The 60,041-nt window shown below is 43.3% G+C and overlaps 2 protein-coding genes across 8 annotated transcripts in view; one reads left to right on the forward strand and one right to left on the reverse strand.

Moving 5' to 3' along the window:
- Positions 1-8,330: 8,330 nt before the first annotated feature.
- On the forward strand, positions 8,331-37,040 carry ENPP6 (ectonucleotide pyrophosphatase/phosphodiesterase 6). Its single transcript, XM_027879878.1, has 8 exons — positions 8,331-8,620; positions 17,778-17,957; positions 24,002-24,113; positions 28,353-28,494; positions 29,507-29,686; positions 31,576-31,713; positions 35,853-35,976; positions 36,784-37,040. The coding sequence occupies exons 1-8, from the start codon at positions 8,365-8,367 to the stop codon at positions 37,005-37,007; spliced, it is 1,356 nt and encodes a 451-aa protein (XP_027735679.1). The 5' UTR covers positions 8,331-8,364; the 3' UTR covers positions 37,008-37,040.
- A 13,470-nt stretch (positions 37,041-50,510) lies between these two features.
- Positions 50,511-60,041, reverse strand: part of STOX2 (storkhead box 2) — a 153,088-nt gene continuing 143,557 nt past the window's right edge. For all 7 annotated transcript variants that reach the window (XM_027879879.1, XM_027879880.1, XM_027879884.1 and 4 more), the window contains one exon: positions 50,511-56,247. In XM_027879879.1, the coding sequence (XP_027735680.1) occupies positions 56,052-56,247 (196 nt within the window). In that variant the 3' untranslated portion in view covers positions 50,511-56,051. The remainder of the gene's footprint in view (positions 56,248-60,041) is intronic.

A 60,041-nucleotide genomic window follows, 5' to 3' on the forward strand; every position in this document is an offset into this window, starting at 1 on the left:
ACGAGTATGGACGAGCTTTACACACGCTCCTACTTTGCTTGTTTGCCAGCATCCAGATGGGCTGATCTGGGCTAGAGGAAAAGCTGTTTGCCAGCGTCCAGATGGGCTGATCTGGGCTAGAGGAAAAGCTGTGCCATCAGATGTGCAAACAGCAGCATAAGCAGGATCCCCTCAGCTGGAGGCAGTGAGGTCTCTCTGCAGACAGGAGATGGCCCCTCAAGCCCAGAGCCATTCACAGAACAAGGGGAAAAGGAGAGTGTGGGCTCTCAAGGTTTCCAGCTTCTCCTTTTAGCACAAAGTTAGCTTTCTAGGAAAGGCGAGATTGGTTGAAAACATTGATTTCAGATGTCTCTACAAAGGGAAGAGCATTTTTACCTAGAACTAAAGAGGAACCTCCATATTGGGGATGTATTTCAGGGAAAAGAAAGGTATGATTTCACTCAAGTGTACAATAAGCTGCTTGAACAGAGAGAAGCGGGATATGAAATGACAGGCTGTCTCCACTACTGGAACTGGAAGATATGATTATAAATCTCAGTACTGTGGAGAAGAGCAGTAATCTAAAGCCTTGAAGTCAAGGTAATTTAGAAATAGGATGCATACGTGGCATAGGGAATCGAGAGGAGACCAAAACCACTGAAGTCCTGCTGAAGTCAGCTTTGGGTTACAGTAACAGATAAGGAGGACAGAAATTGAGGTGGTTTGTCTCAGAGAGAGACCTGTGAAATACCCAGATGGAAACATCAGATCAGGTCCCTCAAGGCTGAAGGCTGACCTGCCTCCTGTCCTCAGACAAAAGACTCCTGCCGCCAGTGAGACCAGCTCCAACCATAAGCAGTGTGCTTGGATTTCCCAACCTGAGCATGCAGCTACTGCAAAAAAGTAATGCAGACGCTGATATGACCCCGCCCTCCTGCAGGGAAGGACATCACCAACGGTATTTAGACAGGGATGGGACTTTACCTATAAGAAAATCTCATGCAGACACCGCTTTGCTTGAGAAGTTGTAGCTTGCTGATGGAGAGACACCCAAAGCTGGTAAATAGGTATCATGTGAATATTTCTCTACCCGAAGCAGGGGTTGGGTTGTAAAACATCTGTCTCTTTCCTGTGGGAGCAAATTCTCCAGAAGTGACTCAGTAGCCAGTGAGATGGGAACCAGACAGTCATCATTTCTGAATGATGGGCAAAGTTGAGACTTTATTCTGTGTCCTCCAGGTGAGGATTTCAACATCCAGCATGGCCTTACTGATGAACAAGATACAGTAACGAAAATCCAGGACTGCTGAGATAAAACATATGAAAGCCAAGATGAACAATGTGCAGTGGCACATGAAAAAAAAGCAAGGGCAATAGTAAGCAGCAACTAGGAAACTCTGCAGCACAGGGCATGCTCGCTGCAGGCAGCCTGTCAGAGACCATCTTTTGGCACCTAATTATAAGTATTCTCAGGTTAGCTTAAATAACTACTGTCAGAATAAAGACCTTTTTCTTTTTTAGGTCATGATGCAAGCCCAACTCCCACAGTTCTTAAGCACTGATGTCAGAAGTTAAAGCTGAACTCTGTATAACCTCTAGGCTATAAAGAATGCCAAATGCCAAATATTTTGGAGTTTTAAAATGACATTTTATGCTAGCCCTGAATAGTTTACTTTGGATGTTTACTAAGTTCAAGCTAACATTTCAAGTCTCTTTTGTGCTCTGTGTAGAAGTCTAGCAGAAAGATCAAACATAGAATATTATTTTATTCTTGAAAAGTAGGCCCATGAGCACTGATTTGCCAGATATTTTAGCCTCTCAAATTACTCCTTAGTTAATGGGTCTTAGCTTAAATAGGTCTGCATTTGGCTAGCTGTAAGATGTAAGATTGTGTGAGACTGTCAGATTTTAAGCTCCTACTTTCATCTTGTAAGGCTTCTGCTCAAGCAAGGTCATAAACTGGCAGGAACTGCTGTACAAGGCAGCTGTGGACATGCAGAATACCCTATTATTTTCTTGGAGGAGTCACTGCCTTATGAATTGATGTTTTGAGTTCAAGTCCTGAGGAACATGTTAGTGTCACAGCACAGCAGGATTAGTAACACCTACTTTATTTGCCTGATTATAGTTTTATTTTTTATACCAAATAAATAATCTAATCTTGATCAACCTACTTAGCTTGTCAAGTTTCCATCCCCACCCACATCACTGCGCTTTGACCCCTCTTTATAGAATAGCAATAAAACCCTTCACCACAGTCCCCCACCATACAGGGAAATGACCGTACAGCATGGGTGAAGCAGAAAATGCAGTATCCAGATACTTAAGACTATCTGGGTTAGCTATCTAGCAGCTTTGACTTGGTGGTTTTGATGGAGAAATGCATTGCCCAAGGTTTCCTCAATGAGGTAAAAACTCCTCCATTACATGACACCAGCATTTAGGAAAGCAAGATCTAGTGCTAGTTAAGTAATGATGTTCCAGGGACATGAGTGAGTTAGAAATGTTGGGGAAGTACTGATGGTGGCAATGGGTTAACATCCAAGCAAAACTCAAATCCTTTGGAAGGGGTGAAGCCTGGTTTCAATCCAAGACAATGGCACTCTTGAGTCATACTGTCCCGTGTTCAGGCTGGCACACCACAGGGTGAGGGAGGAGGTGGCCTTGTGCAGCTTGAAGGCATCAGCTGGTGCAGGCTTCCCAGTGTTTCTCAGTGACCTGAGTTCCTACATATCTTTCAGTGGCAGAGGTTCCTGTCGTAGTGAGTCTAGGCCCACTGGTGATCTGTTTATTTTTTAATTGCCTTCGTGACAAGTAGAAAGTAATTCAGAAACCTCAAAGGCTCTACAGGTTTTGGCTTAAAATTGTTATTCCAACACACACTATAGGTATATGAAACATGCTTCTCCTTGGGGGTCTCTTTTGACCTCAGCTCTGCAGATGTGCAGCCTCTCCTACTGAGCAGCAGCAGCTGGCTGATATAGGGCAGCACTGACTGTTCAGTCCTGCTGGAGACATGTCCCCCCTGCTGCTCAACCCTTCACTTCTTTGCTATGAATGTCCACTGCAGCAGTTCAGATATCTGTGTGAAGTAAGGGGGAATGAGCTGCAGAAGTGCTCAAGAAAAACCATTAAGAGAAAATGCTCTTGGAGCTAAGTTAAGAGAAGTACTAAGTGAAACACTTAAAAGGTTCTCCTACTGAATAAATATTCCTGTTCACCCTCTATAAGAACGAAAAGTTCTAGGATGGATGGAGCCAGTGCTCTTTGTGTTTACCAGCCCTGGGTGTACTTTTTTCCCTGTGAATTTGTCCCACTTATGCTTTTTACAGTCAGGGTCTCCAGGGACAAAACCTTGCACACCTGAATGGTGCTATGGTGTGAAGAGCCACCTTCTTTGTTCATTCTAGTTTCATTTAATGAAAGCACAGCCTGTTCCCAAGTGTGGACGTTGTCAGGGAGCATTCACAGGCCAGTGCTGACAATGATACACCAAGCCCATGAAGCTTCTTGCAAGGAAACAGGGAGCCATTTAGGGGTCTCCACTGGTTCAAGTTTCTTCATCTCCAGTAGATATTCCTCAACTAGAAAAGTTTTAATATGACTCATGACTGTTGCAGTGAAAGATGCAGTAAGAGATTTGGACAGCTGCTCTCTAAACAACACAATTACTTGAACTGAGACACTTCAAAGAACATTAACCAGCCTCTGGCTCTCAATCAGCGTGGTCGCTGTCCCACTTTGATGTACTGATTATCCAGCGTGTGAATGTTTACAGTAAGGCAAGTCTCATACCAGCTGAGTAGGGTAGAGGTAAACTGTGCCTCCAGAAACAGTGAAAGATCACCACTTTTCTCCAAGAAAACTGCAGTTTCTACCTTTGAAATGCTTGAAATTCTCTGTAGCTAACAAGCGTGTGACTTTATCATATACATCTGTTCATGACTGACAGCAAGAGCAACCTATTTCTTTGGCTTGAATTCTTCATGACTGAACTACTGCACACCACAGAAATAACTGATTTGGCATAAAATATCATCCAAGAAGATCTGAAGGAGCAGCAGATGCCTTGCCTAGTGGCAGACCTCCATGCAGAAGCACCAGTGAGAATGCACAGTGCAGGAGCAATGAAACTGATACTAAACGCCTGCAGCCAACGACTTCTACCAAGGTAAGACATTCTGTCCGCTCAGAAAGTGGATACCCATGATCCATATCACCAGAACTTTTCTGTGGAAGTCACCAGAGGGGTTGGTTCCACCCGTGCCTTTTTCATCTTGGATCTGGTGGGGAGAAGAGGAAGAAGGACCTTAGTCCATCCAGCAGAATTAAAAATTTACACTGGCAGAAATCCTCTTCCTCCTCTTCAGAGAAATGCAAGCAACTCAAGACTTTTATGTCTGGAGGTGATCTGCTGCTTTCTCTAATGAGAAGTCAGGTTGCGTTGGCCAAAGTGTCCAGCTACTATTGCATGTGAAGGAGAATAAGAATTGAAAAGGAATTACCAACTGACAATGAGTCATGCTATGACTTCTTATCTTTCTCTCATGAGAGAAAGAAGGACAAGTTTCCCTTTTAGCTTTTCTAGTTCACTGCGGTAAAGGGAAACCATGTTTTACTTTTAGCAGCTCTTGTTCTTCCATGTGCTTCTGGACCTAAGGGCACAGATAGAGTTGTGCTGCTGGGAAGGCTGGTACATCTGACAAGCCAAACTGAACTGTCAGTGTGAGCCCAGAGAATTTTCTTTCATTTCTCTTGCTGTGCTTGTGAATTCTGTAGGACCAGGAAAAAAAAAAAAAAAGATTCAAGGACACTGGAGACAGTTTTTACTAAGAAGATTTCTTGAGCAATCTAAGTGGTTGAGGATCTTTTCTCAAACAAATTTTGGAAAAATGGGGTGTCTTCTCATGTACAAATTGAACTGAAGGATTTTCTTTCCTTTATGCATGCTTCTTTCTAAAGCCAGTCTAACAGCTAACTAGTGAGGACTATTGTCCCTGGACACCAGCTCAAGCTCTGATAGCTTTTGTAAGAGCATTTGTATCAAAATATTGTTGTGCTGGATTCCCCACGGCCATCTGGGGCTTTGTGCAGACAGGGTGCTTACAAATGAATGTGAACCAAAGCAAATCAACATTGCTTGGCAGGGATGAAATATATTGCTAGGGTCTGTCTCTGCCAAGCTAGACTATTTGGCTCCAGTCCCACTCTTCAGGGGGATTGTCTGTCAAAACACAAGTTGGTATTATACAGCGTCATGGTTACTTGGCTCTCTGGTCCTTTAACCCCTCTCAGGCCTTATCCTTCTGTTATTGTTGAGTGGAAACCTGTGAACCTCCAATTCTTAAAGCAGATCTTGAGCTCTGGTACTTTGCACCAATTGTCCCTCATGTCACCGTGTCATTTCAGGTAGAGCTTTCTCTTAGAAGAGAGCTAGAAGATTGCAAACCTTTTGAAAGGAAGGCATTGTTTCTTAATGCCATGAAATGTTAAGAAGACATATATTTTGTACCATCTCATGATGGAAGCCTGAATTCTTGGTCTAACCACCTCAAACAGCTGGTCGTCCTTTCAAGGTGGAAGTCCATTTTGTACACTTTGTTATCTCTCCTTTTTTATCCCGTTCCTTCATGGGCAGCACCGGTTGTTTCTGCTGAGTCCTGCTGATTAGCCCAGAAGCCACCCATTAGAGGACAAGACAAGCCATCAGTGTGAACGTCCTCATGGGTTTGCCAAGAGTTCTACCATAAATGCATTTCTGGACATGTTTCTGAATTCATTCAACATATGTATGGACATAATAAATTACCACAGTAGCTTGACCAAGACATGACATTACAGGTGGCTCCAAGCCCATAGCATACATTTTTTGCTTTAGTGAAAATCCACTGTAAGCACTGGTAGAAGTGCTGTCTCTGAGCACGGGTTCTGCAGGGCCTTGTCCCATTCTGCAAGTCCAGAGAGGGACAGCAGGAGGAGGACGTGCATATTCCCTCCTGGAGGCGGATGAAGTGGCAGATCCTCAGCTGAGACCCCGTTGAATCTGGAGATAACTGAGCAGAGTGGTGATTCTGCATAGGTGTGACACACAGCACGTGCTGTCCCTCAGGCAGGCAGCTGCCCACACCACTGCCCAGGCTGTCACGTCGCCCAGCAGCCTGGCGTGCAGCTGCAGCCTCATCCCCTGCGGGCAGGGCAGTAGCAGCCTTGCACAGACTGGGACGCCCTGGGAACACAGACCGGCTGCCCGGGTCACGCAGCCTTGTGGCTTTCCCTCTCACGGCAGGATTTGTGTGTTTTCCTTCAAAGTTCAGGCTAGAGCATGGCAGTACCGCCTGGCTCTCCCAGGCAATATCTGCTCAAGGGACGGGGACCTGTTATCATCCCAGCAGACTGGGGACCACAGTCCAGATGTCCTTCTGGGCATGGAACTTTACAGATGGTCCCAAGGCTCAGCTGTCTCTGACACGAGGTGCAGCACGGCTGTGTGACCCTCAGTTGGTTTTGCTGGGAAAATTGCTGCTGCACTGTGAGAAAACACGTGAACTAAAGCCAAGCAAGATAAGAAAAGTCAAAACATAGAATTAAAGTTGTCAAGTTGATGATAGCTAGCAATGCAAGGCTTCAAAAATAAATGCTATGTGAAGAGGGATAAAGCCCTGAGGGGCTAGTTCCCTGTGTTGCTCTAAAGATCCTTGGACCAGAGCTTAGAAATGCTCCCAGTCCTCTTCTCAGGTGTAACTCTTATGTGAGGGTATGTCCCAAGTGCTGGGCTCCAAGATGGGAGTAGGAAAAAAACAAAAGGGAAGAAAAAGCATGGCTGAGTGAGTCACAGAGAGGGAGATGTCCACGCAGAATGAATTTAGTTCACTGGTAGAGAGGAAGTGTGAGGAATTTTACTGAGGAGATTAACACAAGCACAGGCATCTGAAGGGCCTGAGCAGTTCTGCTCCACTGCAGGCTCACACTCCATCCTCTTCCACATGCCTGCAATGACTCCCTCCTACAGAAAATCCCAGCACCCCTTCCCTTGGTGGGGTATCTTGTTTTTGGAGCTGGAAGCCTCATAGGAGAAAGGCAGGGACAGCACCTCTCCAGCCATACCCTGGGAGCAGTGACCTGCAGGCAGCAGCTCTGGCTTATGGGCACCAGCACACAGTACAGTACTGTGCAAAAGGCAAGCCAGGACATGAGGGGGTTTGCACTGGGGTGAGTAAGTGTTTGGGGCAAAGGGGGCTGAAAGCCATCTTGCTGAGATTGCATCAGCCTGGTGTTTGCTAAGAGGCAACTGGACATGCTGGATGTGCAACTGGGAGCTTTGGAAGAAGCAAACAGAAGTCCAGACATCCACAGTGGGCTGGTGCCCAGCTATCGCAACCTTCCCCAGGTGTAAACATCTGCAAAGGGCATTTCCCACAGTGTGAGACAACATTATAAATACTATGAAATTCTTCAATTTGGGAAAAACAAAACGCTTAGTGAGATATGCAATTGTGGTGTGCAGCAGGTGCTGGCATTGCATTAGAGGTATAGTTAGGTTCCTGTGAAGGAGAAGAACCTCACAGTGACTTGTGACTTAAATGTGAACGTTTTTTTCATTTTTAATATGAAATTGGGCATCATCCAGCATTTAATATCTAATATCTAATATTAATATAGAGAACTGGATTAGTCCCAGTGCAGCACAGAGGAAGCAGAGAGGACAGGGTCCTTTGCAGGGACTCGTGTCCTTGTGTAGGTGAGCTTGCTCAGCTGGTGTTCTGCGGCACGGCGGTGCCATTGAAACACTGGACCTCAACTCACAAACGACACTTCCCAACTGGAGAGACTCTTTGCCTTAATCTCAGCCTGAGTTTCTACTGCAAGCCACTGCCGGAGACAGGAGAAGAAAGCGCACCTTCACGTGGCTGGAGATGTAATGCTCTCTCTTAAAGCAAGCAGCCCCTCTCTGTGAGACCTCTGCCAGCCGCAGCCCCGAAGCGGAGCTGTGTGTCGGCGGAGCGGGCTCCGCTCTGTGCAGGCAGCGCTGGGAGCGTGGCCGGGCGCCGGGCCCCTCCTCACCGGGGCCACGGGCAGTGTGCCCTCGCTCGCCTTCCTCGGGTGTGTCAGCCCAGTGTCCCTAGAGCCTCTAGTTACTTTTGTGTCTGTGTTTTCCCCATCCTTGCGAAGCTTTTTTTTTTTTTTTTTTTTTTTTCCTGCAGCTGGGAAATATCGAGCTCTTCGCTCAGCTCGAGGTTAATCATCTGCTTGTAATTAACCTGTGACCTCCCACGCCCGCGGCGCGGGGCAGCGCTGTAGCTTTAACGCGGGCGCTGGAAGCGGGACAGGGACAGCAGTGCCAGGTCCGGCCCCGGAGCTGCCGCAGATCCCTCTCTGCTGCCTGCCATGGGGAACCACAGCCTCCTCGCCGCCCTCCTGGCCGCTGCCCTCGCCGCCCTCCTGCCTCTTCCCGCCGCCCCCTCGGCCCACCGCAAGCTCCTGGTATTCCTGCTCGACGGCTTTCGCTTCGACTACATCGATGACAGCGAGCTGGAGGGTCTGCCGGGCTTTCGGGACATTGTGAACATGGGGGTGAAGGTGGATTACATGACCCCAGACTTCCCCAGCCTCTCCTACCCAAATTACTACACGCTGATGACAGGTGAGTACTTGCATTTCTGTGCTGTGATGCTCCTCGGAGCTGCTGGCTCCCTGTGCCGACGTGGAGGGCAGCTCCCTTTGACTTTTTCCTCCAAAGAAGATACAAAAATGACAAAAGTCATGCTTTTGGTTGGGAGATTTAAAGCACTGTGGCATTACAGCCCAGTATTGCTTTTCTGAAACCTGCCCCAAACTTGGAAATGCCTCCTGGACCTTATTTTTGAAGTTCCACTCTGCTAATCCACTGTGTTGCTGGGTCCCTACCTGCTGCCACTGCATTTATATATAGGCACATAAAAATAAGTGGGAAATGCATAGAAATGAATACAGAGCCAGCTCAAGGACTTTCCACTTAATAAAAATGTAAAAACTCGGTGTGCCTACAATAAGAACTGAGTTTCAGCCAGCAGGTCTGTTTTGGGAAGTTCAGCATTACATTTCTGTTTAAACTTAGCCAACTTTGTTTTCACAGGTCCCTGTCTTAACTTTGCCCTAAGTCATCATATCTGTAATAATCTGAAATACCCAAATAGAAAAACATTAAGAATTTTTGCTTTTGCTCCCCTGCAGTTTTTTTGATTACATGATTACAGTGACACAAGGAAGCTGCACAGAGTACAGCTGGGCCAATTCCATCAGAGACAGACACCCAGGAAACAACACTTAAGTGAAAAAAAATAAAACCATTTTTTTTCCTGGAGTTTCTGATTGGGTTCCACTCTGAAGTTATTTAACAAACCAGAGCTTCTACCTAATAAGGAGGAGCGAGAAAATCTATCCTCTCCTAAGATATGTGGCATCTTCTGCTATCCTTGAAACAATGCAGTGCCCAGTGATCCATATACTGCTTGCTGGGAAAGCAAATAGATGTCATTGTAAGACAGATATCTGACATCAGTTGTGCCCAGCTAGTTTCAAAGATGCTTAACTCCTTCCTCCCCTTCTCTCAAGAGGAACACCTTTCTCTTGCTCATCTCTGAAGAGAAAAGAGTGCAAAACCACCACAAGGGTTTTTTTTGTGGTGTTTTGTTTTGTTTTTTTTTTAAATTATTTGTTTGTTTTTTTAATGACTTGGTGCAAACGTATGAATGCAGAATTAATATTGTAACTGAAAATAGAGATGTTGTTCCAATCCAGACCGTATTCTTTAGGTGTACATAGGCAAACCAGCCTAACACTTCATGGGTGCAAAAAGTCTTTGGATGGAGTTGTCAAAGAGGGAAAGTGAGCGACACATTTCACTCCTTACCACATTTGGTGATCTCTCCTATTAAGGGTGTACGAATAGAGTGAAGTCTCTAATCAGCCTTTTGAGGAGCTTTGAAAACATCCTGCTTTAAGCTCATAAAGGAGTTTTGTTTTAGGTGATGAAGTACCACTAGCAGACTTCACATTTTTAAGGTTCCATAGTTCTACACCCCAGCCTGAAGCAATGAGATAATCTGTGAGACCAGCTTTAACTCTTCTTGCAAGTCTTCCAGACTTTATGATGAGGATATCAATGCAAATATAACTTAATTGCAGATAGCAATTCACCCTCCTAGCGTGTGAGCCACAGTAGTGTTAAATAGGTCAGGAACCAACAGAGGACAAAGTTCAGGTAATAAACATGCCAAAAGGAAGGCCCAAGAGTGCCTTTGAGCCCTCAGGGTGCTAGTGGACCCCATGGTTCTGTCCTGGCATGACAGCAGGGTAAGTCCCATGGCTGCACTGTTCTTACCCTTCAGGGCCGTGGTGCTGTCTCCACAGAAAGGAGAGGTTGTGTCGGGAGTCTGGGACACGCAGCAGATGTAGCATTAAGCTGTGTCCAGTCTGTGCACNGTGGACTCTGCTCCTCAAATACCATCACTCTTGGGACAGGTCAGTCTCCTCAAACATGAACTCACCTCTTCCTCCTGCCCAGACCTGCAAGCAGAGGTTATGGATGACAGCAGAGTCAGCAGCATCAGCCCCAATGCCTCTGAGTGCAGATGCCAAACTCTGCACTTCAGCCCTGCCAGAGCACAGCTTTCCTCTGGAATGGGCAGCTAGCAAGCAATGGCACGCAGCACAGCTGCCCAGTTATCAGCAGGATCTTCCAGTCTTTATGTTTTACTTTACCAGTGATTTCAAGAGGGCAGCCTTACTGAATTTAATATTCATGGGAAGTGGCAAGTGTACTGAGATTTTCAAAGCTATAACCAAATAGATACAGCTGTAGCTGTTGACTAAGAGCCTCGTTTCTAAAAGCAAATACCTAATGGATGCTAATGAGAAGCACACCCTGTTTTGCTGAGACAAAGTGCTTGGTGAAGCATCGATGCAGATGGATGAACAACACCTAACCTGGGTAAACAACTAGGATAAATTTTGGAAGGGAAGCACGGGAGGGAGGTGACTTGCCTGTGATAATGCAGTGCTGCAGGGCAATGGCAGAGCTCTTCATGGGTCCCCCTCCTACTTATGACTGCTGCTGCTGTTAACCTATGAGAAGATACTTGCTGGAGCTTCCCCAGGTGACACAGAAGACCTCAGCGCAAAACTGAGGGCCTGTGTCTGAGGTCTTTTCTTTTTCTCCACACCTACAACAACTATGAGAAGGAAAACCAGAGCCTAGAATTAAATGCTAACGGTTTGCCTTCTTCATGTAAAGTCGCTCAGTGGTTCTGAGCTTGAGACGAAGCTCCAGTCTTCCTGCAAGTCAGGTAATTGGCATCATAACCTGCTATCTGCTTGAAGAAGCACCAAACAAAAGCTAAGTTAGTGCTGGTGCAAAGGGATCTCACTGACATTCAACTGGAGAAGTTGTTTTGTTACAATAATCTAGTGCAGAGTAAGGTAGCCCAAGGATGTGCTGGCTCAAAATCTGACTCTTTGAAAAGCAGTCTTCTCTAGCAACTTCATTCACGCCTTGTTTCTCATTCTTGGCTTCCACAATGGCATAAAAATCCTACCTGGTGACCTAGCTCTACACGGTGCAGTTATGATACTGGAGTTGTTGACCTGCAAGACATAAAATGGAGAATTAGGTAAAACGTGTTGCTGATGACATACAAGAGAGCTTTTGCAGGGCTCTTCATGGGCTTGGCAAGGGAGGGAAGAAAGAGTCCAAATACGTGTATCCCAGAAAGCTCCCTTAATCACACCATGTACTGTTTGTTTTGCAAAGGAAGGAATTAAGACCACAAGCCACCAGGGTTGTTACCCTGTGGAGAGATTTTAATTTTTCTCTTTCCCTGCTGTGGCCTGGCGCTGCAGGGAGCTCTCACGCCAAGCTCAGTGGAAAGTCTGAGGTCTCCCCTGCAGCAGCTGCAAGCATGAGTTATTGCTTAAGAGCCCTTCGTGCCATATCTGTAGAGCAAAAGTGCTCTCAAACTGAGGGTTTGGGTCTCCCTCACCTGCCAACCCGCAGGTGTTGGAAGGGTGCTGGAGGACTGCCTGTACTCCAGCTCTCCTGCAGTCCCCTCCAGCTCGGGGCACACAGGGAGGGCCCCCTCACATTTCCAGCCAGCATAAACACAGGCAGACAGTATCATATCTGAGACGGAAACCCAGAGGGGATTTATTTTCCAAGATCCTAACAAGAAATGAAGTTTTTCTGGCAGGTCCTTCATGGGGATGTGCCAGCTGCCTGGTCAGCTGTGTGGTCCCACGTCCAAGAGCTGTATTTCACTTGGCCTCCATGAAAAGCAGAGGGAGTCCCTGACTGCAGAGGTGGGTGGGGAATTGCTTTGGAAGAGGAGCAAGGAAGGGGCCTCCATATCCCTTTGGACAGAACCCGATCTTAAATAAGTGGCAAGAGGGGCTGAAAGGTCCCATGAAGCTTGTGGGGTGGGGGAGGAGGTTGAACAGAGGATGTTTCAGTCTCCTGCACAAAAGTGAGGGCTGTGGCCTTTGCAGGGCTTGCTGTAAAACAGTGATGGCATGTTTGGGGCTTCTCTAAAATACAGGGGTGATTGGTGATGCTTTCTCAGTCACTGCCACTCATTCCTGCATCTGCCATCACCTCCTTCTCTGGGTGGCAGGAGGGAAAGGGTCAACATGGAACAGATCCCAGGGATGCATGACATCAAGGTCTGCTCTGCTAGACTGAAGGTTTCACCTATCTTCCATGTTTCAGGTGTCCTCCCTCCACTCCTCACTCTTGATGTTGGCACACTTCACTGCTAAGGGGCTTGGTGGATGAGGCTGAAGGCTAATAAATAACCAGTCTACTTCTGTTTTCCCCTGAGCACAGCAAATCAACATGCACTGCCCTCCATTTATTCTATGTTTTCTGGTAGCGAATATCCTTTGGGCTCCTACCCCTGGAATCCTCTGGAGTCTGGCTGGTTCTAGTGGATGCCCCTTTTCTGCTGCCCAGTTAATGGTATCCAGATTCCAGCTTGGTTCAGATAAGGATGCTGACAGTTTCTATTGAACAGTTAATCAAGTTCTTAACTACAGGTAAGCAATACCTGTACGTTGTCTGGGGCACAAAAAATGAAAGGATAGGAGTACCAGAGAGAAGTTTATTATTGCTACATATGAACTGAAACTATGTCTACTTCACTATCCAAGCTTAGAAAAAAGCCAGAAGGACACAAAGTGGGTAATAAGTGTCAAGGGAATAGGATTTTTTTTCCTTTTGCTCCTCTTCAAACAACTACAGATGCCAGCAGCAGCAAGGATTTAGAAGGTTCAGTTCATGACATACAGTTTTGAAATCAAGTGTCTTCTTTTTCTTGGATTCATTAGCTTTCCATTTCAAAAACTGTGTGTTGGGAAGAAAAAGAGCTGAAGAAGTCTGTGGTAATACTATTAATTGGCAGGGAAGGGGTAGGGCAAGGCAGGCAAGGGCAGGCTGGAGAAGACAGTGGGAACCATGGAGATTTTAATTTTCACATTCTTCCTCTCACTTTGTTTACTCAACACCTGCAGAAAGGCTGCAATGCCAAGCACCAAGATTTTTCTCTTTCACCTATAGAAAAAATATTGTAAAAATCTATGGTTTCTTTCTACCAATTAGAAAAATGGAAACACTTCCAAAGTGGAGAACAGAACAGTTTTCTCTAACACAAGTTCACATGCTAGGAATTGAAATACGGAGTTTTTTCCTTCTTACTAATTACAGCCTCACATCTCACAGCTAGTGTGCCTACTACCACCTACTAGAGGCAGTGACTGGACATTGACATATCAAGGTATTTCTTTGCCCAGAGCAAAGTTACAGCTGACTGACAGAAAACTGCCAGAGGCTCATATTCTCTCTGATGGTGCAGGCAAGAGCTTTGCCCGTTGTTTTGTTCTGGCCTTCTGTAGACTTGGAGCTGTGGTGCCCTCCAGCTGTACCCAGCTGTGTGTGGTCAGGGGTCCCAGAGTGGTCCCTCAGCCCACCACTGTCAGCGCAGGGTTCAGGAGAGGAACTGATGGTTTGGAGTCCCTGCTCTCCAGGGACACAAGACCTGACTTCTCGCACAAGAGGGCATCTGCAATACCTCAGCTGAACACTTTATCAGCAATTTTTGTGCACCCCAGCCCTGGCCCCTTGATGAAAGCACTGAATCAAGAGTTTCGTGCTCTTACTAAGTTAATCCCCTTCAGGGAAAAAAAAAATTAATGCTGTGTATAGCAGAGATTTTTCTGTGCCTTTTGATGTGATCCTACTTGGATTGCAAAGTCTTGCCTGGTGCAGGCTAAGGTGTTTGTGCTTTGGCTCTTTCTGGTATTGGAGGTCATAAAGCATTGGAAAGTCTTTGCCAGCGAGCTCTTTTAGGAACATGAATTGCCTGTGCTCATCTTGCAAGTACTGTTTTTACTTGGGGGTCCGCAGATGGCAGAGCTGCTTTGCCTGGACCAGCGCTGCCCCTGAATTTCTCATGAGCCCTGGTCTTCTCCAGGCCACATAAGGTTTCACATGTGGATTTTGTTTTTTTCCACGTGGTTTTTCTTTTCAAATCAGAGCAGATGAGACCCACCAGGGGAACAGCAGAGTAGGGCATATATCAAACCTCAGTCCTTGGGGGCAGCAATACCATGCTATCTGCTCCAGAACAGGAATATGGTGCTGGTGACTTTAAAGTCATGTTCTCTTCATCCTTATGGCAGGCAGTGATATGAGCAGAGCATTTCATAGGGCAAGTCATCCACTGTTTGCATGGAGGAACTTAATTCTTCCCCAACCTGTATAGCCTCATGCTATATATGTCTATGCTTGCATCTGCCCTCCTGGCTTTTGTCACTGCTCACAGAGCAAGGACATGAGAGGAAAGGTCTCACCATAGTAGCAAGGTATGTATATAATATCAGAGAGTACATTTAGCTACATTTAGCGCTGATGTCATCATCAGATTGCAGTACCTTTTCTGTGTTGGCTAATACACACACCCTGAGTTCTCTGATAAAACTCATTTGCTCAGTGCAGAGGTAATTTACCTCTATTTTGTTGCCTTATGCACCTTAGCATTGCACATCTGTCACACACTGCCTCTCTTGTAAAGAAAAGATTGAGTGTCTCAGAAGTACATTTTCTCTTGTAGATTTACACACAGGTGGTCCCTTTATGATGTATTGTGCCTACTTGTAATCCTGACATGCAGTCAGTGAAAGATCATCAAAGAATGAAGAGGTCATTCCTGTAGCAAATGCTGCAGGAGCACACGCTCTGGTTTCCAGATGTCACATACAGCCAGTGTAGGGTGCACAGCGCTCAGGGTTACTGTGCTGCTATTTTGGGTGGCCAAATGGCTGTGTGTTTTGTTGGTTTGTTTTTTTTTTTTTATTTCATCTTTGTTTTGCAGAGATCCATTTGAATGCTGACAAAAGTGCCTGGAGACATGGGAATGTACTTAAGACAAATGCTATAAGAAGTGTAGTGTTCAAGTAAGCTGTAGCATGCAGACTTGCAAATGCTTTTGCTGGCTCTCTTCCAGAAGGATACAGCAGTTATCATATTCCTGGGAACTATACCCTCTTTGTTTTCCTATGTTGCTTGAGGAAGGAGTAATTTTTACTACAATTGCAGTGTGTTTTAATAATGACATCTGTATGCTGAAACTGCTTTTTGCCCTGCTTCTGTTTGGAACTCTTAAGATAACGTTTGATTACAGAGGAAAGCTGCTGTAATGGAAGAAATGAAAAATTCAGCATTTTATGTGACTCTCAAACACTACGTTGCTATTTTGATAATAATCCAAAAGAAGCTCACCAAAGGTAATTTTCTTAGGCTGGAGAAAACAATCTAAAACAGGGCGTATAAAGAACTGGGATTGTACAGGTGACCCAAAAGAAACTTGAGAAGCGATCTTAATTCTATGTACAGTTATCTTGTCCTCTGTATTAGTGCAAATAGTTAATTAAAATTCCCAACAATATTATGAAGAACAACCTCCAATTTCTTCCTTAAAGACGTGGGCAAACAGAAAGGAGACCGTAAGTCCTACAGCATCAGTCGCAGCTAGAGTTCACTGATTCTAAATGAAGACTACACTGTAGTCATACAGATACCTAATCTGCAGGTGTCATACAGATACAGCTTCAGTACTGAACTACAAGTTTCCCAGGCTGGCACAAGTTGCCTGCCTGCAATTTATCAGGTTGATAGAGGCTTACGAATACATTGACTTTAAGAAGCTGAGGTTGCCCTCTAAGTGTAAGGCTGCGTTTTTGATGAACTATAGAGACTTCCTTCTATCTCTTTTGGGACTTATAGCAAAGAGAGCACTTGGCAGCCTAAAGAGGACAGATTACTGCCCATCCAATCTACAAGTTCTCCTATATTAAACCTGTTTGATTTAATATCATAAATAGTGACTGCCACAAATTGTGACTGCTTTTCTCCTGTGGGAAGGAGGAAATGTTTTGCATAATTGAAATACTTTGTAGTAGAGAAGGAGAGTTCAAAATTCATTTCAAGGTCACATGTACCCAAAGTATACAGAGTCCTCTGCTTGAAATGACGCCTTTTCAAAACAAGCATAGCAAGGTTATTTCAGTTCTGACCACCATGCTCAGACTCACAATAATCAAAGCCTGTTATCTGGATCCCTGCAATAACATGACTCACCAGCTAATGATGACAGTGTCTAACACATGCTTCAGTTGTTGCTTTTTAAGATATGGAAATCAGGAACTTCCAGTACAACCTAATCTTCAACATTTCTTTTCCCATTTCTGTTAATACATCTGCAAAATAATTCTTAAAATATAGTCTCTTCTGACAATGACAAGAAGTGGGAGACATCTCTCGGTTATTATATACTAGTTTCTTGTAACACAAAGTTGCCCAAGGGCCCCTAAGATACAGCAAGAGGGCTGAACATGCCTGACGAAATGATTGCTGTGCCCACAACCAAGAACAAAGCATGATCACTTAAAAAAAAAAAAAAAAAAAAAAAAAAAAAAAAAAAAAAAAAAAAAAAAAAAAGGAAAAATAAAAGTAACATATAAAGGGTTTTGCCTAGTTTTTGCTTGTTTGCAGAAAAACAATGTTCCCTATGGATAAAGGAAAGAGAAATGTGAGTTTCCTGAATTTTGTTCAGTGTTTTCAGATTGTGTTCTTGTCCTCTCCTGTTCATAGCCTGCTTCCCACAGCCCTCTGGTTCTGAGTGCTGGTGGGTTCCTTAAAACGGCCTCAGACTTGGTAGGTGCTGCGTGTGTCAGAGGAGCCAGCTGGCCCCCAGGCAGGTTGCTGCTGATGTGGTTTGTGTGTCTGGGCTGGGTGCTGGACGGTGAGCAGGCCATGGGGTGCGGGGTTTGTTTCTTCTGGCCTCAGCTGTCTAAAATTTGGTTGCCTGAAACTAAGAAAATGCTGTGATCTTTCTCTACCGTTAACAGAGAGCAGTATGCGCCCCCAGATATCTGAGATGACTGTCTTGGGGTGGCATGATTTGCTTTCTGGACATGCCTCTTCTTGTCCACTGACTGTGAAGGGAACATGGGGGGCTGACAAGTTTTAGCAACTAACTTTTAGGTGGCTGAACTGTGGAATATAGCGAGCTAACTAGAACACCTCAAGAAAAGATAATAGTCAAGAAAATTGTATGAGCAGTTGCAAGGTAAGAGATCCCTGAGTTCATGTCAGGGCTTTTCAGCTGGTTTGCTGGATGATCCAGTAGTAGCAGTGGTGGTGCTGGTGGCATCCTTCTGCTGGAGAACACCAATCTGATTGTGCTGGTTTTTTTTTTTCTCCACCCCTAAAGGTCGCCACTGTGAGGTCCATCAGATGACTGGAAACTACATGTGGGACCAGAAAGCAAATGTATCTTTTGATATTGGTGTGAATAAAGAAAGCCTGATGCCTCTCTGGTGGAATGGATCTGAGCCTTTGTGGGTCACAATGATGAAAGCGAAAAAGAACGTTTCCATGTACTATTGGCCAGGTAAGCATGTGAAAAATTGCTACCACCTTAACAGTACATCTTTACATCTGAGCACTCCATATTCTGTAGGAATGGCTCTCTAACACAGTCCTGGAATACAGACAAGAATGTTGAGTGCTTTGCTAACCACTCATAGAAATGAATTATCTTTCCTTAGGTCATGATAATTTGCATATGCTTGCAAAGGAAAAGACTGAGGTGTCACTGGAGGCAGCTTTCCACCAAATGTTACCTTCAGGAGGGCACTGGCTTGCAGAGCATCCCCTTCTCCACCAGCTGCTTATTCCTCTTGCCCACCTGTGGTATCTGCTGTGCTGAATGGTTGCTCCATGAATGGTTCATGGTCCAATCAAAGTTAAACAGTAACCAGTGTCCCACAATGCTTGTTTGGTTTTAATCTGGAAATTAGTTGCTGAGAGCTGAAGATGATCTGCTCTATGGGGACAACAAAGTCCAGCTGAAAGCAAAGCATCCTTGTCTTCTTGTCCTCCTTCACTGTTGATTGAGGTCCTAGCAGCTCTGAGTCTGAGCCATTCTTTTGGAGGGACTTAGCCTTTCTGTTCCTCATTTGTTAGATACTGAAAATACTAGAGATGTATAAAAATTAGTCCTTTTTAACAAAAAGAAGTATCTCCTTAGACTATCCATTTAGGGACTCACATGGAAATAAATGTTCCAGCTTTGCAACCAGACCAAATGCTTTGCAAAGTACCGAGATTCTCAACTTTTTTACCTTTTAACTCTACTACTTACACTAATCAGTATGCAGATATCCTCATTATAAGTGCAGGCTAGAGCTGTTAGAAGAGCTGTCCTGGATACAACCAGTGCCAGTAGGGCAGAGGCAGCTGACCCACACCGTGGGCTCCCAGACTGCTCCTCTCTGCATCCCAGTGCAGATGTGCCTGGCCACAGTTTTTCCGTGCTATGTGGCTAATGGTGTGCCAGAATAAAAAAGTCCACAGTTCTAAGGAACGAGAAGAAAGAGCAAACCAAGACAGAAAACACTGAAAAGCCATCCAGAGTGTTTCTATAGTAGTGAAGAGCAAAAAGACCTGAGGGTGACAATACTGCCTTATGGACTCAGAGGCAGTCAAGGTGACTGACATATATGTAATGGTTTGGATAAGCCCTGAAAACAATGCTGATTCTAATTGAAGATCGCCCAAGTGACCTAACAGCAATGTAAATAATAGTTATACAAGAATGTAGGAATTCCTCTAAAAATTTACAAAAGGCCTCTTTCTATAGACTATTCATTTTTACCCACTAATATAATTGCTCTCAATAGGTATAATTATGTACAGAATAGATGTAACAGCCTACAGAGAGCTGCTGAAATAAAAATCCCAACAGTATCGCTTCCCATTAAATGCCTTTGGACTTTACCTAGCTCCTACATGCTGCCCTTTGAGCAGTGTCTCCCCGGGGAGAAGACGTATGAGGTGTATATGTGTGTATCCTTGTACACACATGTATACACTTCACTCTGCCTGCTATTTCCAGTCAAAAATTGCAATGAACAATAGAGCCTCCCTTTTCCCAGTGCTTACGCTGACAAGTGTGTGCATTGACTCTAATGACACAGAGGGAGAATTTTTTGTGGATATGGTATTTTAGCTGTGGACCGTGACATGTACATCTGTCCCTCCTTAATTATTTATCTGTGATGACTGACGTTTGGCAAAGCCATCAGTGCCTCAGTTCAGCAAACACTTAAGCACTTGCTTATTTTGAGGGTATCCATGGTCTCAAAGGACACATATGCCATACAGGATCAGGCATGGGACAGGAAGTGGGGTGAAATGTAGAACTATTGAACTAAAACACAGGGCTGTTGGGCTGCAGTAGGACTCCAGGTGTATCTAGGGTAAACAGAAGTCACTCCAAATGCAGTAGTATTTATTACGGTTTCCCTATACAATTTTTTAAACTGTTTTCTAGTTCCATAGCGAGGACAAAATCCTTTATAAAAATTCTAGATCTGTCATTTTAAAACCTTAATTCTTAACAAGACATTTGACTTGGAAGCAATACCAAACAAAATGAAAATAATAAAACAAAAAAAAAAAGATTTAATAACCAAGGTTTGTAGAGGTCCCACAGACTTTTGCACTGCATATAATCTGCTGTTCGTGGCTAGCTTTCCAGCCTGAGGATATACTTCTGCTTAGTAATGAACCTTACAAATATGATAAAGATCCAAACAGGAAAAGTTTCTGAAACTCTTCATATGAACAGCAGTAGAGAGTCAGAACTTTGTTCTGGAAGATGCTGTCTTCTCTTCAGCCAGCATTGAAGACAAATGAGATCAATCAGCCATAGCAGAAACGCACTGGAAATACCAGAGAGCTGATTCCCAGGATAGACTTACACCACTGCCATTTCCTCCTCAGGGCCAGTTCCAAGCTTTGGAAAGTCTGAATGCAAGAACTGCTGCTTCATATTCTTCCCTACATTCCTCTCTCATGCATAGTCAGTGCTTACAGAAGTAAAATCCAGATCCCAGCAAACAGGAACACAGATCAGGAGGGCTGTTGGATGCACATGACCATCCGTCATGGTTTTATCTGTGAGCCCAACATAAACCCAGCAAAGACAACTCATGGGCAGAATTCATCTGGGATCTCCTGACGCTAGAAGCAGATGAGGCAAAATATCACCATGCCAGGGGTCCCAACCACCAATTCTGACAAAATATAAAACCTTGGCGTGTAGGGACATTTTTCTCCTTTCTTGGCAACCTTCATGGGGTGAAGTTCTCAGCCTCATGCCCAGGTTGCCCATCTGAAGCACTGCTGCTCCAGCGGATGGAGAATGCCCAGAGGAGTGCAGGAGCATCCAGGCAGTACTGGCAAAGTCAAAGCTTCGAAGTGGTCCTCAGCCCAGTGGATTGTGTCACCATAGGTGCTCAAACTCCTTCATTTTCCAGCAGCCTATGCTAACTGAGTATGCAGCTGCTTCAGCTGAAATGCAGTGACATCTTTTCTAAACACTGAAATGAAAGAAAGAGGGGGAAAAAGGCTCTGGACTCAACTTTTGCCATTTAAACACGACATTTACCAGACCATACAGCTCATCTGGAAAGTTTTCAAAACCTGTTATGACATGAAGTGTCCAACTCTTAAATAAATGTTTAGAAATGCAATTTAAAGCTGGCAGAAGTTCAGGTCTCCATGTCAGATAGATAAAGAGGAGCCTATATATCACTCTGAAAGAAGTCCTTATTCCTGCTCCAGTAGTTCAGGTTTTTAAGTAAAGGTTTTGTGTCATACAAAACTGTGAAAAAAGGTATCTAACATCTTCATAAATATAGCTTAACTATTTGTAGTTTAAACAAGAAAAAATTCAACATTTTCTTTGTCTGGCTCCAAATCTGTTTTAATTTCCTTTCCCATAATATTTAAATGAGAAAATTTACCATCTGTCCTGGCCTCTACCAAAATGAGATCTAAATATTAAAGGGTCTTCATGGCCAGTGTTTTGGAATTGTAATAACCCTTAACATCAAAAATCCAAATTTAAGTTCTGTTCATCACAGAGGCTAAAAGCAAAAAGGAAGCTCTTGATATCTAAGCAGCCTGAATTTTCAGTGGTACTGCCAATGAACTGCACACTTGAAGATCAATATTTAGTGGCCAAAATTATTTCTAATTGTTGCTACGTCTACAGCCTTTTTTGTCATGCTCATCACTTGACAATCTAGAAATAGCAAAGATATCTCAACAGCTAAAATATCCCAGATCCCCAAGAGGGTAATGCTTCCAGTTAAAATTATCTTATGAGTAGTTCTGAGGGATGTTATGTGAGAAAATTACCGTCTGATGTCAGTATCTGAAGAAGCAAAAAGAGGCAAAGTGGTAGTGTTAGTCACTGGCTATGAGCAGTCATACACCTGAACGAAAATACTACGTGTTCCCAACATCTTTCCAAGTGCATCCTTAACTTCTTGCCTGGCTTTAGAGCCAATCTTTTCCCAGACTCAAGTGTCAGACAAGAAACTGGCTCCAAAGTTCCAGTTCAGTCCTGAAATACTAGCAAAGCCCACGGAGGACTACTGCATCGCTTTTAGCATCTGATTTAGCTGTAAGCCCATGTTTTGCTGCTGGAAGCACCCAAGACATCCTGCAAAAGACCGAAGCTGCATGTCCTCAGGGCAGGGGCCTTCCTGGATAGGACTTCAGGAAATTCATGGAATACATTTTTTTATGATTTGGGTAGGTAGCAGGTGGGACCTGTCTCTGCTGCACAACATAATTTCTTGAGGGTGCTGTGTGCAGATGTATAGAAGTTTTACTGTGGGATGGTCTAGAGAGTCAGTTCTTGTCAGGTAATTTGCAGGCTCTTCAACCAGGTTGCAGATTACTTTCATGGTGGATTGTGATGGAGAGATAAACAATACAGTATCTACATGTAGAAAGTGGAGGATTAAATCACGTATGTTTGGGGCAACAGGAGAAGAACGAAAAGTGAGTGTCATCACACAGTCCCACAATTTTAATAGGAATAAAATTTAGATAGAGGTTCAAGATCATGAAGATGTGTTTTTACAGGAAAATAAATTATTTGACTACATTTCATGTTTATTTTTGCAAATAATTAATCATAACAGATGGAGTCCCTTAAAACACACAGACTATGTGGAGACATGGAAGTTGTTGCCACAGGTGAAGAGACTGAATCTCCCATGTATGCTAGGTCTCTACCTTCTAGAAAGGCTAATTTCCATCTGACTTGTCTGGCTTTCTGCAAATCAGTGAAGATTTTTAAAAAAACTTCCTAAGCTTAAGTATTTAATTTTTTCTAATCTTCCATGGTACTCCTAAGCAGTCACAATCAGAAGTCTCTTAGCCAGCTTAGCCTGCAAGTGTTGTGCCTTTTCCTTGTGTCCCAGTACTGGACCTTGGTGATGTAAACACATGTGGGCTGAAATGCAAGACACTGCAAAATTCTTTTTGTTGAGCATCCCAGTAAGCAAACCGCTGTAAATCATCTCTCATAGTAGTTCTGCTTACTCTAGTGCCCTTTCTGTGCTTAAACCTCCTGTGCAACCTTCTCTGACCCCAAGCAATGAGTCAACTTATGATAATCCTTAATGCCTATTCCTTTCATCCCAAATAGAAGCAGAGGAACCCAGATGTAGACACATTTGGGCTTTGGTTTAGAGTTGCATTTTTGCCCTGACTGTGTTGCTGTATACAGAGGCCATATTGCAAAAGATCTCTTTTTTTATTTTCTTCCTTGTGCCCAAGGAATACACCAGAAAATGCCTAACAGTGATTGGAGGACTCGGGAGCTCTGGAATAATAATTTACCTGAACCCAGCGTTTCTGAAAGCACACTTCTTTTAAATATTAATGTTATTCTGCAGCATAGTAACTGGAGAGCAAAAGGGCAAAGAAACCTCACAAAAACCCATGTTTTTCCATGTTCAAGGCCATGTTCTCCGGTAGGATTTGTTGCTGTAAATTTTTAGGCCTCAAAACAGACTGTATTTTGCAAGGAAGGCTGCAAGTTACCAAGAGAGTTAATTGGTTTATGCTGTTTTAATAAGACCTCCTGGGAAACAGATTTAATAGTGGAGTGCCAGTATCACATAATAAAATACGGTTTATAAAGGATATTACAACATAAGATACAGCGTGTCTAACTGGAAAGTATTTGCTGAATTTTCAGGGAACAATGTCTAAATCTATTATGTTGGAAGCCTGGAAATGAGGCTATGTGACCACAGTAGTTAAAATGAAAACAAGCTAGCAATTTAGATGGAAACAGTCTGCCACAAGGGAATCAAGAGTTTTATTGTGGGAAGGTCACACAGAGACCTTCCTTTTACAGAGGGAAATTAAAGGATCCAATGTACAGTTTGCTACAAGCACTCATCAGACCAGCCTCTCTCCCCTTTTCCCTTCCCAACCGCGCAGTTTCCTGCAGGGAGGGTGTAAGGTAAGTAATCTCAGAGGGAATTTACAAACCTGAATTGGAACCCCTTGGTATGGTGATCAAGGTGAAACAGCAGAGCTTACCACATTTTTTGCTCATAGGTTGTGAGGTCGAAATCCTTGGAGTCAGACCAAGTTACTGCCGCGAATACTTCAGTGTCCCAACAGACAAAAACTTTGCAGATGCCATCATCGATGCCCTCGAGTCCCTGTGGTATGTCACTAGGTTTTTGCAGCGTGGGGTTTCCTCTCTCAAGGACGAGTATTTGGGCTTACTATCTTGGAAATTTTCAGGATTGGCTCCCAGGTAGGGAGATGGTGCTGAGGCTACTTTACAGTACTGTCACAGAAACACCACCATCACCACAGAAATAGGTCCTTACATTAAGATTGGAGGGAAAGATGTGCCCTTTTCCTGTTCAGGTTACAGCAAAGAGGGGACATCCTGACTTACTACTTTTAGTTTGTTGTTTCAAACAGTTTCAGGCTGAGTCCCTTCACTGACCTGCAGGAGCAGACTGCAAGGCTTGGATTTAGAGAGGAAATTTGGAAATCCTTAAATTTGGCTTCGGTCGCTTGTTTACAAGACTGATGCTTTGGCTTCTTCTGCATTTTAGAACATCGCAGGCACAATATTTTTGGAGTGGGCATTCATTTTGTGCAAATATGAGGATAGAACAGAGTGGAATAGAATAGTTCCTTTGGATAGTGCCTACAACAACCATCTAGCCCAGCTGATGGGCATATATATCTCAGACAACTCCTAGGAAAAATGTATGCTCCACACCCAGCTTTCAAGTTCCACCATCTCTCATCCAAACATTAACAAGGGGCAATCCCACATAGGCTGTAAAGTTGCACCACCACATGCTTTACCTTAGCTATAACTAGGCTTCCTCTTTGAAAACCTTGTTGGTTCCATAATTTATCCAATCCTAAGAAACATTTCTATTTTCCTGCTTGTGAACTGCCATAGCAATTTGAATCTGAAAAGTTTTGTATTCAGATGCTGAGTGTTGATTGGCTTTGAATTAAAGTCTTCAAAATTATGAGAGTGCTGCTGGAGATGCTGCACACTGAATCCTGCTGCTCGGGAATCACGGTGTCATTTGCATCATGGGGCTTAGACAGAAACTGTCTGAGACCACATGAGATGTTTTATCATGAAATTATTTGGCTTAAATTTACAGAAAGTTATCTGCATGTGGTATGAGGAGGTCATATGTGACATAGGAGGCTTTCTGGAGCTTCTACAACGCTTTTAATTTAGCGAATAAAAAAAAGGATCAGAAAACTGAATACAGGTATCAGCTCTGATTTACCCAAAATTACTGTAGAAAGCGCTTTGACCTGGTATCATTTGGGGATGGGTCAAGATAGACTTGACTCTCTGCCTGATTTCTGTGCAGCACAGTGCATAAGGCTGCTCAGGGTGGTTTGCAGCTCTGTAATTGTGAACATGGTTAAAACAAGGCACAAACTGCTAAATGATCCAGCCCTTCAAGGTGTTCTTTTGGGTAGCTGGTTCTCATTGAAAATGTCTCAATAGCTAATTTACCCTAAGCTACAAGGCTGCCCACTGCTATCTTTGGTGGAAAAGAAGAAAAGGGCAGGAACACAGCATTGTCAGTGGGACAACTCGCAAGAGATGAAAACTCTTCAAGAAAAGAGCAAATCCCTGCCATGATGCCTACCAGAAATACCAGTTAAAGCCTGCTGAAGTGCCCAAAACCTACAGATCATCCCAGAGCTGCAGGAGGTCCTGTCTCTGGTGTCCATTTACACACCATCCCTCTTGAATTTCTGCCCAAGTTCATTTTCTTTAAACTATGTACCTTGTCTCCAGCAAGGCAGGAAAGAGCAAAAACTGATAATCAGATCTGGGTATAAATACTGCAGGGACTTAAAATAAGAAGGGAGAATAGAGAATGAACAGATCAAAAATGGGGTAGGTTTCCTTATTCTTTCTTTCATTCATCCTCTTTGTTTATTCCTTTAAGATTTAGGGAAAAAAGTTCTGTGCTGCTGCGTCAGCCCATAAGAAGTGAAGCCTCTGAAATGCCTTTACCATAGCTAGATTCATTTAGCAGGAATTAGCATGTCTGATAGTAGAGTCTTGAGCTTGTCATTTACATCTTTTGCAAGTGCTTTTGACTCTTGAAGCTGTTCAAAGGCTGGCAAATCCAGTGTGTTTCCTTTCCACACACCAGCTAATTGGAAAAGTCCATTAGGCTGAGACTGGCATTAGCAGTATGTGGGAAAACAGCCTGTGGCAAGGGCAGTGTGTTGCCTATAGCAGTGCCTTGCTCAGTTGCCCCTGGTGGGGCAGGTATTAGTAGTTAATGAACTGTATTTCATTAGCAAACCTTACAGAAACTCCAGGGTAGAGAGAGTAAGCCCTTTAATGTGACTTGGCAACCTAGGGGTTACCTTGGGTTTGAGCACAGGAGTTCTGACCCATCTTCACTTCACAGTTTTATCAATCCCCTCTGTGGGGACAGAAATACCTAATTCATCAGGAGCCACTACGCTCCTCTTGCAACCAAAGGAAACTATCCTTCAGGAATATTCTCTAGTCTCTTCAAACAGGTGCTTTAAGACCACTATTCAGACTAAAAATATTCAAAACAAGCCAAGCATTTGTTTTTGGCAAGTGAAACTAAAACCTTCCCTGTGTCTTTTCCACAGCTATAACTTAAGGGCTGTTGTAATCTACCTACCTTCCTGGACAGGTGTCATGAAGTTTGCACAGTACTGGCAAAGCTTGCTGGTAAAATACAAACCTCTTTTTGGTATTGCCGTCGATGCCATCCAGCTTTCTTCAGCAAGCTTTCCTTAGTCGATTACTTGGAAAGATACTGGTGACAGAAGAAGAGAGGATGAGCACACAGTTAGATTATTTCTCCAGTGCAAGCCATGATCAGAGATGCCTAGTTTTCTTAGAAGAACATACAAACACGGAAACAAAGCCAAACTCGATCTTAGAAGCTCTGGATGTGCTGTACCAAGTCCTGCAAACTCCTAAGCATGCTGCTTAACTGGAGCTTGTCCCATTGAAGTGGTTGAATATTCTTCCTTACAGCACTGAGCCCTCACTGAGAAACCTCACCACAGCCTGAATGAGATCACTTGTTTTATGCAATAAATCTCCTTCTTGGCTTCTATCTGGATCAAAATGATCATTACAGATGAGAAGACATAAAGTAGTCTAAGCAGCTCATTAATATAGGCACTGCAGCAGAAGAAAACTATTTCAGTAGGTTCAGTGAGTGTGTGTGCAAAAGAGAAATTACAGGGTTACATTTTAGAAATAATTTATGCCTAATACAGAGGGAAAGTAAGCTTAAAATCAAAGTGAGGAGAGGAAGGGTTGCTTCATTTGAATTATTTTAAAATCTGTAAGGATAAGAAACAATACTATTCTGCAGGGCCAGTAGTGCACAGTAGAGACCTTCGGCTTCTTACAGGACTGCTCCTCTGAGGCCTTCCTCAAACTGAAAAATGCAAATTACAGACCCTAATTCAGTCAGTCAGTCCCTCACCTCTGATCTTTCCTCTTCTCTCTCGCTCATTACACCAGACTACCCAGCTGTCTTTAATCAGAGAAGCTGGACCTGTCAGGACATCACACAAAGTCTTTTTGTAGGGATCTTGGTCTGGATGAGAGCACGTATTATGGATGGCACACTCTGTCATATATCAGGTACAGGAGAAAAAGACTGGGTTTGAACTTCATGAGCATAGGTTTGTGATTTTATCCACACAACTGTTCTCAGGTAGGTTTATAGTGAACTGTGAAGTGGTCATGAAAAATGTAATTAAGCACTGATATATGTGCCATCCCCACTAATTAGGCTGAGGGCATTCAGTGCAGAAATCTGTGATCAGCTAAACATGTGCAACGCTGAGATTACCTCTGAGATTACCTCTGAGATTACCTTCGCTTCCCTTTGGTCATATTCCTGAATAAAACCTCCATCTAAAATTTAATCCCAATTCATAGTACTCAGTATTTTGCAAGAAAGAGCACACCCTGAGTTGACCTCCGTGGTTTGGAAGACCTCACACAGGAGAAAGCCAGAAGTGCCAAACTTTAATTAAAGTACGTTCGTCTGGTAATTCCCACAGTCCTTTTAATAAGGGCACTGAGCACACAAATCAGTATTTCTTTGTCATTAAAGGGAAAGCTGCCTTCTTAATTCAAAGAGGTTAGTGGAGGGTTGCCAGGCCAGCCTGTGCTTGCTGCCACCTCTGAGAGGAGTCTCAGGCAAACTCAGGAGAATCTGGGTGTGAATAATGAGCCCAGCAGTGCTGCAGTGGGTAGGACAGCACAGGCTGGAAGAAGAAAATGGGGTTTTGTGGTTCTACGTGCTGGTGAAGACAATAATGTCAGCAGCCAGGAGGTCTCCATGTGTGCCAGCCTCTCACTCCTTGCCCTCCCTCCCACCTCCAGCAACGGCAGTGCTGAGATGGCCGCGGTGTACTACGAGCGCATTGATGTGGAAGGCCACCACTACGGCCCTTCGTCCCAGCAGAGGAAGGACGCTTTGAAGGAGGTGGACAAAGCCTTGAGCAACATGATCTCACTCATCAAGGTGAGTGGCATCCAAAACCCCAGATCCTGGGTGCCCTTTGGAAAGGTTTTAAAAACTGCTTGTTGTGGCACTGCCAAGAGCCTACTTAACCCCTCTGAGTGAATGCATTGGCTGTAAACTTTTACTTCCTGAAAAACAGGTTGCTGAAATCATGTGGAAGTCAAGGCACCATTCCCCTAATTATTATTTTCATTGATGGCATTATAACCCACCTAGTGGATTTACACCAATAGCCAGAGCAAGCCACAAACCGATACACACTTTATGACTGGTGCTGCCAGCTGAACTTTATTGCAGGAGAACAAACCAAAACCTTGTGCTTCCTAAGGTTTGTGGAATCAGACAATTAACTTCTATAGCAATTTTTATGGCACTATTCAGAACTCTTTACTTTAAACTCAGTTTTAAAAAAACATCATCTAAATGATTTTTCAGCGAGAAAAGGAGGATGCCAGGCTTTTGGGTAAATGGCGATTCTGTGAATATTTCTGACAATGATAAATGCATGTTGGAGGGTTTTTAAGTGTTTCAGTGAGGAAAGGAATATGGATCTCCAGTTTCACTAAATTATAAAAGCTGTAATGCTAAGTGCTTACGCTTTTGAGGGGAAGAGAGAAACACCCCTACCACAGGTAGTATCGTGGCAAAGTTATTCTTCCCCATCTGTTTTGGCCAATAGATTAAGAACAGCTCAGTAAAATCCTGTCTAAGACCAATTGGGACAACTGGTTTGGCAGTCTAGGATGTAGCATCCGGTTATTTAGCGTGGGGGTGGATTTATTTTGGAAAAACTGTCTTTGGTGCTAACCTCTCAGACTCCTCCAGAGCAGCAAGTGAGAGTGGGTGTCCACCATTATAGGTGGTGGCAAAGCACACTGCAGGGCATTTGAGGATGTGCTCCTTCTGGCCAACTTCCACTAAATCAGTGGAGGCCAGATGGGAATTTAAATTTTCCAGCGGAGAGTGCAGAGCTCCTACCAGCCATAACTGCTGTCATGCACTTGCTTTACAGAGAAAAGGCCTTCAGAATGAAGTCAATGTCCTCCTCTTCTCTGACCATGGAATGACAGACATCTCCTGGGCAGACAAAGTGATTGAGCTGAACAAATATATCAATATGAGCGATACCATACAAATGAAGGACCGAGGTCCTGTTGTGAGCCTCTGGCCGGTTCCGGAGAAGCACGCAGAGGTAAGTACAGCTTGGTCGTACTAGGCTCTGTGTTTCCTCATTTTTTTTTGCCACTTGTGACTTCTGTCTTCTCATAACATCCAAATCTGGCTCTTGGAGATGTGTGTAAAAGTCGGCCTGAGGCTCTTATCAGGAATCAGACTTGGATCCTGTGACACTTTTGTGCTGCTGGTTTCCGAATGAAGGTCACACCAGGAAAATTAAAAAGCGTGAACCTTCATCATTGTGTGGCAAGGACACGTGCTTTTAAACACCACCACTATGTGCTTTTGATAAACAGCTAAAAGATTTTAGCTCAAAAGCCATTTTTAGGACTTCATATATACGTTAGTCAATGTATTGGCACCCTAGTTATGATTTTCAAATGATCTGACATTCATACCCCAGTAAACTCCCATAGAGTTTGAGTAATTAACTCCATTAAACCAGAATTGCAAAAAAATTTTTTTTTACAATATTTTCCTTAGAAGAATTTTTGGTGAAGCATGTTGGGTTGAATTAACCATAGAAGTCTAAGGTTAGAACTGCAGGATTTTGAGGGATGAATTAAAACAATAGAGAAAAAAATTGGAAATTATTTGAAAAGACTGAAAATACAGTATATGTAACTAACAGACCAGTACATTATAGTCTAACCAGAAACCAATGCATGAGAAGTCATCACTGCTGTCCTCAGAGTAAAGGAGAATAAAGTACAATGCCTCTACACTGTGGTTTTGTTTTCTTCCTTCCTTTCTAGGACTTCTTACTGGACTACTGCTTTTTAAGTGAGATCAAGTTGGTTTCCACTTTCCCAATAGCTAAATTCATCTGTTCTTAATTCACTTCAAAGAGCTATGTTCAGGAATTAAGAGTGTATCATAACATACTGATTATCATCTTTAAGAATTATCCCATTTTGAAGAAGTACTGGTGAAACACCAGGACCACCCTAGTCCTGGCCATGGGAGGGTCTGGCTGGATTGTGCCATCACACCCTGGTGCTGTCCTTATGGTCACTGCATATCAATACACATTTCTGGCACACACAGGCACACAAGGGTGACTTAGCTAAAAGGCTAGTGAAGAACCTTTCATTCTCTGCAGAACTGAGCTAGTTATTCATGAAAATTATTTATATTTAAGCAAAAGAACAATACAGAGTCTGAGGACTCCAATAATGGCCTTTTTTATGGCATACGAATATCTCCTTCAGACATTTAAAGTACTTTTTCTGAACAATTTGGGGTTTAACAACACTTGTGTGATTATATTCAAGACAGTATGATTAATATTAATAAACCACTTGTATGACATTGTGCAGATTCAAAGCTGCAGGCATTGGCTAATTAATCTCACGGCATCCTTATGAAGCAGATAACTAAACACTATCAATCCCTTTGTTAGGGATTGACTGGTTAAGTGCAAGAAGCACAGGTGAGGTGATATTAATTCTTTACTCAAGGGAACAAAGAGAGAATGAGTGGCAGAGGATAAAGAAAATATTCCTTTTCCACACCTTTACTCAATCCACATGGTGCCTTTGAGCATCTTTCACCACTTTGCTTTCACCACTATCTCCTGTGAAGGTGTGGCTTCTCCTGGTCTGTTTCTGTAGGCTGGTATACTTACATGCACACACATCTGTGTGTGTATCACAAATATAAATAATACCTGACTTCGTGCAGTCCTATGTGTTTCTGATCCAAGCTTTCAGAATCTCCTAAACCACATAAGCAGGTTTTTTCCAGCCATCACCTTTGGACGGGCAGAGTCCTAATTTCAATATGCTGATGGTTAGCCATTAAAGGGGATTAGCCCCTTTGCAAATTCAGGTGTTTCAATGTACCCATTGGTGCATATATGTGCTTTACAGGCATATGATGTCCTAACATTTGTTTTCTTTGCAGATATATCAAAAATTAAAAGCTGTGGAACACATGGATGTTTATAACATACAGGATATTCCAAACAGGTTTTTCTACAAAAAGGGAAGATTTGTGTCTCCACTAACTCTCGTGGCTGAGGAAGGATGGTTCATAGCAGAGGTAAAGTATAGAAGCAAAGTACTTTGATATGAATGTGAAAAGGTGCAAGATATGAAAACAGTCAGAAAATTGTACAATTCTGTGCTGATAATGAAGTTAAAGTCAATGGGCTGACTGCAGAACTACTGCTTAAAAGGGCTTAAAGGTATTGCAGCTATCCTGAAGGTAGACAGTTAAATAGTCAAGATAGTTTTTTTTCTCTGTTGTCATAACACAGGAGTAGTTCTTGTATTTCACATTCCGGTTCTGTTGCTTTATTCTTCTTCCTCCTGCCGTCTACCTTAATTTCAGACACAAAAAGAGTGTTTCCGTTTCAAGTCCTTACTGTCCCTCCATGCAGCACTACCTGTAGCAACTTTTCATTCTGCCTGGCTTCCCACCCACCAGACTAAAAAAACCCCATTTCTCCCAAGCCCTCCAGTCTCAAAAGGGTCAGATGACTGAGGGTTTCCTCCTCAGAGAAGCCCTGTCCACACACTGAAGATCTGAGAACTTCTTAAGCAGGGAATCCACACGTGAGGAGATTTTTCATAGTAACTTATTTTCATAGTAACTTATAATTAAATGTTGTTGTTGTTTTGTACTTGTATCACTACTGGGCATCTCCACATTACAAATACTAAGTGCAGCTCAGCACTGCCCACAGGGCGAGGCAAATATAGATATCTTATCTCAGATACAGATATATTCTAAGTAGGGAAAGCGAGGAGTGGTTCTAAGTGATTTGCCCAAAGCCATACACAAGCTCAGTAAGTCGGCAACAGAACCAAGGAGTCCTGGGTTTTTTTAATGTCCCAGCACAGTCATTGCCCGTTGTTGCCTTGCAGATTACTGGAACTGAGCTAAGCATCTTCTTTCATGACCTTCAGAGCTACTGCTCACCAAGCTTTGCTCAGGACATTTCACACCACCACGTTATCACTAGTCAACCTGAATTTAGGATAATAATTTCTACAGCTGAATAAAAACGCACCTCTGAAAAAACCCAATGGCATTTGAGTACAGATGGGTGAGCAACACATTTCTGGTTAAAAAAAATAAAAATATAAAAAGCCAGAGTTAAGATTTAGACATGTAAAGTAGGACTCTGAAACAATTTTGCCAAAATGATTTAAAAAAAATTACAACTAAACTCTTTTGTACAAAAGTTCAAAACAGAACATTTTTATATATTCTGTAGAAAATAAAAAAAGCACTTAAAAAAATCATTGAAACTCTGACAAACCTTAATAACAGTGCAGAAAACACTGCTGCTATGGTAATTATTTCTGTCTCTCTGCCCATTCCTTCCCATTGTTTCTGATTTTCAAGGATGTCCTCTCATTATTACAGTCAGATTTGCCTTCTCTTCAGTACATTTTCATTATCTGTGAATGGGATATGAAAATGAAAGTTTCCTGTCATATTTTTAAAGCAATAATTGAGCCTTCTGTTATACTTCCTGCCCAAACCACTGAAGAGAAGATGTTCAGCTCTTCCCTGTCATGCTCAAGGGGTGTTTTAACTCTCTGCTGGTTTGTGGATAGCTATAAGCTGTTTGAAAAGGAGATTGTTTTGTTGTTGTTGTTTTTTGAAAGAGATAAAGAGGATGTATTGGAAAAATTGCTGTTTCCCCTAGCAAGGAGCTGGGGATCCATATCTTCTTGTACCTTCTAGTAGGTAAACCAGAACTAAAGCCCATCCACGTTTCAGTTAAAGCAGGATGAGGAGGGATTTCACACACCTCTGGCTGTATCGAAGCCTTGTTCCCTCCACGTGAGTGAGCGGTCCCCATTCTTTGAGCAGAATTTCCCCCAGCTACTCTTCTGTGTGCAACACTGGTGTTAGCCCTCAGGCCTGTGTGCTCACTCTTCTACCCATCCCAGCCTACTTTCCCAAGATTCAGGCAGCAATTGCAGTACATTTTCTAAACATGCACATGCAGGGAAAAGTCCATTGTCAGCAGTCCCAGACATGCCTGTTTCATCTTTGAGGAGCAGCACTAGCCCAGGCTTAGGCTTAGCATGAAAAATTATGTCTCAGCTGAGTCCGCCATCCCATTTGGATTTGTCAAGCAGGCACTTCAGGGTGCTGCCGGTGCCCTGGCCCCAAAGAAGCCCCAGGTTTTTTCTGAGGTTTGCTGTAAGGCAGAGCCTGATGCTCTAGAAGGGCAGCGCTGGGGTGCTTGCACAGCCCTGTTTCTCAAGCTGCTGCTGTTAGTGGCTCCATTTCATGAGCTCTCACTTCAGCAGCAGCTGTGAAAGCAAGTAGCATGTTTTCTGGCTCAAGTAGCAGCAAAAATGATGGAAATGACTGTGCCTTTGACTGCAGAGTTGTGAGTAGGTATCTCTTGCTACCTGGGTGTGTAATGGAAAGGCACACATACCTCCTGGATTTAACATTCCTGGGGAAGCAACTGAGTCCAGGACATCTGAGAGGACCATGGAGGGCTGTAGCTTCATTGATGTCATTATACTGCCACAGAACCACTGAAAATTGGATGTGGCTTGACTTGTTTGAAGCTGATGCTAGCAAATACTGTACTGGTCACCTGATGGTGAGCAGCACAGGCAGTCCCCAGGAATCACAGTAAACAGAGCCACAGCATAAGGAGATGCTATGGTAGGAAAAGGGGAAGAAGTCCGTTTTTTCCTTGGCTTGCTCTGAGCTCTGTCAGGGAAATAAATGGCAGAAATAGATACAAGAAAAGAAATTTGTCATGTGAAATAGTTTAATTTAGTCTGTAACAGATTACCCAGAGAGGTTGTGGAATCTCCCTCATTGGAGATATTCAAGAACTATCTGCAGACAATTCTGTGCAATGTGCTCTAGGATGACCCTGCTTGAGCAGGGAGATTGGACCACATGATCCACTGTGGTCCCTTCCAACCTGACCCATTCTGTAGTATTCTGGAAGTATCTGATACATCTGCTGAATACTGCATGTGAAGAAACACAAGGGATGCTCTGGGGGTTCCCCTAGAAAGTAGCTGACCTCTTAGTCGTAACTACTGCTGTCCTCACTGCACAGTCAGTTTTCTTTCTGGAGGAGGAAGATGAAACTCGGACAAAATAAATGTTTGTAAAAGGAAAGACATCCCTGGGCAATCTGCTTCATCATCTGCAGGGGCTGAGGCACCACTTGCCCAGGGTGGTAACGTGGGAAACTCTTTTGGGGCATCCTCTGTGCTTCTGTGCCTGTGTGTGAAGCCCAGACCTGGCCACTTTAGGGAACTGTGTAACTCCTTCTCTGTAACAATCAGAGGAATTAATGTCAAGGGTCTGATGAACATCTAAGTAAAATTCCTGCCATAGTTTGTTGCTATCTGGAATGCCACATCTGCTGCCATCCCTAAGAAGCACGGGACAGGAGAAACAGGGTTGGTCCAGCATTTTAATCAGCCCCTAGGGACTGCTCCTCTGACAGGTATGACACCATTGTAGGTAGTCTGGTAAGAGCTGTTAATATGACGCAGGAGAAAGTAAGGAAGGAATTTATAAATACTACTTAAGTGCAATAAGGGCAAGGAAGAACAAGATTTATAATGACAAATTAATAAAGCATAGATCCACTGAGCAAGATAAAAAAACAGAGTGGTCTAGGCCAAGGAGAGAGGGACTGTCTTAGATCAGAGCCAGTGTTCCCTGAAACAAACCTGATTTCTTCAATACTAAAACAAGTGGGAGAAGAAACAACAATTAGAAAATATATAGTGGGGATGATACTTGTATTGTTTAGGCTGACTAGTCAAGTGGAGCAAAAATGTCTTATTTTTCTAAGGTGCCAATGGCATATGGGGCAGAACAACACACCAACAAATCCACAGCATGGTGCTGGGTGGGAGAGTGGCACTGCTAACACAAGTGGGGAGAGGGACACCTTACTTACACGTGTCACATACAGCTGTGGTACTTTGGGCTCATGGCAGAAATTTACACGAGTTGTCCTCCCCTCTCAGCACGGAGATGGCTACTCATGTCGACAGCTACTCACTGAGGCAGCTAAGCCTCCCTCCTGGGGATGGGCTCCTGTGCAGCCAACAGGACGAGGGGGGTCCTGATGGGGTGGTTCAGCACATGAAGACACAGCATGGCACCCCCCAGCACCCCGACACAGCCTGGTAAGCAGGCACTAACCATGCGCTGCTGTTGTCACCCAGAGCAGGGACAAGCTGCCCTTCTGGGAAAATGGGACAGGGAAGAAGGAGGCCTGGCAGAATGGCTGGCACGGCTACGACAACGAGCTCATGGACATGAGAGGCTTCTTCCTTGCATATGGACCAGGTACAATGCCACCATCCCTGGTGTTCCACTTCCCCTGCAGCCCCACGGTCCCCGCCCCTGCAGCCCTGCAGTCCCTGGCACGTCAGGACCCTGATGTGGCACTCTGCGACGCCTAAAAATTACAAATAGATGGCAGGATTTCCTCACTACAGAAGGTTTCTAGCTCTGCGTTATAGCTGGAGAAACAGGGCAGAGAAACATGAAGGGATTTGATCAGCCTCTCTCTGATGTCCCAGCACAGTAACTCTATCCCTTTGCTCCTTTTTCCTAAATTTTGGCCTAAATTTTTAATTCCACTTGAAACACACGAATTCTTCTTTTGTTGGTGGATTTAGACTCAATAATGCAGAGCACTTTATTTGGGAAGGCTGCAGCATACTTTACCCACCTGTCTGATGAGCAGACGCAAACCCCCTGGTTTCCACTTCATCTGGACCTTCAAATACTGCAAAGCACCAGGGTGCAATCACAGACAGGAGTGTAAACAAAGCAAAATGTGCAATATGTCAGGTTATTTAATCTACCAAGCACACCCAGTAAAGTAACTCCTGTACTTAAAAATTTGGCTTTTTTTTTTTTTTGGTTTTGGGAATAAAATTGGACTACAAGTAAAAATAATGAACAAAAATGTTTAAGATGTTTTTGCTGAGCTATGTTACTGTAGAGCTATAAATTGTATAGTATGCCACATCCCAGTCAGTCGGGGAAGTCCCAGGAAAGGCACAGGAGCCCTTGCCCTGCAGTGTCCCATATTTCAAGCGCTGAGCCATAAGCTGTATGATGTCAGCTCCTCTCTTTTGCCTGCAGATTTCCGATCCAACTACCGAGCACCTCCCATCAGATCCGTGGATGTTTACAACATCATGTGCAGCCTGGCAGGAATACAGCCACTGCCCAACAATGGCTCCTGGTCCAGGGTGGAGTGCATGCTCCGAAACACAGCCCCCTTGGCACCACTCCCCCCGTGCAGCAGCTGTGCCCTGGCACTAGCTGTGCTCTCCCTGTTCGCCAAGCAGATCTCCTTACTGTGATCCCTGAACAATGTCGGTCAGTGTCACCAGCAACTCCATCTTTTCCTGTTTTTTTTTTTTTTTTTTTTTTTTAAAAAGTTCTTCATTTGAATAATAGCCTCATTAATAGAGTGTTGTCCCACACTCCTCCATTGTGCTCCACCAGGCATGAATCTGACCCATCCTGCATTTACAGTGGTTGTAACATGAACATGTTCCAAACACAGCCAGGGAAGTTGGTGTTGTTTTCTAGATTTACAGCTCTGGCAATGAGAGCAGAATCCTGGCTGGCTATCCACAATATTTTCTGGTGGGTGCTTGTGGGGATCTCTGAGCATCAAGCACATCTCACACAGTGTCCTTCTCTGAGGCACTCACCCTGGCTCCTGGTACTGAGAAGCTCAGGAGTGGAGACAGACCTCTCTGCATTTTACTGCGTTCTTCCTGCCTTACTTCTTCATCTCCAGCTGCATCATCAGCAGAGCCCCATGTCCTTAAAGTGCCAGCCAAGCCCTGTCTATACTGACCCATTCTTCAAAGAGCCAAGAACTTTGCTGAGTTACCATAATGCTAAGAGAGGTGGGTCGGCACAAGAGCAGTGAGATCCTACTTCTCTCAGCCTTTCCTTCTTCATTATCCCCAGCATGAGTCCTGGCCCTGCATGTTTCCAGGGCCTGGCTTTCCTCATGGACCACAGCAGTGGGGAGGGCTGAGAAAGGGGAGAGCAAGTGAAATCCTCCACTTCAAAACCAGTGGGAAAATGAAGACGCATCTGGACACAAAGGGTCAGGAGAAAGTAGGATGAAGAAGCCTTGAATTTAACAGCTTCTTTGCTTTTCCTGGTGAAGATATATCATCTGCTCAGCTTTTGATGTTTTGTACTCAATTGTGTCTCTGAAGGTTTTTTGAAACTTACTGTTTTTCTACCAGCTCTTGCTCTCTACACCTCTGCCAGGTGGCCAGCACATTCCTCTTTATTCTGATGCAGGGAAAGAGGCCTACACTGATAGATCTCCCACCCTCCCAGTTAATCCTAGTGATTAATTCCACCACATACTATCAAGCACAAACGAAGTTGTAACAGTAAAGTTAGATTAAGTAGCAGGGGAGGATAGACCTGTTGCCAGAGGTGCCTTTGTAAGCGCCCAGTGCTTTATCTGATATACCTCTGGATCGGGAACTTTCAGCAACAAACTGCCTTTGGAAGGATTTAAGTCCCTCCCCATTCGAAACAAACCTCTTACGGATCCAGAGTCAGGCATGATCCAGGTATGTGTGGTACAGCACATTTAAGGGTGAATGATTACACCATAGGAAAAAAAAAAAAACAAACACCAAATTAAACTTCACAAAGACTTCTGTAATAGCTGTAAAGATTTATGTAATGTGTTTTTAAAGCTCAAGTGAACCATCAAATCAATTGGGGAAAAAAAAGGGAGAAAACCAGTCTTTGTTATTAGACTGTTGAGTATAAAAGACAGTTTAGTGCTTTCAAAACATTTGCAGTAGCTGTAAAACAAGCACCTATTGTTCAGAGTTCCCTGTTGCTCTTTAATGGACCATGCTCAATGAAATCACTGGAGCACATTTTTAACGCAAAAAAAAAAAAAAAAAATCTATACCAGCATGCAAGATAACCAAATTACCAAGTTTTGTTTGAAAATCAACAGGACAGATGCCATCAGTGCCTAATCCCTCCACAGCCTGTCATTTTAACTCTTCACAGCGAACAGAGCCCAAGATCTTCTTACAGAGAAGGAAAGTTTCTAAAGGTATAAGGGTAGATTCAGCTTCTCAGTTATTCAAGCAGAAATTGGAAATAACAGACTGGGTTCATGGAGTTGTTCCACAGATGGGCCCTGACACATGAAACCAACATTGATCCTTGTGAGTATTTTGTGTAACTCATTTTGGTCAGTGTCCACATGCAAGTACTGAAGAGTAAATCTTCTAATTGCAATATGATTTGTTTGACCTTAATGCAAGCACTGTGTGTACGGTAAAAGATACTTCGTCTGCAAAAGGGAAATTGATAGGAGACCTTCAAGAGACTCATTAGCTTCAGGAGAACCACAGCTCATTACTTTTTGAAAAGTGCATCTTTCTTCCTCAGAAATGTTGTACCTCTGAATCAGTTCACATTCTCATTCAAAAATCAAGTGTCTTATCTCTCACCTATTTTTCTGTATACTATGCAATGGAAGTGGGTGTATTTTAAAACATATTTCTGAATGATGTTTTTATACAGTGACTGATTGTGAATGAGTGAATAATCCTAAGAATGGTGTTTGGAAAAAAATGCATCTTTTTGTAAATATTGTAAGATTTTTGAAAAAAAACCAACAACCAACCCAAAACCTGCCCCATAACATCTTGCCTTTCTTGTCTTTGCTGCATCAAAGTGTGATAAACAGTGTTTGAAACTTGTGCTGATTAATTATCAGAAAGATGAATGTAAACATTGTTTAGAAATGGCACAGTTGTCAGCATGTAAATTAGGGACATTAAATACATCACGTAAGATACTGTATCTTGTATACGCAGTCCTTTTTTCCAGATCTACTTCAGTGTTTCATCTTTTGAACATCCCTCCGGGGACATGTAATTCACACTAGCCCATGGACATGACAAAACATTTTGCTCTGCTAAGAAGAGGGGTCAGCCTTGGATGCTCTCTCCAGGCCCACTTCTCCAAGCCCACTGTGTTACCATCACATCAGCTGCTTGCACAGAAATCAAGTGCACTGTCACTGGTTCAGGTTTTCCAGAGCCCCTAGTTCCCAGGAGGAGATGGTGCAAATGGCAATAAGACCTCAAAAACCAACACTATGGATCTCAAGAACAAGGGGACCTACTCACCCTTTAAGCTTCACAAACCAACAATGTTCAGTAAAGAGACTAGTAAGTCTCCAGACCTACTCAGTGGAACTTACCTTGTTTTCCTTATGCTAACTGACCACAGGAGCAGGGAGTAGATGCTGAGGAGAATCAGTTCAGGTATGCCAATGAATCATTTAATTCACAGCAGGACTCCCTTCCAACCAGCAGCAAAGTCTACCAGAGATGCTCCCCTCGTGTTCCATGAGCGTGGGTCCTGTGAGCTGGAGGGTGCTGAGGGATTGCCTGCGTGGAGACAGCATGGGAATCAGCCTCAGTCAGCTCCCTGTAACAGTGTCAAAAATGGCAATTTCACACCTAAATAAGCTAAGCCTTTTTATCAGTGAGCTTGGTGGCCATGTAAATGGCATAGCTGGCCAGGGCTCAGCAGATGAGCCCTCCAGCATCCCTCAGGATGCAGCCCACATTGTCTGCACAGACTGCAGCCTTATGGAGACTTTCCTGTTGGTCTAGACACTGGCCTGAGCCCTCCATAATTATGGGGACTTCACAAGTAAGGGGTGAATGAAAAGATTTTGTGGTGCTGGTTACCTTCTCCTAACAGGTAAGTCAAAACATCTGTCAGATGTTAAAGCCCACACCTCAGGGGGAGATGCAGACCAAATGAGCTCTGGGCACTAGGAATTGAAAGGCTTTGGAAAAGCCCCTTTTGTAACATTTCCCTGCCTCCTTTTCCCTGTGGGGCTGTGGAGAGAGGGCAGGCGGCAGCAAATCCAACAGGAATTTTAAAAGAAAACATAGCTTAATGAAGGGAAAAATTTTAAACCCTCCATTTTAGCATAAGGAGGCTTTAATGGCTGTTTTGAAAGCCAACTTTCACCTACATGGAAAAACATTTTTTCTTCAGGTATTAAAACACATTTAAGTTAAGGGAAGGTTATTGGGGAGTGCCCAAAAATAAGAACATTTCAGAGTTACAGTTGACGGGGCAGTGTAATTCTCAATCTTTATAGAGATGTTTACAGCAGATCTATGGATTATTCCGATAACGTTTCTAATACACGGAAGTTGCTGTGGACTTGCAAACCAGTATGATGGTATCCCAAATCTGGCAGATCTGTATCAATGACACCAGTTCCACTCTGCCAGGCCAATTTCATCTGGAAACCACCATGAGCTGCCAGCAGGCCTGTCCTGGTTTCTCCCTACCCCAGCCAGGCATCTGCCCAAAGGCTGCCCAGGATGCAGGGAATTCTTTGCTGCAGCCGCACCACCACACCAAGGCCACTGCTGCTGCCCTGGCTGGCCAGAACTTGCTACCTGTGGGGTCTGAAGATACGCTCCAGGGTGGAAGACACCCACCAGCAGCAGCCCTGGAACACCCATACGTGCTCCATCAACTCAGTAGGCTGGGGACAGGTGGAGGTGGGCAGGGGGAAAGGCCTGACAGGCTCTGGGAGTGGACGTCATGGAGCCACAGAGTGGGTCAGGTTGGAAGGGACCACAGTGGGTCATGTGGTCAAACCTCCCCGCTCAGGCAGGGTCACCCGAAAGCACATGGCACAGGATCGTGTCCAGATAGTTCTTGAATATTTCCAGTGAGGGAGACTCCACAACCTCTCTGGGCAGCCTGTTGCAGTGCTTGGTCCCCTGCACAGTAAAGAAGTTCCTCCTCATGTTCAGGTGGAACTTCCTATCCATCGGTTTCTGCCCACTGCCCCTTGACCTATTACTTGGCACCACCAAGAAGAGCCTGAATCCATCCTCTTGACATCTTCCCTTCAGATACTTACAGACATTAATGAGGTCTCCTCTTAGTCATCTCTTCTCGAGGCTGAACAGGCTCAGCTCCCTCAGCCTTTCCGTGTAGAGAGATGCTCCAGTCCCTTGACCGACTTTGTTGCCCTCCACTGGACCTGCTCCTGGAGCTCCATGTCTCTCTCGTGCTGAGGATCCCAGAACTGGACACAGATCTCCTCACACCCTGCTTTTACGGCCTCTCTCGCCCTCTGCAGGGCGAAGGCTGCGAGGGTGCAGCCCGGTGAGGGCGGTGGGCAGTGCCCGGGCAGGGCGGAGCAGCCCCGGGCCGCCCCTCCCGGCAAACAGCGGCTTTGGGATAAAAGGAATCCTTATTTTTAACAAGGAGAGGAAGGATCGGGACTTTTCCTTCATTCTGTGTGTCTCATCGCAGCTTTTCCTCTTTCACCCCTTTGACTCTCTCTGTTGCCCTTTGCTCTATGGCCGATTCCACCTCCTGCAGTGCCCCAAACCCACTGCCTCCACGCAGCAACCTGAGCGAACCTCCCGCCTGCTCCTGCCCCGGTTTCCACTGGAGGATGAGCAGGCTCAGCAAGACCCACCTATACACGTGGCCCTTAATGACCCGTGAGAGGAACCACCTGGATCTACTCCCCACTGTCAGGACTTGGGCTGCACCTCGAGCTGCCGATGTTGTCATTAAAGCCTGATCTCACCAATGGGAAGCAAAATATGTACAAAAAAGCAGGGAGTAGAGGGCAGCAAGGGTGAGTGATGTAGCTCTTGCTTTGTTACTCGTGATCACTTGCAGCTTGAAGCACGAGGTTGAATGCAGCATCCTCGGGTCAGGTGTCCCAGCAGCGCCTCAATGAGGACTCTGAGCCTTTGTCAGCACAGGGGAACTGAATAAAGCAGTCACAGGCAGCAAAGAAAAGGTGAGGAGGGATGGGGAGAGTGGATTGAGATGGGGAAGATGCAGTGCCCACCTTCCACACCAGTACAGATCAGGGCTTAGCTAGGCTTTGGAGAGCTCATTTTGTTCCTCCCTTAGTCGCAGCAAATGAGGCATTTTAATATCAGGATTGTAGCAGTCTTCAGGAGCAAGGGGCACCAATGCATGCACAGGAGTTGTTCCCGTGTCCCTCACCAAGAAGTTGCAGGCAGCCAGCCCCAGACTGTCAGCATCCTTTGCTGGAACCATGTGAGCATCACCAATGACATGACCAATTTTCTGTGGCTGCAGGAGTGGGCACTGACAGCTCTTGAGCAGCCTTCTGTTCTCAAGAAATTAATAGTACGCTAAAACATTACTCAGCACTTAGATATTGTTTGGTGAATATTAATTAAGCCTCAAAATTGGCTGGAGACACTGGAATTGCTTCCTTGTCAGATAGAAAAAGGGAGGCTGAGGTGGCACCAGTGATTGCAAAGGCTGCAAAGTGCAGGTAGTGCTCACAGGGGATCATCCACATTCCCTGTAAACACCAAGCCAACCTGCTGCTCACACCAGGCTCCCTCCATGGGAGTGCTCCTGGCCATGTAAATGTACACAACTGAGCCACGTGTCCTTAACAGGCAGTTTTAGCCTTTCATCAGTGGTCCCACGTGCTGCTCATCCTACATCACTGGAACAACCAGTACATTTGCCTTCACTGTTATGTGCTCCCCTATTCAGGTCAGTTTTACCCCTGCAGGCCAGAACTCAGGGGGACCTGTTTCTGATTTCTGAGAGGTGCCTCCCACCCTCTACATGATCCCTGGGCAGAAGGAAGCTCTGACAAATTCAAAATGAATTTTTTGAAAATGCTTATGTGCCTGACTATGTAACCATCCATCCATCCATCCATCCATCCATCCATCCATCCATCCATCCATCCATCCATCCATCCATCCATCCATCCGTCTGTAAATCTCACTCTCCCTTTAGTACTCTTTCCATGTCCTCCATACTGGTGGAGCTTTGGGGTGCAAGATTTTGTTTCTGTGTTTGCCAGAGGAGGCAGCAAGGTGGTTTTCAGCTCATTAATTGTCCGTGAGCATCCAGCGGGTGGCAGCAGGGTAACCCATGTGGGGTAGGACAGGCATAACCCCGTTGAACACATCCCACACCTCGCACATGTCCCAGCTGAGAAACTGCTGTAAAAGTGAGGAAAAGCACCCCTTGCTCAGCCATGGAGGGCTTCTCCAAGCACGGCTAGAACATGGAAACAATTCTAGGCTTAAAACTAAGAGTTAAAAGCAGCATTCCCATAGCAGTTGTGAAAGGGAACAAAAAAAACCCCCAAAATCAAACCCTTAATGTTTTTTAAGGTGGAGTTCAAGCAGTTTAAGGGCTGGACTGTACAACCTGCTTGCTTACACTACTGCAGGGACTGGGTGGGATGACCTGGAAAAACATCCTCTCCGGGCCTAATCTCAATTGTTTCCTTACATGAACAGTTTTGGGAAGGAAAAATAACTCTTTTCCCCCCTCTAAACAGAATAAACTTGAGAGAGCCCTGAGCTTTCTTTTTGTTTCTTACCTTTTTCTGCAAGAACAAATGGGGTGAACAAACCCAAGTCCCACTGACAAGACGATATTTAATACCCATGATGTGGGGAGCTTTCCAGCAAAAGACAGACTATGTTTTATACAGAAATAGCTGAATGCAGCCTGAAAAGGCCTAGCAATTAATCACGCATTTGAAGAAATACAACACACTCATAGAGGCTGAATTTTAGATGCTCGCTGCTCCAGTTTGGACAGTGACAAATTAAGACACACACAAAAGCAGGTGTGGCTCTTGAAGAAGCCCTCTGAGGGCAATTAAAAATGGGAAACCAGCTGGTAAGTGTGCAGATGTGACACCTAGAGCAGCTTAGGAAATGAATACAAAGTAGGAGGATGGAGGAATTAGTGGTGTAAGAGCTGAGGCGACTGAAACACAACCTGCTCTCTGAAGGGCGTTGCTCCATGACAGGTGAAGTGCCTTGTCATGTGGGATGGGCTAAGCAGTGACAGCCATGTGCCTCCACTGCCCTCAAGAGCTGTCCCATGCCTGCTGCAGACAGGCTCCAAATGAACCACTCACTGAAGGACCCCAAAAGCTGCAGAAGCTGCTGCTCCGTGTATCACACGGCTTCCCATAGTGCCAAGGGGACAGCTGCATTCGGGGATGTCTGGAGCAGATGGCCTGGGCCCCTCTGAAAATGTCTGCAATGCCCTGTGATAGAAAATGCAAGGAGCTGAGATCAAGGGTGGATTTTCCCAAATCAGCTCCAGCGACAGCCAGGTCTGCTCCAATCCAGCAGGCAATATCCACTCAGGTGTCACATACAGGGCTTCATTGTCCCTGAGCAGTCCACTATCTCCAGTGTTCACAGCTCTGAATAAGTTAAGAAAATGGTTATTTTTCCCACTGAAAATATTTCAAACACATGGCAAATTATGAGGGATTTGTAATTTGCCATTAGGGTTACCATTTAGGAACCGTGAGCAGATTTAAATAGTGCCATGCAAACAAACTATGAATCAGTATAAGCCAGAGCTCCTCAACCCATTTGGAAAAGGATGCCCCCATGATTGTCATCACAGTTTCTCAGTGCTGTTCCTCCCACATTTACTCCTACCCTGCCTCTCTCCACACATCCAATGGGTGTGAGGTATCACCGGGACAGCCTTTTGTAGAAACTACCCTCTACCACAGTGCAGACTGGGGGACTGGTCCCATTTGCCTTTTCAAAGTCTGTTCTTCCAAAGTTAATTTGCTTATACAAGTCTCTTTCTTATTGTGAACTGTATGGACTACTTCTCAGAAAAAGCTGTCAGCACAGATTGATCTAGATTACTCTTTTGGGCGTTTTTCCCCCTTGTCCCCAAGGAAAGGATTGTTCCCACTGATGTTAAGCTTTGGCACACTTCCAGGAAGCTGAGCAAAACAGCTTTTCATTTGAGGCTGCTGGTAACATGGCAGAGTGGGCAACGTCTTTACCAGTTTCAACCTCTAACTAAGAAGTTCTCTAGTGAAGAGCCGCTCAGCTACTTGCCTGTCTCCGTGAAGCTGAGTATTTCAGCCACTTCTTGGAAAAAAAAAAAATCTTATTTTCAGCATAGTGTTGATGAAGCACAGGAAATTTTCTGTGTAAAAGGAGCTCTTTTCTGTGTTCACCCCCCCCCCCACTAGCCTTGCTGCTTGTCACCAGCATGGGTTGTGACAGTGCCATCCTAGCCAGAATGTCAATTAATAAGGCAGACAAGCAGTTTCACTGTGGAAAATAGGACTTCTGTACCTGAGCACTGGTAGTCATTGCAGCACAAGACCCTCTGTGGCCTAAGAGCTTTCATATAAAAAACGCATCCTAAGACTGAATAAATTATATTATAATGAGCTCAGCATCCAGGGTCTCAGCCAGGGAGGAGGGCCCCAGCTGGCCGGTAACAAACCCAGCCTCAAAACACAGTCCTTGCCAAAAATCCTGCAAGGGTGGGAGAAAGGAGGCAACCAGAGAGAGCCACTAACACTGCCGGAGGTTACACTGAGCACACAAACAGCAGTCACAGGGCCGAGGCGGTCTCTGCCAGTGCTTTTCTTCTGTTTGAATGGACAGGAACAGGCTAATTTGTAACTGCCAGTAGGTAAAAAAAGACAAGACATAAGATGAATCTTACATAATAATCTGAAGCTGTTCTGTGTCCCCCCTCCAGTTCTCCATGACAATCACAGCTAGAAATGGAGATGCCTACAAGTGATGTTTAAATGGTTTCATATACTAGTATGGCAAACAGAGCCAGTACCAAAACTTCCCTGCCTCTGAGAAGTGGCAAGAGAAGCAATTGTTGGTTGACCACCCATCTTCCGTCTGTAATCTGTTCTCTGGAGACTGTTGCCAGTGCAAATATCTGGGATGCATTAGAGACCTTCTCCTGCTAGAGAGAGAAGATGTTTTTTAGGATGCAAAATAAACTTGGAAGTGCTCTGCAGCCTTCACAAGGGAACAAACTGCAAACTATTGCATGAAATGGAGGGGAAAAAAGTGAGAAGGTTTTATTCCAAGACAAATACATATGTCCTGAGGATGACCAAAACCTTCAGGAGCAGAAACCTCCTGTGCACACAGAGAGGGGGAAGGCTGATATGTTGAGACAAGCAATTACAACTTGTGTTTTAGGGGGCTGCCTTAGTAAAGGGAAATACCTCCAGGAGTGCCAAGTATCTCACTGGTTTTGCAAGATGTGCCTAGTTCCTATCTAGTGGGTGGAACATAGCAAGCTGTTCTTCAGACCAGGAGTTAACCAGGAGTAAGGAGGGCCATTGCACTTGGGCAGCAGAGATGAGTATTCCCGTGGCAGCACTGCCAGGTGGCCCTGCTGGGATCTCTCTCCACCCCTTTTTCCATGACCCCACTCTGCCTGTGAATGGGGCACCTCCAGGGAACCCAGCCCCTGCAGTGGCGGCACTGCCTCCTGTCTCCCGCCTCCTGGCTGGACATTGCTCACATGGGACACCACATCCTGAGATGAATGATGCTCTGAGATGCTCTGAGACTGAAGATGGTGGTCTCAGCTGACTGGACCTGATGACCCACTACTAACCCACACTAACAGTGACAAAAAAGGCAACTTTGTCCTCAGCAACAACCCAAGAAACTAATTTTAAGAAAGACAAACAGTTCAGAAATCTGCAGTGGTCTAAATATTTCAAGGCAATAGTCTATTACTAGTTTCTGGATCAAGGAAAGTCTACTCATCTCCAGGTGAATGTTTTAAACTCAGTGAAAGTTTTTCAAAGCTGTTTGTCGTTCTGTAAGGCTTTAATTTTCTGTGATTTTATTTTCTTATGTCTGTCTGCAAAAACAAGTGAATTTCTCACTTTCTTTTCTCTTTTCCAAACTGTGATTTGGTAAAACTGTTATCTGCTGTCTAACAGCAAAGCATGACAGATACTGTCTCTCCATACTGGGTTATAGATAATAATAAAACCATAAAGGTAAAGGGTCTGTCTTTAAGGAGGAACAATAAATATATTGCCTGCCTTAGGTCTGGGGACTCTTGAGTTTCTTCATCATGAATTAATAATAAATCTCTAGGGTCCGCTGGTGAGTACTTACAAATAAAACACTATGGTTAGAAGATAAAATTACTTTCTTCACCAGCGTGTGTCCCACAGAATCATATTAAATTGCTGCAGCTGGATGCTAAATAGGACTTCTCTGGCAGGTTCATTTTGGGCCCCAGCCAGAGGCACACACTAAACTGGACAAAGAGCCTCTCCCCCACCATGACCTCCCCATGCTGGGGGTGAGCAGCAGCAAGGGGCTGGGGCCCCCACAGCTCATCATGAAGCTGAGACTCAGGGTTTGGTTCAAGGCTACTGGGCTACGAGGAACAGCGGTGCCTAAGGCAGAGGGGATCTTGCTGTGGAGGCAGGGGCAGCATTCACCTGCCATAACCAGAAAGGCAAGTCTGCGGTCCTTGTCCCAGTCACTGCCCACAATCCTGAGGCTCATCTGGCCTGGAGGTTTGCACTCCTGAGTCCTCAAGTTTGCAAGCTCGATGGCAGCTCCTGGCAGTCAGTGCCCGGTGGTACATGTGTAGTGATGTGCATGGTGGAGACATAGTGAGGGCAGGTTCCACGTACATGGGTCAAGGGATGGGACTTGCCTTCAATTTTTGTGAAGTTAATTACCTAGGTCCTCACTTTCCAAAAGCCAAGGTAATAAGACCCAAAAGAGCTGCAGTGTAAGACCCAAAAGGCTGTGCTCCTGATGTGCGTCTTCTGGCACGGAAGTTTCATCAGCAAGTGGTGCGGCCCATCTGAGCCAAGACTGACTGACTGACTGACTGCACTTGGAACTGCAGCACAGTCAGCACAGGCAACTAGGACAGCCCTTGCTGGAGCACAGTCCTGCTTGGAGCTGAAGTGCCAGTGCTGGTGTACCCTTTAACTGCTGCATGAGAAAAGCCTACATCCATGGGCGAGGCTGGGAAGCTGGCTCCTGCTTGTCTTCTCGGTACCGGCGCACCACTGAACGCACTGGAAGCCGCTACTTTTGCAGCTTCCTGCCAGATAGACCCTCTTTAGCACTTACTACCTAATTTTAGCAGCATCTAGCAGAGGGACAAGAGGAGAAAAATGGGGAGAACTCAAAACAAAAGGGTTCAAGTTTCCCTAGGCAAGCAAGCAGTCAAGCAGAGTACATAACTATTCCAGTGTATGCACAAACATGGTGGTAGATTCATTTACTGTTTGCTTACTTTCACATAGCTGGCAGAACATGGTGAGGTTTTATGTGCTTATTAGGATGAACGATTAAAAAAAAAAGGATACTAAACCAAAAATACTTGGGATTTCCCGTTCCCAGTTCCTATTCATCACTTCTGTGACAGCTGGGCTAAAAATACTTTGCTAAACATGAGGACCTAGAGGCATAGCAGGAAGTTGCTTATAAATGCAAGCTCAGCCATCTCCACACAAAAACACAGGCAGCTATTGAAGTCCCAGCATCTTGTACTGCTACAAAACCCTTCTCCCTTCAAATACCAGGAGAATAAATGTCAAAAAGGACCAGAAGACGAGGGGATTCATTGGAAGAAGGACATCATAGAAAATAAGTTGTGAGGAAAACAACAGACAAGAAACAGTTGAGAGGCTGATGAAAAGAAGATCTTCCAAAAATGTTATCTTATAGAGCAGATACAGAGGGATGAAAATTTACTCAGTGCTATCAGCAGAAAGGCATGATCTAAAATCAAGAGTACTACTTCTGCCAAGCAACAGCCCTAGACATTTGAAAAATGCTATAGGTCATGTTTCACCAAAAAGATGTCACTTGTTGAAGATCTTCAGTTTACCTGTCAGCAGAGTAAGTATAAAGAGAATTCAAGCCAGCCTTCCACGAAAGTTTTAAAGTGCAAAGCGAGATGACTTTGGACAACAGTACTTTCTGATCAGCCTAATACAAGCACAGTGTGAGAACAGAAACAGAAACAAAGCTCTCTGTGAGGGGAAACAGTGCTTGCAAACTTCTCCAGCAATACTGAAAAAGCTGTAAAAGTCTAATTCTGACCAACAGGCAAAACTGACTTTGCCTGTGCAAGGCACTAGGACACTGCTACCATAAAGCCCTACCCAAACCCTGCCTGGCTTTGGCTTTTTTCCCCTTTGTAATTCAAAATGCACAGTTTCATGGAGATGGATTACAAAGTAGTATGTGCCATTAGCAGGTGACAAGATAAGGTGCTTATGACAGCACCTTCCTACAATAGATGTGCCTTTGTTTTTTATCTTGTAAATGTTGTAAATACTCACAGCTGACCTTGGGAAATAGCAATTCTTATGGCACAACTCTGGCAAATCTCCTGAACCCTAAACCTCCTCAAAACCTTCTTTCAGGTGGTGATAGAGAGTGGAAAAATGACACCTGCATGTTACATTGTCCACTTGGGCCTTTCCCATCAGCTTTTTTTGAAAAATAAGAAAAAACCTCCTTGCTAGAGCCCTTTCTCTTGGCTGTGTGCACCAGGTCCTCCTTTGGCTCATGAGGATGGAGAAGAGAGGAAAAGAGAGACTTGACACCTGTTGCTCTTGGTAACAATGGATTTCTCATTTCCCGGAGCTCGGGTGCATCTCAGCTGTGCACTCACGCATTCAGTGGAGACCACACTCCCCCTGCTCCTGTCACCTTCATGTCCAGTCCAAACCAGCGTGTTTCAAATTGGTGAATTTTCTCCCTTACCCTCTTACTTAATGGCCCAGAGTGCTTTTATAAAGTGTAGGGGAACACAGCAAGTTGTTATGACCCTTGGTTTTCTTTCTGGTTTGCTGTGCAAGGTTTCTATGTGAAGGAGCGAAACAGCATATTAAATGGAGATGTAAGTATATTCTCAAAAATGAAATGTAAGTATATCCTCTAGAAACACCGATGAGTGCAAAGAATCCACTTAGAACATATAACCAAATGTTATTTAATATCTTAAAAAGTAACACAATCCAAAATGGATATTTCACACAACACTACATAAACAACATGAACACAATATTACCATATGGAGGGACTTTCAAATATAGACTTACAAAAATCCCTGTCCTTTTTTTCCTTTAAATTATTATACTAAGCATGACAAGTAATCATCATTTACAATATGGTACACTGACACAATAAAAACCATGTTACAAATGTGCTGTTATAAATCAGTAACGTTAGGGAAGACATTTCATGAACTGCAATTATTTCATATGAAATACTATACAATATAAACAGAACATCCATCTTGGATGACCTTTACAGCAACCAGAGACCAAGTAATTTTTTAATTTTTTTTTTCAGTGCAAACACATTTATACAAGGCAGTCTTGGCTGCAAAACTCCCTTCTAACATACAGTAAGTCCCACTTGCATTTATTAACTCATTTAAACCTAATGCAACAGCCACATTCAGTCACTCACAGAAAATTACCTGCAGAATTATGATCCCTTTAAACTTAAATCTCCTCCACATATAAAAGTAACATCTGTGCCAATTACTCCAAGGGCCCTTTCATACTTCTGGGTGGGTATCCTTCGGGTGGCTCTAACCGCTATACAACTGGAGGGCAGTGCACCACATGGGAGATCACCCTTCCGAGGTGGGGAACACGTGGCGGCTGTCACGGCATCCCGGCTGGGTGGCTGTGCGTTTCAGCAGGGATTCAGCCCAGGCTGCCTTTCCAGAGCCAGGCGTGTGCGCGTGGCCTTCTGCTCCTTCTCTGCATTTAGTGTCTTGGGGCGGGGGGAGGAACACGGAAACCCTCAGCTCAGAACTGAGCGTCAATGGAGTTAACGACCCATTCGCATATCTCTCAGATCCGCGGGAGATCGGGGGAGTTAAGCCAGATTTACACTCACGTATCTGAAACCGACGTTTAGAGTGCCGCTATAAAAGAAGTGTGATAGTCCCGTTTTCTTCTAGCACCAGCTTGGCTTTCCGTGGGTCCACTGCATGCCTCTCATGCAGGAACGATGCACTTTACTTATGCTGGGGGGAACATTTTAGATATATACCTTTTTTTCCTCTAAAGAATTTTGTAAAAAATAGAACTTTTCTCTCTAATACTGTACAGTTTTCTTCAGAAGAGTAAAGAGAATTGTAAACTGCGGGTAGGACGACGAATTAGGAGTGCTATTTGCTTTCTCAGCACAACAATTTGAACAACTGTGTTGGGAAAAGCACTGCAAAATGTATTTGAAAAACAAATTTTTAATTAACATAACTGTTTCTAAAACCAGTGCTGGCAGTACTCGTATGACTGAAAACTTGGTTTTGGCACTGCTAATCCAAGAGTGTCTGCAGGGCTGTAAAGCAGTTTCTCTCTTACTTTAGCAAAGTGAAAGCATCAAAAGAATAATTTCGGAGTATAAACATGGAACACTTTGGAACACTTTGGTTAACTATTAAACTTACTCCAGTAACTTTAAGAAAGTAACTGGTTAACGAATTAGTCTGCAGACTCTTAGCCTTAGCTTTTTTCCAACGGGCCTGGACAAAAAGCAGGGTCAGTGAACTCTGCCTAACTCGCAGGCTCACAAGGGTTAGCTAGTACCATATCAAGTGCTTCGAGACCCTCAGGCAAAAAGGTGTGATTTAAGTGCAAAGTATTATCTGTGTTTATGACGGCCTCTGAATACTGGTTTGCTTGTTCTCTTTTCTTAAAATGACTACTGCTGGCAAACACTTAGGCCATGGTTTTCATTAAAATGTTTGTTTTCCAATACATTTTTACTTTTTAAAGTTGAGTGAACATTGTTTCGCATATAACAGTCATTTTTCAGTGGTGCAGGTAGCCAAATGGCTAATGGTTTCTTCTAATTTTTAACTGAAATACAATGGCAAAATTAGCTCACCTGATGATTGTACGTTAATATGCACCAAGATAATGGTACTAGGTTTGCTGAAAGGTGTTCATAAATTGGGATTTGTATATAAATGTGATCTGCTTAGGTTCAACTGCCACTTTCTTCCTTTGGTTTTTGGAAAAATCTTTCTTCCCTCTTGAAAGGTGGCTTGTTGCAGCTGGCTACTTTTCAAAAGTCAGCTTAATTTTTCTTGGAAATTCGCCCATGTTCTTTGAACAACAGGCTCATACCTTGAGTAAGGGACCCTAATACTGCTCCCAGCAAAGTCAATTAAAGGCTCTTGGTAATTTCTATAGGAGCAAATGTTTTAGATGCACGCAATCTAGAGACCAGAGCGTGTACCATTAAAGGAAGAGCTGATTTAACATCCTTGCCAGTTCAGAAAAACCATGACATCTAATGTTGACAAAGATGGAGGCAGAGTAGGGTCCAAAGTATCTGAAGGCTGCCAAGAAAATACCCACAGTGTCTTCTGTTAAACCCCAAACTGTCAATCATATTTCACAGACTGTAGATTTTTCTAGTTTTCTAAATTACAGATACATTTTCAAGTTCTACCAGGCAGAAATTTAGCAGTAACTGGGGAGAGCATGGAAGGTTTCAGCCTCCCTTTCACTTTTATCCCAATTATGCAGCCTTGTCAAAGTCTTTAAGTGACTCATCTGAAAGCCATCTTTTTAACACTGTAGAAGGAAATTGTGGCAATGGAAACATGATGACTTCATATGCAAGCATTGACACACAAGAGAACGCCATGACCTAATGCTTCGAAGTTTTTAACCTTGCTCTGTACAATACACTTTTCATGTTGCTGCATCTCATCAAATTCATGGAGGTAGTTATATGTGTAAAAAAAATTACCACAAAAGTAACATGTTGTATTATAATAATACATATTAAGTGTGCAAAATGCCGACAGATTTGTGTTGACCCTTTACAGTTGAACACAATACAGATTCAACCTAATCTAACTCTGTAAACCTTTAAATTGATACATTAGAAGAATGACAGATAAGCAACCACGTAATACAAGGCTATGATTTCATCAAAGGATTAGGGTGACATAAAGCACTCAAGCTCCACTCTCGTGGTTTTGTTACAAGAACCTCAAGATGGAATTTCCTCATATTCCATTGTTGATTTTAAAAGGAAAAAAAAATAAATCAAGATTAGAACGTTTCTATTTGAAACTTCTGTTTACATTCCATATTCCAAGAGTCACATTAATATTGGTACAATGCCATGTCAACATTAATATGACATTTATGTTGTCTGCTGGTCTCTGGGAACTTCAGGAAATAACATACTATACAGTTCATAGGTATGTACTATCGCATTTTGTTGGAATGATGTCTTCTGTACAACCAGCTGCCTGCATAAAATTCTGATCAGCTTATGACAAACAATTACTTCCCCAAAGATGAAATCTGTTTTTGCTCTTCACATTTTAATACTGCTGTTAGTACTTCAGATCATCACTGTAAATTTTATCGTTTCGACATTTTTATTTACTGAATTGATACATACTACTGATGTCAGAGCTCATCTCAGAAACAAAATCACAGTCAGCCACTGCATAGTATATGACAATTCCCCACAGAAACTCTGACTCTACAGTTTGCATGGAATAAGTACGGCTGGAGTTACACACTGAATAATAAGAGGCGTCATGCAAAGCATTATATGGTAATTAGAGCATATCTTGGAAGGTATGATAAGGCAGAAGGCTAAAGGCCAAGTGACTTTGATAACCAACCAAAAGCACAATAATTTCCTTTATGTGCACTGAAAGGTCTTATTGCTCCTATGAAATGGAAATTATACACTGAAATAAATGAAAACAGACCTGTGCATTGACTGGGTGTCCTTGACAGAACTGGAAACTGATTGTGTCCAGAGTTAGAAAGCCGTTTTATAAGTAAATGAACTATATCCAATGGTGTAACATAAGGCTGAATCTTCAGTAAAGACTTCTGATGACAATAGAGAACATAAGTGAAGCTCAAATGACTTTGTATACAGAGTAATACATGTCACCAGAATCTGATGAAAATAGTGGATTTCAATATGTACAGTTGGGTTTCACACTTGTGTTCTACAAGAGCTAGATAGGGTAAACGTCCCTTTTATATGAAACAATTTGGGCTGTTGCACATTTTAGTATCTTTGTTATTCTTTCACCAGTTTATCTGTTCTGATAAAAAAGTCAGTTCGTTGCACTACCAGGTTGCATGAGTAACAGAGCAGAATGTGACCCTATACCTAAAAATTACTCTTGGAGTTTAACTATCTGCAGAATTTACTCTGCAGTAATTAGAACAGTACTAATTACGTTGGAGTAACAGTTTAGGGAGAGCAATTAGGATGTACTGTGCCTACAGGACTTAGATTTCTACTGCAAACCAAGTGGACACATTTAATTTCTAGAAACCAGACATGTCCACAAAATGCTAAATTGCAAATAACATCCACTGAATAAAAAGGCCAGAAGTTTATAATTCTCTAAATTTTGTTCTCTGATAATCACTACACTGTATGCTATTTTTAATAGCCTAATTTAGGCACTCTATTTAATAAGCTACATAAAATAGATTTATGTCCTTCCACTAGAAAGAAATCAATTCTTCAGGCCATACTTGTCATTTATATCATAAAGGATATTTTTTGTTCCAAGAAATTAGTTATCCTGATTCTTATATTAATGGCAAGTTGCAATACCAGAAGTGACACAAGAATTAGATTATCTTTTGAAAATATGTGAATTATTCTGAAGACATTTGATATATTTCGTGTCACTCCACATTGTGGCTCCATGACAGTTATATCTTTCCCTTCCCTCCCCACTCCCCCCTCTATGCAAAGGCCCACCTCCTCACTGGTGACTATGGAAGGTCAAGTAGCAAGTCTCACTAAGTAAACATCTCTCATACTTTTGAAACAAAAGAAGAAGCCACCTCCCTTCCCACCCTCAGTACTTAGCAAAAAGCAAATCAAAACAAAACCCAAACCTCCTTTTACTCGCTTAAACAGGTATTTGTAAAATTGTGTCACAAAAATGCACAGTGAAAATGACTGATTAGTATTAATAATTCACAGATAGAGCTGAGGTCATCACTTGTCATGTTTGGCATTGTTTTTCCTCATGGTGATCCTGGCTGGTTACTTTCAGCAGTGGCTCAGTTTTTGAAGTAAAAAATTATCAACTCTGCAGCAGAGTTTAGCTTCTGACCAGGGGCATCACACATCTGTGGCATTTTTTTAAATGAAGTTGGCAACTGCATGGACATTGAAAATGCAGATTACATTTACAGTGTCTAGACTTTCATATATGTGCTCAGTTACAATTAAGTGAAGCAAAAAGTGTACATATTATCCCTACTGCTATTCTGTTGCTACGGAGCCGCAAATGTGAAAAGCAATACCTCGAAATAAAGACTTCTTTGTTGCCCCTAGTCTACATAGCAGCACAGTTTAAGTAAACACTAAAACTGTGTTTGAGATGTTTGTTTTATTTTTCCCCAAAGATGTAAACATCAGTCCCAGTGTCGTAAACTTTGCTGTATAGGACGAGACAGACGATCTGAGGCAGGATGACTATCAGACACTAGTGACAGAAGCTTGCAGGCAGTTAGCAGGTTTCTGCAGTTTCTCAGCTTCACTTGTGGGTGGGTCTGCAGTGGCTCGGAAGTTGAAGGTTGGGCCTGCGCCTCCATGAGCAGGGCTCAGAGCGGGGTTCTGACGTCTGTTGCTTTCAACAATACTTGAAGTGTTGGATGCCAGGCTCTCACGAGTACTGGAATGGAAAAGAAATATATATACACACTCATATATGACATGCCTATATATCTATTGACCAGACAGGAAAGGAGAATAGAGTGTTTTGTAATAGGTTTCCTGTGTTTGCATGTAATGTCACATCAATGAGCCACCTCGTTTTGACGGTACACATGCGTTCCTCCAAAATGCATTCCAGAGGTGCTCAGCAGTCATCATATTGTAACACACAGGTACAGCATTAAGCACAGCTGAAGCTGTCATACAAAGCGTAAGCTGAACCAGTATCAAGCATCTGGATTTTTCACCCAAGGAAAGAGCTTCCATCTTGCACTTGAACATACTAATTTTCTTTCCTGACTGATGCACTTTTGCACAAAGTAGCTTCATCAAATCAGCTCTGTGACTGAGCAGAGCTAGGACAGCAATCGTAACACAGCATTCTCTGTTGTCTCCTCTTCCACCTCTGTTTTTATAAAAAAAAATACTAACTAAAAGTCCTACTTTGCATTAAACCCACAATGCTTCTAAACGTAACACTTTGATTTTGCTTTGCAGCTGAGACAATTGCAACTTACCAAGATACTGAGAAATCTTAACTGCCTGGTCTGTGATCATGCCTTGAACAACCAGTGCTGCTATTTCATCAGAAAATGGACAATGTCCCTTTCGTTCTAACATGTCGTTTATCCACAGGAATGACACGACACTTAGCACTTTTAAATATTAAGCCTTTTAATACATCTAATTATGAATGCAGAGGAGCCTGTATTTTAGTCTACACTTTTAGAAAACTAAGCCATGGAATGCTAAGGCTAGTTTTATCACTACTACTCTTTTTGTTCTCTTTACACTCTTTATTAATAAATTTTTGATCTTCAAATAATGGATTCCTGTGCAGAGAGAGATTTGCTTTCGAATGGCCACTTACGTTCTCTTCGCCTGTATCCCTATTTCTTTGTAAAATGACATTACCACTTGCTATGGAGATGTTTACTGAATATATAAGAGGATTGAATGCAGTTGTTAAATAAGCACTAGAATCAAAGACACTAATGACAAGAGTTTCGTAGTCAGTTTAAAGTCAACCTAAATTTACCTGCTACTGAAAAGGGCAGTTCTTGCCTGCTTTGTGTGGACCTGACCCTGCCACATGTTTCTGCTGCTTTCCTGATACTAAGCCTTGCAACCAATCAGATCAGGGACTGCTCTCAGTTAAATACCAGCCCTCAGGAAAATTAAAAATAAAAATTAGTGCTAGCATCAGGGGAAGAGTAGGAATGCACAGCTTCAGATGTGGCAGGTGAGAAACGTGTCAGTGCATGGCAGAGAGGAAGGAACACCTTGCCTAGATGCAGGGGCATATTTAAATAATCTTAAACTAACTGAATCTGGAAAATCGATGATGTTTTTAGGAAAACTCCCACAGATATTTTAAACTGATCAAAATGGTACTGATAATCTTCTGCCAATGAGTGCCTTACTGTCCAAGTTCCAAACAGCTGTGATGGGTGATGTATATAGTACATGATTTCTATGAGCTGCAATGACATATGGTGCACTTCTGTTGCTCATTTTTTGATTCCTCTCCCTCTGCTTTTTAATGAAAATAGATGCAAACCTTGGTTTTCAGAGATGATTCAGTATTGTATCATTCCTTATGGGACCACTAATTCCAGATCATCTTCAATTCTGATATTGCAAAATGACCATTACAACACGTATACACAAAGACCGCAGTGAGAATTTTGCATGCAGAGTAATGCCAAAATTATGACCACCTCTTTCTTTAGATGACAAAGGAGCAACAGTATTATATAAGCTCTAAGAATAAAGAAATAAAATTAATCTTGACAGCTAACATGTACTATATACAACTTGCATAAAAGCAATACACAAAATATTGTGAGGCTTTCTTCCCAGTGGTGATCAGTATGTTCACAAACTTTGAAACAAAATACTTTGGAAGTCAAATGACCAGTGCAAATCTCTTTACATCTGGCTTGTTTGGTTTTGGTGGCGGTTTGTTTGTTTGTTTGTTTTGTTTGTGTTTTTGTTAGTTTTTTGTTTGTTTTGTTTGGGTTTTGTTTGGTTTTTTTTTGTTTTACTGTCCTTTTTTCACTTTGTAACACTTCAAAAATATACTTTTTCTTTCATTGTCTGGAATTGGTAATTCTGATTCCCTAGCAATGCTGCACACTTCAGTTTGAATGAAAAGATACCACCCCACCTCAGGAAGCAGAGTCACATCATCAGTGGAGGCAGGAAGTCAAATGTTATATCATCACTGAACACCAGAAGAGTATACCTGAGAAACATCACTACGTGCATGTCCTCTTCTTATACTCTTCCCTAGGCATCTGCTAAAGGATGCTGTCAGATCTAGTTGGATTTTACCAGATGGATGCTGGATGGCTATTTTGTATTTCCTGGAAAAGGGCCTTGGTGTACATTTTTTGTTCTAAGGTAGGAAAGTAATAACAGCATGGTAATTATAGCCAAAGGGCTGAATTCACCCTCAGCTCAATTTATTTTTATAGACTTACACCAAGGAGTGACCAAAACTCAGCAAAATCATCAAATTTAATAATTTTGATGCAAAGCTCATGAAAAAGCCTTTGAAATATCCAGCCTATATGCTCACACATTCTGTTCTCTAGCTAGCTATGTTTACGTTAAACAGAAATTTTAGCTTTTGGGTAAATAATTAGGGGAGAAAATGTCTACCTTTGCATTAACCAGAAACACAAGTTTGATATTCAGCTGGCATACAAAAGTAGTCCAAGAACTGATTTTAATCCAGTTGATAACCTATCCTGGAGGTGACTCATACTCTGTGGAGTAAGGCAGGTTGATCAAGAAGCAAACACCATGACATACTCCACCACAAAACCCAACTGCAAGTATAGCACTTCAACTAAAGGAAGGGCTTAAATTTAAAAAAGAACAGTGTAAACAGCTTCATACAACAGTTGTATGTGAGAAAGATGAGAAGCATCTGCAGAACAACCAATAAACACAAACAAATTCAAAACCTTCTTAAGTTTTTTTTTTAGGATGAACTCATAAGTGGTACAATTAACTCAAATTATTTTTCATTATTTTACTCAGAAAAATTATACATTTGCTAAAAGCCTGCTCTAGTTTGATAATCACTGCATGCTGCATGAGGTTCACTAATTGCTGCCTTATCATTGACATCAAATGGGAGTAGCCATCAAATCCAAAGGAATTTATTTCACAATGACAGAACTTCAGCTGAAAATGAAATTTGGTCCTGTGTAGAAACATAAAATTTTTCACGTGCCTTTCTGGAAGCCTTTGCTATAGATGTAAAAACCCACATATTTCTGTGGAATAAGAACACCATTTACAGATAAAAAAAAAAAAAGGCAAAACCCCAACCCAACCCAAAAAAAAAAAAAAAAAAAAAGAAAACAACCTTTTTTCACCTAATACAAACCCACTCTTAAAGGTTTTATTTTTAAACATAGGCAATAAATAATTTAAGCTTAAGTAACACACTATAAGAAAACTACTATAGTAAATTATTTCTGTGTTCTTAGAGTCATTCTTCTGAACTCTGATGGGTTGATATCCAGGCCAAACAAAACTAGTCAAGCTCCATTCCATCAAGGAACTAGGACTGCCAAAGGTCAGAGAGACAAGGAAAAAGGCTGCAGTAAAGGATTCTGAACCTGGAAATAAGTTTGTGAAATCTCCAGGGCAGGGAACATACCAGTAACTCTCTCCTCCCTACACCTGTAAGACTTCTAGCACACTGAGACTCCCATGATGTCTGAAATCCCTGGA

This window comes from Empidonax traillii, unplaced genomic scaffold, assembly GCF_003031625.1.
Source record: "Empidonax traillii isolate 1590-97213 ecotype Southwest subspecies unplaced genomic scaffold, ASM303162v1 scaffold60:size2069287, whole genome shotgun sequence".
Lineage (NCBI taxonomy): Eukaryota > Metazoa > Chordata > Aves > Passeriformes > Tyrannidae > Empidonax > Empidonax traillii.

What these genes read in the sequence shown, in the direction of transcription:
- ENPP6 (XM_027879878.1), top strand. Translation starts at nt 8,365, where the DNA reads ATGGGGAACCACAGCCTCCTCGCCGCCCTCCTGGCCGCTGCCCTCGCC. An exon ending in TTCCATGTACTATTGGCCAG is followed by an intron (nt 17,958 to 24,001) that starts GTAAGCATGTGA and finishes TTTTGCTCATAG; the next exon opens with GTTGTGAGGTCGAAATCCTT. An exon ending in AAGGATGGTTCATAGCAGAG is followed by an intron (nt 31,714 to 35,852) that starts GTAAAGTATAGA and finishes GTTGTCACCCAG; the next exon opens with AGCAGGGACAAGCTGCCCTT.